We start from the raw sequence: 72,089 nt of genomic DNA on the forward strand, positions 1-72,089 counted from the left end.
TAATTGATGGGTGTTTCCATCTATTGTTAGATTGACTATGGGTATTTGTTATTTGGGTCAATTTTATGGTTTAATCTATGAATTGGTGGTTGCAAATACTGGTTTTTGCTAAGTTGACTTGGCTCTTCTTGAGAAAGAGAGCCTAAGTCTCCAAAATTGACCCAACAAGGAATTGGGATGGACTCAAGAGAATTGATAGTCCCAGTTAATGGGTTAAACCTCGAGAGAGTAATCACCCTACTTGAACCCTAGTTTCTTGATCTAATTTGCCTACCCATTTGGTCCCGAGAGAGTCAATTGGGCAAAATCACTCTCTCTACCGAGAGGTGTGAGAGTGGGTAAAATTGTGCAACGGTTATAGCATAAGCCCCAATTATGTCAATCGAACTTTAATAACTTCTACCCGTCAATTAGCCACCTAGGTAATGTCACGACCCTAGTGTCCTTCTTCCCATTAGATACAACTTAACAATTATCTCGTACCATAATCTAGTTTCAATTAATATCTTGGTAATAGTAGTTTATAATCTAAAAACCCAAAAATGTATGGAAGTGACATTTGGAACAAATACACACTTCTAGTCGAGATAGATACTCAACTCCATTCCTAGCTCCCTGTGGAAATCGATCCCGACCCTTATATCGGGTAAAAGCTACTGCGCCTCTCTTCCTACTTTGTAGTAGTGTGGAGTTTGAAGCGATCAGTGGGTACTGAATTGGTGGCAGAGTTGGTATTGGCTGTGGATTGAGATTTTGGGGTGGATTTGTGTATTGATTTGGCGCGGGAGAATTCTGGTTTTGTATGTTCTGAGGAGGTGTTGGGTTCTTTGTGTTTTGTTGGTGGATGTCGGGGACATTTAAGGTGAGTGACAGGTTTGACAAGTTGCGAACCTTCTCAAGTTCCCCTTGCAGTTCCAGTATCTTTTATTCCAGTCTCAGGACTAGATCATTTGGGGCCGTAGTACTACTGCCATCTGAGGTTTCTGCATTCTCAATATTCTTCTTTCACATACCACTTAAGTCGTCCATTTTTTGCTTTTCCTCTACCCTTTGTGTTGCTTGAAGGAGGAGGAGGTGGAAGTCCTCTAGATCTGGTATGATACGCTGATGAGGCCAGTATGAGTGAACCAACCTAAGGGTATGGGAATATTAAAAAGAAAGAAGAAAAACAAAAAAGGTAACAAGTCAGTGAGGATTTTGAAATATTTGCAGTATTTAAACATATATTGCGGAAATGTAAATTCGTGTCCTACTTTAGGAACCTCGTTGTGCCCGAGGTAGACGTAGCGACAAATAAATTTGAAAAACTTTTAATTCCAATAAATGCTTCATTTCATAATATAAAAATAGACGAATCCTAAAACGACACTAAGACAATAAAAATAAATCACTACTTGCACTTGGCCTTATTACACTTTTAGGAAAAGCTAATAAATCTAGCCTATTTGGTCCCAGGATGACCTTCCCCATATTCAATCTTCCGGACTCCATCATATAGATCCCCCAGCTTGCGCAGACCCAACAGCAAGTAGGCTCTGGCCAGATGTCCTTCTTCGGCCCTTCAGCGTTCTTGCAATTTTCAATCCTCTTTATGACTTTACCTTCCAGCTCCACTATTCCTCGCTCTAGATATTCCAGTTTCCTGTTGGAAGTGACTGCCATTTCTTTCCATTCCTCGATCAACCTCACATTCCTCTCATGTATTTCCCTGTGTTCATTCTCAGAGTCGTGGACCCTCTTACGTAGCCTGTTGTATTTAACTTGAGCTTCAGCTTCTTCGTCTATGATTCTATTCCCTCGACTGGCCCCTGGTGTCACCATTCCTTTCAGATTGTCCTCTAACCATGCCGGGTAGAGAGGGTCGCACCCTACATGATACCTGTCTGGCTCAATGGTGTTCTTCTCCATAATGATTTTGCGGTGCCACATATGCTGAGCTTGGCACTTGTAAGGGACGTCGTCGTCTTGAAAGTCTGCTCTGAAATGTCTTATCTTGACAACCCTTGGTACAACTTGTTTCCTATCTACTTGCCTCATAACTCGGATAGGGACATAGGGGTATATCCCTCTTAACCCAATCAACACCAAGTGCGAAGCATCCCTAGATCTGATGATGAATTCGTTTGTTGGAAATCATTCAAACATCCATTGCACATGTTCCTAGGTTAGATTGTCGAAGAACCCTACCCATTCTTTAGCAGTTTTCGGCTGAGCAAACCTGTCTGGAATGTAAGTAATCCGCTTGGGGTGATGGAAGGCAATATGGTCGTTCCAAGCCCTTTGCGGAAATTCTTGGCGATAGTGACCTTTTGGAAATGCTCTAGCAACCACAACTGCATCAACAAGTTACAACCCTCAAAATGCTTGACCCCTTTTTGACAGTGCTCCAGAGCCCTGTAGATGTTGGCTATGATCATAGGGACTATGGTGTATGTCTGTCCATTAATCCCTTCCATCAAAGTCTTGGCGACTATGGCCAACCTTGTGTGGATTCTTCCCTTTTTTCATTGGAAACACTATCAAGCCTAAGAAGCACACAATGAATACGAACACTCTGCGGTGGATGTAACCTAGAGAAGTGAGAGAGATCTCATCATGGTAGGTACGGAAAGTTGCTATGACCATACCTCTCGTACAGGTATTCGAAAGATATGTAAGACTCCTTCAAGAACACTAGGTCGACATTCTTCTTCAGCCCCATCATTTTTAAAAATTCCTTGCCAGTCCGGTTTTCTAGTACCAATAGCCCGGGACTATCCTAAGTCAACCCTGCAAGCCCTCCAATTTCTTTGAGTAGTGGTGTCATTTCTATGTTGCCGAAACGAAACACAGCCCTTTCATTATCCTAGAATAAAGTGGCAGCTTCGATCAACTTGTTGTTTGGCTCAATATCTATCAAGGAAGGCAAGTTACCCAGGTACTTTCTCACATGTTTCTTGTCAATTGAGTAAAGGTCAATCTAGCAACAAGGGTGGGATGTTTCTAACCATACCGAATCTGGGGACCTCGTGCCTCATTTTCTGCCAAACAAAAGGGTTAGGCCTTACCCCTACCAGACTCGACTATTTATACATTTACAATCAGTATATCGTATTTAGTTCTCCAAATTAATGCATAGAACGTGATTGTGTCCGTTGGGATTATGGAAAACCCGATGGACTTTTGGATAAGGCTTATCTTAAAGGATCATTATATGGATGACATATTGATCCGACTAGGTTTGACCATGATGCATGCATAATTTTGACCAGAGTAAGGCTACTATGGGGTTTTAGACTGGTACCCTCAAGCGAACAACTTGAGGGGGAAGGCACAGAACCGTCGACCGCACTGCTGATCGACTGGTTTTACCATGAATAAGCCTTTCTGAATTTAAGGGTAATAAATAGGAAGAGCGCAACCACTCATTAAGTGTGGCTATAGGATTTGATACGCACGAGTGTAATATGATGTGGAGCATGATTTAAGCAGCAATTAATAACATGTAATCAAGTATTTGCATGTAGAAAAAATAAATATGCTATTTAAATAGTTGAAAGACAGTTATAGGAAAAAGAAACAAAAGACAAGTCAGTTTCAGGGATAAAGAATCGTAAATGCTTAAAAGAAAACGGACAGTTAAATTCAAATAAGGGAGAAGGGTACTGGATAAAGCATGTTTGGACTAATTCATAAGAATAAGTTTGTTATGGTAAGAGCCTAAAGGTATCCCCAGCAGAGTCGTCATGCTGTCGCGCCCCTTTTTTCCCTCCCCTCTTTGTGGGGGAAGAAAGGTTCGGGTTTCGACATTTATGGGGGTAATAACTCATTCCTTTTGAGAATTGAGTGTTTTGAAGAGTCACCACCTAAAGGATTATGGTGCGTTAGGGCACTTAGAGCGATTAACTCTTGGATTGGTTTGCATGACCAGAGATTTAGGGTAAGGGCTCAAAATAACCTTCAGGGGATGGTGTTAGGCACCCCCTCTCGGTCCACAACTGTGGGTCCCGGCCGAACTTATACTTATGAATTAGTCCTTTTAACAAATAAGTAGTTGAAACAAATAATTTCAAAGAAAGCATGTTGTACATTGTATAACTCAGATAATAAGACAAGGTGAGCAAGTTGTATATATAAAAAGAAAGTTTTAAGCAAAAGGAGTTTGGAAAGGAGGGGTCCTAGGTTGGTTAGCCTATAGGATCATCCCATGCAATTCCCGGTAAATACTCCTCAACGAGGGGCTACACGTGGCATTAACGCGTAGTCATCATATCCATATCTACCCATTCCCACCCCCTTAGTGGTTGTTAAAGCGAGTGTTATTTAACGATCCCTATACGTGCTATTACCCGTCCCTTCTTAATGTTCCTGGAGGAAATTAGGACCTCTACCTATAGGCAGTTCTAGACAGACCCCTAAGGTTTAAAGGAGAAAATACTAAGGTGACAAGCAAGAACACATAGGACTCTTAGCGAATAAAAGCAGAAAGGAGAAAATAAGAGGCACAGTTTTACCTCCACATATAAGGCATGTAACAGCACGACTCAAACATAAATAAGGGTAATATTATTAAACAAGATCCTAAGGCATGATGTCTAAGTGAATATCAAACATAGAAGATAGGCAGTTTATTTTATAAACTCAGAAATAATGGCCCTTTCAATTTGCCTACTGATTTTAAGCCTGTTAAATCTGAACAGGTTTAAGTAGCAAAAATAGTTTCAGAGTTGCAGAATTTAAAATCGCCCTATAGGCGGCAAAACGCAGAACAGTGATGTCCTAAGAGCATGATAACTACGTTGATATAATATAGTAGTGAACAGTTTTTAAAACGGACTCTTGAGTTCCTATAGGCATGTTGTCTAGTGATAGTGAAGGCAGTATTTGAAAGAATTCATTTAAGGAAAACAAACTATTGATAGGCCAGTTTCGAAGTAAACTAACATGAATTGAACTGGCTTATTGATTTTTATTCTGTAGGTAGAATTTCTGAATTTTAACTCCTATAGGCATGGTATCTAATTGTTAAGAACTGATGTTAGAAACTTATGGGTATGATATCTAATGAAAATAAATGTAAATACTTGTTGTAACAGAAACTGAACCTGATCACATTCTATAAGTATGGTATCTACTTATGAAGTAGATTTTTAAACCTATAGACTTGATTTCTATTATTGGAACCACTTAAACCCTATAGGCATGATTTCTAGCATGGTAAGGCAAACACAACAAGTATAAAATCCTATAGGCATGGTTTCTACCCATATTACCCCATAGATATGTAACTACCCACCCCTTTTCACTAATCACCCCAATATTCGTTTAAAATAATTATTACGAACCAGATGGATGAATTACATAAATAGATAAAATAAAAGAAGAAGTTACACAATAGGGAGCCTGACACAGGCCCAAATGATTTTCCCAAGCCTCCAATAGCTTCAAATGCTAAATTCCATAGACAATATCATTGTCTAGGTGCATCAAAGTTCCCTAAGGATCTCAAGGATCTCGGGCAGTACTCACACCTAGACTTTCTATAACAGAGATTGAGTAAGTGCAGTGTGGAAGGGCCAGCCTCAGTGTGCCAGAGTTCAAAGGGATCTCAGAAGGATCACAAGGCAGTACACACACTGGAGGGGGCAGAACCTAGGGACTTAGGAGTAAAGTAAGAGTGCTTGACATAGTTTTGTAAAGGTTTTCACAAGAAAACAGTATTGGATTGATTCAATAAGTGAAGAAGTTTCCTGAAAATAAGGACTGATCAGTAGTAAAACAGTTTGAAAACAATGTAAGCATTTTTTACAAAAAATCAGCAAGCAAACAGGCTGGCTACAAAACAAACAGGTCCAGCATCACTTAAAAACATAATTCGCATAGGGGTAGTGGGAATTGGGGACATACAGAACACATCAATGTCATAGTGAAGCACATAACAACAGGAGCACAGAAGTTTTTCTGGAGTTTTATAGGATTAAAGAATTAATCATACAACTTGGAAGTAGAGACATAGTGCATGAAACACAGAACAACCATGTGGAAACATACTACACAGGACAAATTAAACATAGAAACAGAGTTACCTAGAGATATTAGACAACTTAGCAAAATAGATTAAACCAAAGTCTAACTAAACAGATTGATCAAAACATGCTGACATATATAGGACAACTCAGGTTGAGGCATGCTAGATAAAGCAATAGGCAGATCCTTAGACATACTAATTACAAGTTAAACAGGACAAAATTCATACATGCTAGTGACTAAGTAGTGTAGTTTAGGAATGCTAGGTAAAACAATGATTTAAACATGCTAGTTACACGTTGAACTGCCAAATAGCAATCAGGAACAAGATTGGAAATCAATGAACTAAAGCAGTAACAGAAAACATAGGGTTTTGGAGTTGAAATTGAATTAGGACATACCAGTTAAGGAGAGAAAACACAGGGTATAGAGTAGGTGTAGTGCAATAACTAGCCTTGGCTTACAGCCAGCTAGTTCAGTAAAAGTAGCAAGTAACAAGAAAGAGCAGAGAGCTTTTAAGTGTAAGAGAGAGTTATTGAACTAATGTCTGTGTTGACTATTAATGAGAGAGCCTATATATAGTAGTTCGAAACTAGGTAAAATAAGGCAAGAATCACAATTGTATAGTAATTATGGAACTCAGAACCAATTAGAGCAAAATCAGTACAAGTACTCCCTTAATTTAAGGGAATCAGTTCAAACGGTAAGAACAAGTAACAAATAAGGAAAGAAATCAATGTGTAGACAAGGAAATAATTCAAACATCGTAGGCATAGAGTAAACAATTAGGGCTAGGTCCAGAAAAACTCTAATTAAGGAGATAGTCAGTAAGAATCAAGTACCAATGTAGCCAAGGTAAGGGAATCAATCATATTGAGTAGAAAGGTAGGAATCGAAGGTTTAAAGAAAAATGTTCAAATCAGACCAAGAAATCGAGAATTTAGAATCAATAAAAGAAAAAGTCATGAGTCAATGTTTAGCATATAAATAAAGTAAGATATGGATAGTCAAGAGTTGACATACAACTCTAGCAAACATGAAAGTTAAACAATACTGATTCGATGAGAAACAAGCAAGTCATTAACAGTCAAGATGAACACAAGCATACAGAATCAGTGTAAATTTAGGCTATGAAACTCAGTGGAAACATATCAAGTCAAGATAGTCACGAGAAATCACAGAACCTCAAAAACAAGAACCGGTCAGTCATGCTGATACATAGAACCAAACGAAGAACCCTAAAAATATGGCTTTCAACATAGACGAGTTAAAGATGTAGTAAACTCATAGAATCAGTCAAAATTTGTAAGAAATGGAAGTTTAAACACAAAGAATTAGTTAAACAAGGTTTTAAAAGGAAGTTCCGAAAACCCTAGTTTCAGAAGAAGATGAAAAACACTTGAAACCACATGATTCTTGTAAAGAACCTCAAGGACAGTGTAAAGCATTCAAGAAACAAACTCAAATCGTCCTAGATCTGACAGATCTAGGAGGTGTAGAAAAAAAAATTAGGATTTCGAAAGAACCCATATAGAGATGAAAAAACTTGTCCAGAAACTCAAAGATCGTAGCAAACATAGAATGAGTTTGCTTGAAATCACACTGGAATAGCCAAGAATAGGTAGGAGATGAACCCCAGATGCAAGTCGGCATGGCCCTGGGCCCTTGAAGACCTTAGAGAAGGCAAGCATGGCGTGAGAGAAGCCATTGGAGGCTTAAGAGACGATAAAAGGTCACCGAAGATGGCCGGAGATGGGAGGTCGGCAATTGAAGATTAGGGTTAGGTTGAGAGTGTTTTGAGATCAGAGAGGATTTTAGGGTGGCGGATGTAGAGAAGTGATTAGGGTTAGGGGGTCGTTTGGAATTAAAAAGGAAAGAACAAATACTAGTCGTTGATCTTTTAGATCAACGGCCATGATCTGATGGGTTCTGGGTCAAGTAGGTATATTTAGAGCCTGGGTTGGGTAATTTAATTAAGAATTGGGCTGGGGTATTGGGTTGAATTTAGGCTAAAATTGAAATACAATTTGGCTAAGTTTTAAATAGCTAATTTGACTCTATATAATTTATAATAAATAATAAATGATTTTAAAAAATAATTTCGTGTACCAAAATGATTTAAAATAGATTTTTAACATTTTAAGAATATAGAAGATCATTTTATGCATATAAATTTAATTATGCGTTAATAGGGTTAGTATTGCAAATATATGTAAATTAGTTTTAAAAATGCAAATGCAATCATATAAAAAATGCACTAAAAATACTTAAGCACTATTTTGGCATAAATATAGGATTTAGATGGCTAAATTACCACAACAATAATTTGAAGGATAATTATTGGAAATTTTATAAGTAAAAGGGGAAGAATTAAATTATTTTAAAGCCTTTAAAATTATAGAAAAATTATAAAAACCTTGTGCATGCTTATATATGCATATATGTGCCATTTTGAAAGTATATATGTATATTAAAAATATATAGGGAAAAATTGGGTATCAACACCCGAGCACCAGAAAGTCAAATGCCCTCTGCGAATTCCACTAGGAGCGGGGTCATAAAACCGAGGACTATATTGCCCATAGGAGGTCATGAACATGCTTCACCAAGGGCACTTGAAAGAACTGATGAGCAACCGAGGGAGAGCCAACTTCGCCTGAGGGCGTGAACAACACCAGGGACTGCCCAAACCACCTTCCCCAGCTCGAACCATTCAAACGATCATCAGAGGAGGCGACGACGCATCAATCAACATCGTGAAGTTCACCACCACCAATTAACTCAAACGGTCCATCACCCACGAACGGTATAACGAACTCAAAGAAAGTATCATCTTCGATAAGTTAGATACTCACGGTTTGGTTCTTCCTCACTATGACGCTCTTGTCATTACTTTACGCATTTTTGACACCGATGAAAAATGTATTATGGTCGATGACGGGAGCGACACGCGTATCGTCCACACTCGAGTTCTCACCCAAATGAAGCTCGAGGTCAAGATAGTGCCACGTTGTATCACACTAACAGGTTTTAACAATGTAGTTAAGCGGACATTTGGAGAAATCACGCTGCCTGTCCTGGCTAGTGGCGTCACTTTGGAGACCACGTTCCACATCATAGACCAGGATACAGAGTACAATGCCATCATAGGTTGCCCTTGGATAAACGCCATGAAAGTCGTCCCTCCAGCTTATATCAAGTCATCAAATTTCCCACACCCTAGGGAGTATTCAGCATTCGAGGAGAGCAATGCATCGCCCAAGACTGCACATACACCCAACAACTGAAAGGTAAGGCCGAAAAGGTATAGCAATTAACAAAGTCAGGGTTAGATGGCGATGAGAGGAAAGACGTCATTAGAGACCACAAAATCGTAGAAGGCACAAGGTCAACCATAGAGGACCTCAAACCCGTCCAACTAGACGATAACAACCACAGAAAGAAAGCTTTCATCAGCCATAAGCTCCAAGAGCCAGGTAAATTCCGCCAATTCTTAAAAAGTAACGTAGACCTGCTTGCTTTTTCTCATGCAGACATGCCAGGTATTCCGAAAGAGATAGCAACTCTCAAGTTGAACATCAACCCATTTTACCCCCAGTAAGGCAAATTAGATGAAATTTTAACTCCACAATAAATGACACGGTCTGCGAAGAGGTTGAAAAATTGTTAGAAAATGGTTTTATCAGAGAATCGAAGTACCCTCAGTGGGTCGCCAACGTGGTCATGGTGAAAAAGAAGAAAGGGAAGTGGCGGATGTGCGTAGACTTCACAGATCTGAACAAAGCCTGCCCAAAAGACTCATTCTCGCTGCCCATATTGACCAACTCATCCACAAAACAGCCGAGCACGAGCTGCTAAGCTTCTTGGATGCCTACTTGGGCTACAACCAGATCCTCTTGGAGGAGGAGGACCAGGAAAAAACCACTTTCATCACCCACCAGGGGACATACTACTACAGGGTTAAGCCGTTCGGGTTGAAAAACGTGGGGGCAACATATCAGAGGCTAGTGACCAAAATGTTCGAAGATCAACTCAGCAAGACCATAGAAGTATATATAGACGACATGTTGGTCAAGTCCAAAAGAAAGGAAGACCACATCAACCACTTGAGGGAAGCCTTCGACATACTCAAAAGGTACGGCATGAAACTGAACCCCGAGAAATGCACCTTCAGCGTAACGTCAAGAAAGTTCCTCGGCTTCTTGGTATTGCAACGAGGCATCATGGTCAAACCCGACCAAATCAAGACCATATAAGGAATCCCAGAAAACTTGACCAACAAGAAACAGGTGCAAAAGTTGACCAGCCGTATAGCTGCCCTGTCAAGATTCATCTCACGGTCCTCCGATAGGTGACAAATTTTTTTTAACGTACTCAAAAAAGATAATGGACTCTAATGGAATTCCGAGTGCGTCGACGCCTTAAAAAAATTAAAGGCCTACCTATCTTCGCCCCCGCTGCTCACTAAAGCAGAACCCGGGGAGCGTCTTCTTGTCTACCTGGTCGTGTCCGATGTCGCAGTAAGTGCAGTCCTGGTACGAGAAAATAAAGGTACGCAATCTCCAATCTACTAGATTAGCCAAACTTTGGTTGACACTGAAACGAGGTACCCCTACCTCGAGAAGCTAGCCCTGGCTTTGGTCGTAGCTTCACGAAAACTTAGACCCTATTTCCAGTACCACCCCATCTTGGTGGTCACGACTTTTCCTCTAAGGAGTATCATACGTAAACCCAAACTATCGGGCAGATTGGCCAAATGGGCCATAGAGCTGAGCGAGCACGAAATAACCTATCAATCGCAAATGGTGATAAAGTTGCAAGTACATACCGACTTCGTCGTTGACTTTAGTGTAAAGATAATGCCCGAAGTAGAAAGGGAAATCGCCAGTACTTCCACCAAAATGCACGACCAATGGGTTCTGTACACAGATGGTACTTCTAATGCGTCAGGATCTGGACTTGGACTCGTGCTCAAGGTCCCAACGGGCGAAATAGTTCACCAGTCCATACGGTGCCCTGATATGACTAACATTGAGGCCGAGTATGACGCCGTGATTGTAGGGTTAAAATTGGCACTCAAATATGGAGCACGACGAGTAGTCCTACGATGCGACTCGCAACTCGTCGTCAACCAAGTCATAGAGACTTTCCAAATCAAGGAAAAATGGCTAAAGAAATACCAGGACAAAATTTGCAAATTGTTACCTGAGTTTGACGAATGTCAGCTCGATCAAATACCTTGAGTGTAGAACATCAGAGCGAACACCCTTGCCCAACTGGCAACAGCTAGCAAAAGCATAACTGGAGAAGGGGACGTGGTCACTCTCCTCCATTCATCGATCGATCAAATCGAGGTACGAACTATAAACTTGACTTGGGACTGGCACAATTGTATTATCTCATATTTGCAGGACGGGGTGCTCCCACCTGATAAAAAGGAAGCCAAGAAACTTTGAATGCAGGCAGCCAGGTACAATGTCATCAACAACAACTTGTACAAAAGAACATATGGCGGTGTCACGGCCCAAAAATCCCTCCGAAGGAGTCGTGATGGCACCTAGTCTCTAAACTAGGTAAGCCTAACATTAACTGAAATAACATTGATATTTACTAACTTTAAATTAAATTACACTGAACAAAATACAATTCCCAAAACTGGTGGTACAAGTCACAAGTCATTCTAAGAGTAGTTATATAAAATAAATACATCATTGTTACGAAACAAAAGGAACAAATGGAAATAAGTACAAATGAAGGTGACTCTGAGGCCTACGAACACTATAGCAGGTTTACCTTGAGTCTTTACCGAAATGACCCGCACAGCTACTCCGATCAAATACCTGGATCTGTAAACAAAATATACAGAAGTGTAGTATGAGCACACCACAGCGGTGCCCAGTAAGTATCAAGACTAACCTCGGTGGGGTAGTGATGAGGGACAGTCCAGACACCTACTGGTCAAATAAATTGAACAGGATAATGAGAATAAACTATCAACCTAAAGATGACAAAGTAATATCGATAGCAGGGAAACAACAACTAAAATCAGTAGAAACAATAAGGGAAACACGGATAGAAACGAAAGATAACCAAGTAAATTAACACCAACATAGCTGGAACACAAACAAGTAAAAAAATGTACTCAAATAAGGAAGGCGATGTCAGCTCAATAAATCATATCATTTCTGATGTACAATATCAGCCACCTCAAACTCGATGTCTCATATCATAACCTCAATTACCCAACATTTAGCACAACCGACACCTTGTGCCCACATATTTCTATCTCATTTTACACAACAACATTCTCATGTTACTCAGTTCATAGGGTCAATAACCAATGCAATTAAGATGTTCAAGGAGTCTGTTTTACATAACATAAAGTACACTACAGCTTCTAAACCAATTAGGAACTCAGCAAGAAAAGACGAAGTTATTTTTAGAAATCATTTGGATAAAGAAAATACCATTTTTAATTAAAGTACAACATCGAATGAATTATTACCTTTAACAAGGAATTTAATAAATTAACTTAGTAGAAATTCTATTTTTAATTAAAATACAACCTTGGACGGTTTAAGGAAATTTAATTGAGTAACTAATTGAATTGAAGATGAAATAATTATTAAAATTTGAAGTATTGAACAATATGTATATAAATACGGCGAAGTATTGAAAACACTATGAGGTTCCATCACAAAGGACTGCATTTGTAAAGGAATCTGAACAGTTAAAATACTTGAATTGGTAACAACAAATAAGCATAGCAAACCCTTTGTGCTTTTACTCTCGTTCTCACCATAAGAATCAATATATTCGGCACGGCATCACCCTTCGTGCTTTTACCTCACATAATCATGGCATGGCATTATTCTTCGTGCATTATCACTCATATCATGGCACGAGATCACCTTTCGTGCTTTTACATTTGCAATATCGGCACGACATCCCCCTTCGTGCTTTTATACTCACAAATATCACACATGGCATCACCCTTTGTGCTTTTACACTCTCCCTTACCCAAGCAACAATCATAAAGCAATTCGGGCAAGGGAATCAATAAAATCACAATAGAATCCCGGAAAGGAAATAATAGTATAATAACAATATCCCGGCAAGGGAAACAATATCATAAACAATACATCCCGGCAAGGGAATCAACAATAACCAATCTCGTCCCAAAAATTAACGTCACAAAATGAATCCCAACTTGAGTCAATACTCAACAACGGTCAAATACCAAGGAATTTCCATAAGCTTGGTCCAACATGAATACTCATCAAGTCAAGCATGAATAGTACATAATAAGGATCACGAAAAAAAACCAAGAAGCACACTAACCTTAACAAAGCAACAAGAAATAATAAGCACGTAATAATTACACTGGTAACCACAACAAATGGACATATAAAATATTTGCACGAAGTCATAGGGGAACTCACAATCAAGAAGTATCAAAACAATAAGAAAGATAATCACTTTAGTTAAGGCAATTAGGGGCCAAGTAAGAATTAGAGGAAAACTAGCAACATCATATGGGGCATATAGAGGTAATTTAAGCAATTAGAAAACTCAAGCATGACGGAATACTTTGCACATAAAGAACATAAGGACCTAAGAACCCTAGAGGCAAATTTCCCACAAATAAGTCCAAGCACACACTCGTCACCTCGCGTGCACGGACTACAATTAGCATAGAAGACTCAAACCCTAAGTGGAAGTCCCACACAATGTTAGGAAAGATACTTAGCTCAATCTGGCCAATTCAACACTGAATTTAGCTTTTCCTTTACCAATTCATCAACGCTCGGCTCAATCTAGCCAAAAATGACTTGAATACATCTAACAATGCAAGAGAAAACAATTCTAATTAACAAAACTATTATTCTTACACAATTTGCAAAAAGTCGATAAAAGTCAACTCCCCGGACCCGTACCTCGGAACCCGACAAAATTTACAAAAACCGAATACCCATTCCGATATGAGTTCACCCATACAAAAATTATCCAATTTCGATACCATTTGGTCCTTCAAATAATCATTTTATATTTTTAAAAGATTTCAAATTCTATCCCAAATCACGATTCAAATGATGAATTCAATGATAGATTCATGTATTTTAGCCAAATCCGAGTTAGAATCACTTACCTTAATGAACTTCTTGAAAAACATTCGAAAAATTGCCAAGATCCAAGCTCTCTAGGTAAAAATAGGAAATAAAACCCTAAATCTCGTATTTATAGTACACCTCCCAGATTTCCATCACCGCTAAACGTGGAAAAATCACCGCTTACCTTGGTAAATCCACCACTATAGCGGAAAATGTTGACCGCAGTGACATGCTTTAGTATTTTGAAATTATCTTTCTCTACAGATGTCCAAATTGTGATTTCTTTAGCTTTCTAAAAACTAGACACAAAGGGCTACAATTTTCATTTTTGAATCATCTCAAAATTACTTGTAGATCAAAAGATATATGCTTCCGAAGTCAGACTAGTGAACCTGCGGATTCTTCCTCACCGCGGACCATTTTTCGCCTCAGCAGTAATCACACTGCCTCAGCGGAAAAACTTCCGCCTCAGTGGTAAGACTTCTGACCCCCCTTCTGCCCCCAACAAAGATTTAAGCATCAGAACCATTTTCTAAGTTCTAGAATGTCTGGACTCGCTCAAAACTCACCCGAAACTCATCCGATGCCCCCGGAACCTCAACCAAATGTACCAACACAACCCATAACATCATACGAACTTAGACCCACTCTCAAATCATGTAAAACAACGCTAAAATCATGAATCAGATGCCCAAACGCATGAAAATCACTATGAACTTCAAGAACCTCTAGAATTGCAACCAAGCTTCCGAACCACATCAAATCAACTCCAAACGACACAAAATTTTGCAAGCAAGTCCCAAATGACATAACGAGCTGTTCCAAATTTTGGAATCGCATTCCGACCTCGATAACACAAAAGTCAACTATGGGTTAAACCTCTTTGTTTTCCAAACTTCAACTTTTCCAACTTTCACTGAAATGCCTCAAATTACCCTACGGGCCTCCAGATCCAAATCCGAACACACGCTTAAGTCCAAAATCACCATTAGAAGCTACTTACATCATCCAAAACTCATTCCGGAGCTGTTTACTCAAAAGTCTAATTCCGGTGAAGTTCTCTTCGCTTAAGCTTCCAAAACTATATTCCTTCTTTCCAATTCGACTCCGATTCACCCGGAAACTGAATCCAACCCTGCACACAAGTCAATATATATAATGTGAAGCTGCTCTTGACCTCAAACTGCTGAACCGGGCGCAATTGCTCAAAACAACCAGTCGGGTCATTACATCTTCCTCCACTCTTATATTTGACTCTTCTATTTTATAAGGAGTTGGGGCAGGTTGAAGGGGAGGGGAAGTCAATTTAAACATAGTGCCACCATAACCCTAAGAAAACGAGATTGGGTTTGCTTCTGCTAAGATTCTGACTTATTTGGAAACTAGATTTTCTGCCCTTGCAGACTCTTCTTTTGAAGAATCTGATTCGCTAACATTGGTATACATACGTTCGTCCTCGAACGTGCCCGGAGTTGTTCCAAAGTCATCAAACCACTGCATGATCTCACCATACATACACCCGGGGGTGATTCGCCATCACCCAACCCATGCAGAATTGACAATGCCACTTAACTGAAGGTCTCATCTCCTCCTTAGTCTATAATCTTATAACAGAACCCAAACCTCTACATCTGAAATTCATCATAGGACCCGAATTCCTCATCATCACACTGAATACACCCGAATAAGCTGAATCGAGCCAAAAATTCCAACCCAGAATACAATCACATGCTGATCCACTCAGCTCAAATACTCGAAGCAATAACCTCTGACAACCATAGCTGCTCAAATAACACTCTGGATGCCAGCAATACACTTCACATTGAATACAACCTTGTTCCGGACTTCCACAACACTACCCATGATAAAGAAACATGCGGAAACTCATAGCCGCTCATGAAGTCAACAAGTCAAGAATTTCGCCCGCCAATGGCCACTAACCAACTCTTAGCAGAAAAACCCACATACCTCCAAACATTCCTCATTTCCAATTCCATAGTACAAAACTCATGTCTAAAAACCTTATCTCAGACAATACAAGCAACCCAACTAACAGCTCATCACGGAACCGCACAGATTCTCACACTACATAGTTTGTACACCAACCCAGCAATGACTCAATTATGCAGCAGCACAAATAAAGGAAAGCAAAGTATAAGAATTATCTAACAAGTACAACATGTGTTACAACAAAAGTAATTTTTTTCAAATCATCCCAGAGAGGGAAAACACAACACCAGATAAACACAAGGAAAGGGTATCCCACATAACATCTATTGCGGCGTGCAGCCCGCTCCCAAATACTCATCGAGCCAAAATGCTCTGGCTCACTGATCATATGAATACTAATATCAAGTATAACAGAATGCACAAATAAAACTGTGGGAAAAAGTGAATAGAAGTAATAAGACATAAAAGAAACAAGTACAGCTGAGGTGCAATGAGCAAATTAACATCAGGAGGGCTATCTCGCCCGCATCGCCATAAGACCTGAATGGAATTAAAACATGCATGGGGAATAATCATACAACCTCATAGATCATCACAACATAAGAGAGCAGTACATAACATAGGTCAGAGGAACAAATAATATCCATTCTGCCTGATAACATAACCAAAATGACAATCTCACAGGAGCACACAAACTTAACCTGGTACAAGATACATATTCTCATTGAGCTTTCACATAGCCCCCAACCCAAATCCTGAGTATTTTCCAAATGGGTAAATATCCTTTCCAAAATTCCACAGCGACCTATCAATAATGCATGCTATTAATTATCATATTCTCAACATTTCTTCAAAATCCCCAAATAGGAAATAGTCCATATATGAGGGCATCTAGCCCCAAACCTTAGGAATACTAAAATTTACATACCCGACTCAACTACGCAAATCAAATGGCTAATATCTCACTCACATCCTATAATTCTACTAAGGCACCCATATAGGATTTCTGGCCGCGTAACAAAGCATGAACCTCGAAAGCCTCAAAACCCAATAATCACCATGCTACTAGCCACGCACCCGCAAACCAAAACTCAAGGTCCTTTCAAAAAAATGCACAGTCTTCACATCTGATAGCCAACATGGTCAACTCTCTATTAATTTCTGATACCTATTCAGGGGAAAGCTACAATGTACCACATATTCCTTATGTCCACAGTAGACAGCCAACTTAAGTCGTTGCCAAACCATCGAGAACCCTCTGAGATCCGCCCGCACGCACTAGGCTATCAGGACCGCACCTTCTCAACTCAATCGAGTCACACAAACTGTCCAATCCAAGAGTGCTGGCATAAATGCCAGTAGAGAATTCCTATTTCAAGGACCAATTACTTATTGCTATGCTGACCCAATACCGCAGGACTGACCCACTTTCTTCGGATAGTCGATATGCAATAATCCCAATCAAAGTCCCAAATATAGATGATCCTAACACGAACCACGTAGCCAGAAGCTCATAAACCACCGGATTTCCTCTTAAGCACCTCGTTCTGCTGCAGCCACGATACCTACGCTGAATAGACCTTCTGTGAATCTGAAGTTGTTCCTTTGACTCCCCTTGATGCTGAAATGTAGATCCATTAATGACGTAGAAGTACTTAGGCCAAAACTGATGTAAGTCTGACTTTGCAATCTTAATGTCGATGATGGACTCCTCCACTTGGCGCGATGCCATAGTAAACAACGTCTGATGATATGCAAAACTAACCTTCACAGCTCGTACAACACACATCACAAGGTACTCCAGTACCACCAACTATCCCCCATCAATACCCACCTCGTGGCCTTGCCACAATCACGATGACTAGTCAATCAATTAAACCTTCCCAAGCTCGCACTCATCAACCAGATGTCGGAAACTGCTGTGCCTTTATTTCAACAATTGAATAGTCTCTCAATACCTATGTATCTCCAATCTGGACGACACATTGAGACAATGCCTGAGCATCCCTGACTCCTTCGTAGATCGTTTGTAGCATCACAGACCACTAGTGCATAGTGGATGTTGAGAGCGTAATATTATACACGAGTAGATGTAAAGGGACATAAGTCATATACTTCGAGCTTAATCAATATCGCACGATAAGGAATGAAAGAAGGGGAATTTCCTAACAGTTATGTACCCTCTCTAAGATAAGTACAGACGTCTCTGTACCGATCCGCAAGACTCTACTAAACCTACTTGTGACTCGTAGCATCTATGAACCTAGAGCTCTGATACCAACTTGTCACGACCTAAAAATCCCTCCAAAGGAGGCGTGATGGCACCTAGTCTCTAAACTAGGTAAGCCTAATATTAATTGAAATAACATTGATATTACTAACTTTAAATTAAATTAATCTGAAAAAATTACAATTCCCAACACCGGTGGTACAAGTCACAAGCCTTTCTAAGAGTAGTTATACAAAATAAATACATCATTGTTCTGAAACAAATGGAACAAATGGAAATAAGTACAAATGAAGGTGACTTCGAGGCCTCCAAACATTGTAGCAGGTTTACCTTGAGTCTCCACCGCAACGACCCGCACAGCTACTACCGATTAAATACCTGGATTTGCACACAAAATGTACAGAAGTGTAGTGTGAGCACACCACAGCGGTGCCCAGTAAGTATCAAGACTAACCTCGGTGGGGTAGTGACGACGGACAGTCCAGACACCTACTGGTCAAATAAATTGAAAAGGATATAATAATAAACTATCAACCTAAAAATGACAAAGTAATATCGACAGCAGGGAAAGAACAACTACAATCAATAGAAATAAAAAGGGAAACACGGATGGAAACGAAAGATAACCAAGTAAATTAATACCAACATAGCTGGAACACGGACAAGTAAAAAAAATATACTCAAATAAGGAAGGCGATGTCAGCTCCATAAATCATATCATTTCTAATGTACAATTTCAGCCACCTCAAACTCGATGTCTCATATCATAACCTCAATTACCCAACCTTTAGCACACTGGCACCTTGTGCCCACATATTTCTATCTCACTTTACACAACAACATTCTCATGTTACTCAGTTCATAGGGTCCATAACCAATGCAATAAAGATGTTCAAGGAGTCTAATTTACATAACATAAAGTAGAGTACAGCTTCTAAACCAATTAGGTACTCAGCAAGAAAAGATGAAGTTATTTTTAGAAATCATTTGGATAAAGAAAGTTCCATTTTCAATTAAAGTACAACATCGAATGAATTATTACCTTTAATAAGGGATTTAATAAATTAACTTAGTAAAAATTCCATTTTTAAGTAAAATAAACCTCAAGGAAATTTAATTGAGTAACTAATTGAATTGAAGATGAAACAATTATTGAAATTGGAAATATTGAAAAATATGTATATAAATACGGCGAAGTATTGAAAACACTATGGGGTTCCATCACAAAGGATCACATCGGTAAAGGAATCTGAATAGTTAAAATACTTGAATTGGTAACAACAAATAAGCATAGCAAACAGAAAGTGTACGACATCACCCTTTTTGCTTTTACTCTCGTTCTCACCATAAGAATCAATATATTCGGCACGGCATCACCCTTCGTGCTTTTACCTCACATAATCATGGCACGGCATTATCCTTCGTGCATTATCACTCATATCATGGCACGACATCACCCTTCGTGCTTTTACATTTGCAATATCGGCACGACATCACCCTTCGTGCTTTTACACTCACTCACAAATATCACGCATGTCATCACCCTTTGTGCTTTTACATTCTCCCTTACCCAAGCAACAATCACAAAGCAATTCAGGCAAGGGAATCAATAAAATCACAATAGAATCCCAGAAAGGGAATAATTGTATAATAACAATATCCGGCAAGGGAAACAATGTCATAAACAGTACATCCCGGTAAGGGAATCAACAATAACTAATCTTTTCCCAACAATTAACGTCACAAAATGAATCCCAACTTGAGTCAATACTCAAAAACGGTCAAATACCAAGGAATTGCCATAAGCTTGGTCCAATATGAATACTCATCAAGTCAAGCATGAATAGTACATAATAAGGATCACAAAAAGAAAACCAAGAAGCACACTAACCTTAACAAAGCAACAAGACATAATAAGCACGTAATAATTACACCGGTAACCACAACAAATGGACATGTAACATATTTGCACGAAGTCATAGGGGAATTCACAATCAAGAAGTATCAAAACAATAAGGAAGGCAATCACTTCAATTAAGGCAATTAGGGGCCAAATAACACGTAAGAATTAGAGGAAAACTAGAAACATCATATGGAGCATATAGAGGTAATTTAAGCAATTAGAAAACTCAAGCATGACAGAATACTTTGCATATAATGAACAAAAGGAGTTAAAAACCCTAGAGGCAAATTTCCCACAAATAAGTCCGAGCACACACTCGTCACCTTGCGTGCACGAACTACAATTAGCAAAGAAGACTCAAACCCTAAGGGGAAGTCCCCCACACAAGGTTAGGCAAGATACTTACCTCAATCCGGCCAATTCAATACTCAATTTAGCTTTTCCTTTACCAATTCGTCAACGCTCGGCTCAATCTAGCCAAAAATTACTTGAATACATCTAACAATGCAAGAGAAAATTATTCTAATTAATAAAACTATGAGTCTTACAATTTGCAAAAGGTCAACAAAAGTTAACTCCCCGGACCCGCACTTCAGAATCCAACAAAATTTACAAAAACCGAATACCCATTCCGATACGAGTTCACCCATACAAAAAATATTCAATTCCGATTCTATTTGGTCCTTCAAATCATCATTTTATATTTTTAAAAGATTTCAAATTCTATCCCAAATCACGAATCAAATGATGAATTCAATGATAGATTCAGGTATTTTAGCCAAATCCGAGTTAGAATCACTAACCTCGATGAACTTCTTGAAAACCCTTCGAAAAATCGCCAAGATCCGAGCTCTCTAGGTTTTATGAAATAAAACCCTAAATCTCGTATTTATAGTGCACCTCCCAGATTTCCATCACCACTAACCGCGGAAAAACCACCGCTGACTGCAATCCATCACTGCTGACCGCGGTAAATCCACTGCTACAGCAGAAAATGTTGACTGTAGTGACATGCTTTAGTATTTTGTCCTTAACTTTCTCTACAGATGTTCAAATTATGATTTCTTTCGCTTTTGGAAAACTAGACACAAAGGGCTACAACTTTAGTTTTTGAATCATCTCAAAATTCCTTATAGATCAAAAGATATAGGCTTCCGAAGTCAGACCAGTAAACTTGCGGATTCTTCCTCACCGCGGACCATTTTCCGCCTCAGCGGTAATCCCACCGCCTCAGCGGAAACACTTCCACCTTAGTGGTAAAACTTCTGCCCCCAGCAAAGATTTAAGCATCATAACTATTTTCTAAGTTCCGGAATGTCCAGACTCGTTCAAAACTCACCCGAAACTCATCCGAGGCCCCCGGAACCTCAACCAAATGTACCAACACATCCTATAAAATCATACGAACTTAGCCCCACTCTCAAATCACGTCAAACAATGCTAAAACCATGAATCAGATGCCCAAACGCATGAAAATCACTATGAACTTCAAGAACCTCTAGAATTGCAACCAAGCGTCTGAACCACATCAAATCAACTCCAAATGACACCAAATGTTGCAGGCCAGTTTCAAATGACATAACGGAGCTGTTCCAACTTTCGGAATCGCATTCCGGCCTCGATAACACAAAAGTTAACTATGGGTCAAACCTCTCCATTTTCCAAACTCCAACTTTTCTAACTTTCACCGAAAGGCCTCAAATTACCCTACGGGCCTCCAGATCCAAATCCGAACACATGCCCAAGTCCAAAATCACCATACGAATCTACTGACATCATGCAAAACTCATTCCGGAGTCGTTTACTCAAAAGTCAAATTCCGATCAAGTACTCTTCGCTTAAGCTTCTAGAACTATATTCCTTCTTTCCAATTCGACTCTGATTCATCTGGAAACTGAATCCAACCTTGCACACAAGTAGATATACATAATGTGAAGCTGCTCTTAACCTTAAACAATCGAACCGGGCGCAATTGCTCAAAATGACCAGTCGGGTCGTTACAGGCTGCCCCCTAGCAAAGTGCTAGGACCAAATCAAACGTGGTGCATCCTCGAAGAAGTACACGAAGGTCACTACGAAGCTCATACTGGAAATTAAGCTCTCGTTAGATGCCTCATACGAGCGGGTTACTACTGGCCCATGATGAAAAAGAGGTCGCCGACTTCGTAAGAAAGTGCGAGCAATGCCAAAAATATGCCCCCGTGATTCACCAAGCGGGCGAGCACCTCCACTCAGTAACCTCGCCCTGGCTTTTCATCAAATGGGGAATGGACATCGTTGGACCTCCCAGCGGGACAAGGTAATGTACGATTTCTTTTAGTATTAATTGACTATTTTTCCAAGTGGGTAGAAGCAGGTGCATTCACCCAAATACGTGAGCAAGAAGTGATCACATTTATATGGAGGAACATCATATGCCGCTTCTGCATACCCAAAGAAATCAGTTGTGACAACGGGCCCTAGTTCATTAGGAAAAAGATCGCCGAGTTCTTTGAAAAATTACACATCAAAAGAATACTCTGCACGCTAACACCCATGGGCAAGGTCAGGTGGAGTCCTCCAACAAATCAATATTGAACATAATAAAAAAGAAGCTCGAGAATGCCAATGGACTGTGGCCGGAATTGCTGCCGGAAGTGCTATGGGCATACCGCACAACGCCAATAACAAGCATAGGAGAAACACCATATTCGCTAGTCTATGGGATTGATGTCGTAACACCAGTCGAGCTTAGAGAACCATGTCTAAGATATTCATACGAGAGCGGGCGGATTAATGACGAAAGCAGGAGGTAAGACCTCGACGAGGTCGAAGAACGAAGAGATATGGCTTACATAAGGATGGTCGCTCAAAAATAACAAGCAGAGCAATATTACAACAAAAAATCCAAGGTTAGACTATTCAAAGTAGGGGACTACGTACTCAAAGCCCAAACACAGGCGAGCAAGGACCCACGAGAAGGAAAACTAGGGACTAATTGGGACAGCCCATATAAGATTACGGCAACAACAAGCAAAGGGTCATTCCAACTAGAAACAGTGGAGGGGAAGTTATTGCCAAACAACTGGAACATCGCCCACCTCAAGTACTTCAACTACTAAGAAAAGATGTTCTTCGGGTCGTACTCTTTTTCCCTCACCAGAGTTTTGTCCCAATTGGGTTTTCTCAGGGAGGTTTTTAACGAAACGACAAGGAGGACATCTCAAAGTTTAAGGTTCGAGCAAGATAGATTGCAAGTTGGCAAGTTCATTGTCTGACCCCTCGAATACTTCTCCAAGCTGAACAATAAAGGGACTAGATAGACTGGGACTGGAATACCAGCTTGAAAAGCATGTAAATTTCGATATATATATATGAAAGCAAAGCATAAAAACACATGATGTTCGAATCAAGTTTTAACTCCGCATAGCATTCGACCTTGCTCGAATCGACTCACATTCGACCTTGCTCAAATTAACTAAAGTAACATTCGACATTGTTCGAATTAACTCACATTTAACCTCGTTCAAATCAACTAAAGTCAACATTCGATCTCATTCGAATTAACTCACATTCAACCTCGTTCGAATCAACTAAGAGTCAACATTGGACCTCGCTCAAATTGACTCACATTCGACCTTGCTCAAATTAATTAAAGTAACATTCGACCTCATTCGAATTAACTCACATTCGACCTCGATCGAATCAATTGAGAGTCAACAATTGACCTCACTCGAATCAACTCACATTCGACCTTGCTCGAATTAACTAAACATTCGACCTCGTTTGAATCAACTAAGAGTCAACATTTAACCTTGCTTAAATCGACTTACATCTGACCTTGCTCGAATTAATTAAAGTAACATTCAACCTCATTCGAATTAACTCATATTCGACCTCGATCTAATCAATTGAGAGTCAACATTCGACCTCGCTCGAATCGAATCACATTCGACCTTGCTCAAATTAATTAAACATTCGACCTCGTTTGAATGAGTGCCTTCGACCTCGTTCGAATTAGTAGAGAATCATATTTGATCACACTCGAATTCAACTCATGCTCTACCTGACTCAAGTTCGATTTACAACTTCATTTGAATTAAGTATGACATGGGACTCCACCTAAATTCAACCAAAGATATGCTCGACCATGTTCGAAATAGCATGTACCAACACAATTCTTTCGAAGAAAAACATTCAAAGAAAAATAAAAAGGCCCAAGAACATACAACAAAGGGTTGTCATCATTCCATTCCAATAAAAATATCTTACAAAGGGCCAGAAAGACGCCCCCACAAAAAAAAAACTAAGTACAAAGCGTTACTCCACATCATCCCTGCCTTCGCCACCACCACCTTCACCACCCGGTCCAGCAGCGTCATCTCCATCATCACCCTCGCCATCGGGATATTCATCGCCATACCAAGCATCTGATGCAAGCCCATCTAAATCATCTTCACCGTCACTGGTCCCAGACATAGCTGGGTCATAACCACAGGCAATCCTAGCGCCACGCGCCTTAACATGGGCATCTTCAAAATTGGCCTCGGGAACCTTCCCCGCTGTCATCAAATTCCTATATATGTCCAGCTAAGCCTCAGCGTGGATCCACATCTCATATAAGTGTCGTGAACGTCGGGAAAGTAGAAAGATGAGAGGAGGATGGTCGAGCCAACATCTCTGCCTTCTCAGCCTCAAGAGCGGCAACTTAATCACTAAGGCTCGAAACATCTCTCTCGAGCCCACCAATTCGCTCATCAAGTCGTGCCTCCCTTAGCGCGGTCATTTCTGTATCATTTGCACGTTCAGACCTCAGGACGTGGATGGAGTCCTCTAATGTCGCCACCTTTGCCAAAGCCGCTACCCTAGCCTCCTCGGTCCCCTCCAACTCTGACACTTTCTCGATCAACTCACCACTCAAGCCGGAAACTCTGATCGAGCTTTGCTCAAGCTCGGCCCGCAAGGATGCCACTTGGTGCTTAAAGGTCGACACACTCGGCCACGACCCCTTTGCTCACCTCGAGTTCATCTTCCTTGGCTCTAAGCGCCCCCTCAAGCTCACTGCATTTGCCGATGACCTGCACAAGCTCCTCGTCCTTCTGGTCCAACTCATATCTAAGGGACTAGAGGTTATTGCCTGTTATGAACTGTGCATACATCTCACGGTACTTGTCACGATACCTACGGTACTTCAAAACCATTTTCTAGAAAACAATCTTTCGCTTCTCCTCTTGGCGGGTGCTCTCTATCTCCAAAATTAGAGTCTAAAAAAAAGAAAAGAGAAGAGAAAGGAAGATCTAAAAAGAGTTAGTAAAGATAGAAAGGGGAGAATGGCGCAAAGTGCAAAAACAACGAGGAAGAAAACTCACCCTCAAAACCATCCCATATATGCGTAATGAAAAATCGGCATCCTTAAGAGCTTGTAGAGTCTTGTTCTCGGTGGCAAAGCAAATAAGGACCAAAGAAGGGACCACATTCACTGTGTCAGCGAACAAGTCGCAGTCCAAAGGGATGATAATCGAACGAGAAGATCCACTCGTTCTCAGCTCAAACCGGGTAAACCTTTCATCGAATATCCTCTCTTTCTCGGGGTCGACATTGGAGTCGGATTCGTAATCATCTACGATCACTCCTTTTGCCCTCTCCTCGGCTGATGAGAGAACGTCAGCCCGCTCTAACATTGATGGATCACTCCTCGGAATGACTGCAGTTGCCTCTGGTCGATGCCCTCCTTCTATGGAAGCAATCTCCACATTTGAAGGGGCACGGTCTCTATGTCCAAAGCCATGTCACCTTCCGTGTTCGGCCGTGGTCAACTCAGGATCACCCCCCGCGAGACCCTCATTCTCGGTTGCTTCATCTTCAACCTCTATTCTCCGTCTTTTCAGTGGAGCCTCTTCCCCCTCGCCCTGCGATGACTCATCCACCAAATGAAATACTGAAGAAGCAGGAATCTCCGCTAGTGGGGCAACAACATGATGGATAGGTCTACGTGAGGCTGGGGTCCGAGAAGGAACAACAGTCTGAACGGACTCACCTACAGCCGCGACGATGGCCAATCGAAGCACCTGACTGATGAAAAGCGAGAGTGGGAGCCTCGCCCTCCTCGGAGAGCTCCGACCTACCAACAAAGAAAGATAAGTAAAAAAACATGAGAGAAAAGGTGGCATGAAGGTCAAAACGACTAAGATCGAAATGAAATAACTCACCGGTTGAAGGTTTGCGCCCAAACCTCTCATTGAACTGCGACCACTCATGGATCCCCACCGTGTGAGGTAGAATTTGGCTCACCAGTCGCGAATGTCGGCGACTAGCGAAGGAGGATCTTTCTCGGCTACATGAAAGAGAAGAGAAGGGGAGAATGATTAGGTCACCAAAGAGAAACAACAAACAACCAGTTGGGAGAAAAACTTATGAGCAATGTTCCACGCCTCAGGAAACCCATTAGGGTTCGACATCACGTGCTCCATCCTCACGTAAAAGAAATTAACCCAAAAATGACGATTTGTCTTATCGTCCATCTTTACCACCAATCCCTTGGTCTCACAATGGCGAAGGTGTATCATTGTACCCTTGTGAAAACTTGGGGAGAAGAGGTGAAGCAGATGACGAAGAGAAATCCCATGGTTGGCTAGCTCCGCATACTTGATAAGCATAAGAAAAATCTTATAGATATATGGGGAGATCTCGGTCGGACAAACGTCATAAAAGCGATAGAATTCCTCCGCCAAAGAAGGAAGAGAAAGCGTATAGCCGACGACGAACGGATACGCGTAGCATGCATAGTATCCTAGGCCATGTATTTGCACCACATCGTCGCCATCCAGGATAAGTTCGACATAGTCTGGAATTCTCCATTTAGCCCTAAATTCAACAAGCGTCGCCGCATCCATCTCAGAAACAACAAGCTTAGGATCATCTTCAGGTCGCTTCAAGAAGTCCGACCTGGTCCTCCCCGAACGAGGAACTATCTCATCCATAGTGGGGAAACTCTCGTCTTCTACAACAATGGCCACTCTTTCATCATGAGAAGGAATGTCCACAGTCAATGGGACAGGATCAGAAACTCCCTCGGGGGTTAGAAGATGGACCAGCCATTTTCTATCATGTATATGGGAAGAAATTGCAAGTATGATAGGGGTAATAATAGCAGGAAATGCTAGAGAAGGGAGAAATAATGATGCAAGAATTTTGAGAAGAAGAAGTGAAATCTTGAAGATTCAAATGCTTAAGAAATGCAACAGGCCAAATGGGGAGTTCCTATCCCTATTCATAAGAATGGCACCCTAATCGAGAAGGCCAAGCGCCGCCATATTGATTTCGAAATGGAAGGGGCGGGGAAAACGACGTAACATATCGGGAACATGTGCCATAATGATGCATGATGAAATGATGTCATTACAAACTGACATAACGGTCATATGTGGCTCTTGAAGCACCACGTCATCATTTTGCCCTAATAACTTTATTACTCGACCTACGCGCCCAGATTTCTCAAGTTGTAACTAGCAAAGTCTGCCCATCGATCTCGTCCAAAATCAACCTCGACAGGCGGAAGGACTAACTGTATGGGTCAAAATCTGACTAAGAAAATTCGGTACGAGGTTAGATTACTAAAAAGCGATTAGGCCGAGGTCTTGCACAACATTAAAGAAACCAACAGGCGAGCTGATTAATCGGGGTCGAGGTCAGGAACTGTGGCCAGCCATAACGGCTAGTTTTGTAGTAAAATGTTTTAGGGGAATATTCCACCGAATATTTTCTGTATTTGTACTTTAAGTTAAGTATGGGAAATGTCTCATATAACGGGAAAGGGAAAGAGAAGAAGGGAGCATGTAATATTCTATATGATAAGTTGACTCTCAAGTAAATTACAAAAAATTTCTTTCCGTAAAGATTCGATTTGTTGTTCATCCCACACATTCTCGCATCAGATCCGAGAAAGCTCTCTATATTCCTACATTTGTATGTCTTACATCATTATCAGAGAGAAGAATCATCCACCTCATTCAATATTTGGGTGAATCATTCTCTCTATTTACATTTATTGACATTTAATATATTTATTGCTTATCATTATTCCCCCATACACTCATAACAGTACCATTTAATACCCTTTTATATTAAATTGATTTAAATGCAATTATACGTTGTTTGCATCAACCGATTTCAGATCTAGGATTTATTATATTTAACTAGAATTTACCCACTATCTTCTTATTTATTTAGTTTAACAAAAAGGCTTAACACTTTTTGGTCAAATATTAATCACCTAGAGATTTGTCAAAATGGTGATGTAGATCAAGTTAAAAGTCCTGAGAAGAGTTACTACTTTACAAGTATACAGGTTTGTAAGGATATTGATCAATTATAAGATCATCAAGAACTTATTTTGACAACTCCTATTGCTTTTGCTTGGCACCATCTGTAGAGCATTTGCTTGATCAATATCTTGATCCAATATGGGGAATATTATCACAGTTGGACTTATTCTACTTACCGCGTGTTTGGATGGTTATTACATATTGTTTCTTAATGTATTGCAATATATATATATTTTAATAAATATAACATATGGATATATTGTATCATCTTTCGTCGATTCATTAATGTCAGACACCAACAATTTTAAGAGTAAACTTACAATGTTGCAAAGAAAAAGTAGATTGTGGGCAGGGGCATATCATGTGTTGGAGCATGGGGCAAGTGAACCCGTGCTCCTCTCTTTATACGATGTATATAATAGTATATTTCTTTAAAATTGCTTAAATATATACATGTGGCCACCCAAGTTTAAAGAGTCCTATGGTTCAATGATAATTGAATGCACGAGGTTCAATTCTCAGTTTGTAAGCATGTCTAGTGTTGCCTCTTGTGTTTTCATATTATTTTTTTTGTTTATTCGTGCAAAATCCCCAAATCTAATACATTGAATTCCTTGATCTCACTTTTATCATTGCAAAATTTTAAATAAGTAAAACTAATAGCAGTGGATAATGTAGCATGTTTCAATGATCTTAGCATTTTTTATATCGAGTACATGTATAATTGTTAAAAATCACTAAAATAAATTTTGATTTTAACCTATAATTAATTTATGGCAAGAACCTAAAGGTTGAATCCGTCAAATATATATTCAAAATTTGCCTCTTTGTAATAATGCACCCATCTTCTTGGCACCTTGGATTTACCTCTAATTATGGGATAAAGTAATTATTAAAAAAAATAGGATAAAGAGTAAAATGAAATTATAGTAAGGGCAAGATGAATGATGTTAGGCTAAAAATTTATGTTTTCGCATGTAATTTGCCTTGCATTATACCTCAATCTTGTTATCTTTGGTGTAAATATTTGTGATTTGAGCTTAATAATGGTGTTTATAAGTATAGGAGTCAATTTTGAAGTGATTTGGCAAGCTTGCATGCAAAGTGAAGTAAAGACAGAAGAATTTGGAGGGAGTATGAGTTTTGTGCCCAGGTTGGTGCCATACACCAATCAAAACGCCAACGACAGAATAGTGGAAAATTCTGATGTCCTGATTGGCGCCGGACGCCAATCGAGACAACTAAGGGAGGATTTCGTCCTAATTTGGCTAGGACTTGATAGTTTCAACCTTACACGCCCCCAACATATATAAAAGGGGTTCTAAACCTATTTCTTAGAGGTGAGAAATTATTGGAGAGACAAGAAGGCTATGAGAACACTTGGAAGCAACGAATCACAAGAGTTTTCTCTTCCGTTCTTCCTTAATCTGTATTTTAATGCTTTCAATTATTACCATGATTGTTAGTATGGTTATGAGTAGCTGAACTTTCTTATCTAGGATTTGATGGAACCTTTTGAAGGAAGATTTTTCTGTTGCTTTTTATATAATTGAGCCGTTGGATTTCTTTACTTGTTCAACTACGTGTTTATTGTTGTTGATTGAATGGCCATCAATTAATTGTGCCTATTTAGTATGTATTGCTTGGTAAAGGGTATATATTTAGGTAGTAGTTGAATAACATTACCCCTAACGTATGTCAGGAATCAATACGGAGGGTTTAAAGGTGGGATTAGGAATAACGAAAACTTGGTGCGATCTTAGTGAGCGGTGAATTAGTGATACCTAGTGTAATTTGAAAGATATGTCTAGTAAATTATAGTAGTTGCTCGAAAAAAAATTACGACATCCGAAGTACTCACGATCGGTAGAGAATACTTAGGCGAAATTATAGAAAATATAACGGAAAGGATTCTGACAATCAGAAAAATCATAACTCTAGACCTCCTTAGTCTTGTCTCACATTCATCCTTGTTAGTGATAATTTTACTGCTTTATAGTAGTTGTTAGTTAATTAGTTAGAAATAAATATTATAATCTTTATAATTAGAAAATTGTTTAGACTAGTGTTTCTTAGCAATATTGAACAACTGTAGTTAAGCCTTAGTTCTCTGTGGGATTCGACTTCGGACTTATAAACTGGATTATATTTGTAACGACCGCTTAATCCTATTTATAAGGCATAGTTGGGTGTGATCAATGAGGGAAAAAAAAGGTAATGATGCGATCTTATTAAATTCGTTCGTTACATAAAACAGAATCTTTTCATCATTACATAATAACAAATTTAACAATTTGATACAATAAAATTCAAATAACAATCAAAACAAATTGTATTTAAAGTAATAATAACCATCCGAACTGTTAGAAAGAAAGATATTCTCCTTAAACGCCAAACTCTGATGGCAAAAAAAGTCCCAGAGAATATAAATCATAGTCTATATAATGGTCTAATTCGTCGATGATTGTATCCACTATCCTAAACGCACGTGATATTAAAATGTGGCACTGGAGTATTAAGACTTATTTCCCGAAATATTCAGCATCTCTTACGTACTAATTTGTTGAGATATGATTTTCCTAGATGTTACACAAAAAATTGGACCATGATGTTCTTCTTTATTTCGTTCTAACATAACATCCGGTCCGGTAACTTTGGGCGATGCTGGAGTAAAACTTAACGAGCATCAATGCGGATTGTGTAACATCCTAAACAATTCGTATTTGCAAACATGCGCAGGAGAGGTATTGAGCACCTAAAGAAATAAGTTTTACATATTAATTAGCGAAGAATTTTAAAAAATTATGAGTCTAAACTAAGCTTATAATATCACTCATGAACTAGGTTGTTATAATAAACATATATTCACATTTTGTACATACGCGATTGTTTACAAATTATTGTCTTTATCCCAATTTATGCGATGCACTTTCCTTTTTAATTTATTGCAAATCGAATAATACGTTATATTTAAAAATAATACTCCCATTTCGATTTGTGTGACCCTATTTGACTGGACACGGAGAAGACTTTTGAAGTTGTGGTGTAAAATGAGACACATATATTTTGTGTGGTTATTAATCATTACATAAAAGTAAATTGTTTCCAAATACGGAGAATGGATCATTCTTTTTAGCATGAACAAAAAAGAAAATAGGTTCACATAAATTAAAACGGGAAGAGTATAACTTTATAGTTTCTATTTTAATCTTAATGAGATGATATAGGTCATACAAATATTTTGACTTGCTTCATACCATATGTTTCAAATATTTTTAAAAAATTTTGTGCTCAGTAAAAGTGTATCACACAAATTTGACCGATATAAGTACCTTATAACCAACTTAAATAAAACTGTGATAACTGCACCGTGACCTCAATCCATCACAGCGTAAGTCCCTCGCACTGACGCATGGCATGCTTCACAACTAATTTGGCAAGTCCTTACAAATATTTATCTTTGTTTCCATAAAAAAAAATTATTAGTTTGAGTTGACTTAGAAATTTGGCAAGTCCTTACAAATATTTATCTTTGTTTCCATAAAAAAAAAAATTATTAGTTTGAGTTGACTTAGAGCCCGTTTGGACATAAGAAATTTTTTTCTATATTCCAAAAAATATTTTACTTTCTTCTGAAATCAGCGTTTGTTCATAAAATTTTCAATTTTCAATTTTCACTTGAAGATGCGTTTTGAAAATTTACGAAAATTTAAAAAACTCCAAAAACCTATTTTTCAAAATTTTCACTCAAATCACTCAGAAAACATAAAAAACAATACAAAATTATATTAATGTCAAAAAACAACTCAAAATTTCAAATATCATTTTGAGCTGAAATTTTTTTTCACCTTTAAAATTCTTATGTCCACTTAAACAGAAGTGTTAAAAGCAGATTAGGTGAACCAATTATGGAGTGAGCAAAGCTTGCTGACTTCACACAATGATAGGTAAGCCACTTAGGAATTTGTCGCAATACTTCTTTCTACATAGGATAATATATAGTACTACTACTATATAGGAAACGGAGTGTGTGTTGTTTGGATGTATGAACCGACCAGCTGACTTCTCCTTCGGACCGGACTTGTCAAACTCACATAAGTTAACTATGATTGGATCTTCGAAACAGTACCTTCAGCAACCAATCCCCCACCCATCCGTCTCTCACCACTCACTACGACACACCTGTAAAAACGCACGTGTCATTGACTCACTTCAGAAGCTTCGGAAAAGACAACGTTCTAAAGCCCTAAATTTTTTCCCTCTTTTCTTTTCTGCCCTTTTCTTCGTCGAAGCTCGATCACCTACTGATCTTGCTCTTCCGATTCTCAAAATTCAACCCTTGTTTCCTAAAATTCGCTACTTCATTAGCTCAGGTCAGTTTTCTTTTTCTTTAATTTTACTTATTTCAATGTCATTGAGATATTGTTGGGTTCATGTTTTTTCTGATCGCGATTACGCTTATGGGTATTGAAGTTGTTAATTTCACTTGGGATGTAGTAAATTTTTTTGTCTTAGCATTGTTATTTATTTTTTCTTACTGTTTCTTGCATAATTGAATGTCAATTTTAGGATATCTCTCTGTTCTTTATTGTTACCTAATTTGCGATTTGTGGAATTATCAAGGTTATAGATTCTTAAGGTATTGAGCTTGGTTCTTATTTTTTGAATTTTCTCGCAGAATTTAATTGCCGGATATATTGAGCAAATACCTGGAGCTTGCCTGCTAAATTAGCTTTGTTACTGGGAAATTGGGTAGAGTTGCTTTTAATTTTATGGATTTCATATGATATTTCTCATTATTTGAGCGTATCTGTTCGATGGTTATAATGAATTCGGGAGTCAAAATGCCGGAAAATCGGCATTGCCCCCGAGTTGACACTTACGAGCTGAAACTTCGGATTGAAAGGAAAATTGGTCAGCAGAAGGCAGAGAAATATTATTCTCTGTTAAGCAAATACTTAAGTCTAAAGATGAGTAAATCAGAGTTTGATAAGTGTTGTTTTGTTTTATTCGGGAGAGAGAATATCTGCCTTCATAATGCGCTTATCCGAGGAATTATAAGAAACGCCTGTACTGCTAAGACGCCTCCACCAAAGGATGGCACAATGGAGGCTTCCTTTAATGCAAAAGTGCCAAATGGATATCAAAGGGGTAGTCTTCAGTCACTGTGCAGGGATGTATTTCCTCAGTCTCCTAGAAAGGGGAGAACTCCTATCCTTCGTGATCGCAAATCTAGGGATCGGCCAAGTCCTCTGGGTCCTCATGGGAAGACCCATTCTGCTGCTTGTGAAGATTTTCCACCAAAAGTACTGGAACAACAAAGTGCTACCGAGCTTTTGTCCTTTGGTAGTAAGCCTCCAGTTGAAGGCAACTCCGTGGAAGAGGGAGAAGAGGTTGAGCAGGCTGCTGGAAGCCCCGGTATTCATAGTAGAAGTCCTGTAACAGCTCCCCTTGGCATCTCTCTGAATGCTAAGGGAACAAGGAAAGTATTGTATCATGGGTCTGCTCCTTTACATGATACGGGAACCTGTTACAGCAGTGGTGAGTTGCCCGATACCAGCTTGCTAATGAAAAGATTGGAAGAAAAGTTGGAGACAGAAGGGTTGAAGATGTCGACTGACTGCGTAAATGTGTTGAACAATGGGCTCGAAGTATTCTTGAAGCGATTAATCAAGCCTTGTTTGGACTTAGCAGGCTCAAAGTCACAACAAAAGCACATCCATCACCAAGCTGTTTCAGTTTCAAATATGACAAGGACAATAAGATATAACCAAAAACCAAGTGATCTCTTTTCTGTTTCAATGTTAGATTTTCGCACGGCAATGGAGTTGAATCCTAGGATGCTAGGGGAGGATTGGCCAACACAGCTTGAGAAGGTTTCAGTGCGTTCGTTTGAAAGTCTATGATTGATTAGGGCACTGATTTGGGTGTGACGTGACTTTGAGTCCATAAAGTGATGACTCATGTTGTGATTCTATTAGCAGGTCTAACAGTAATGCTGACACAAGTTATACAAGCAGTAGTAAAGCATCTGCATGGTTTAAAGCTACGGAAAATTTTGGATCATGGTTGCTAGGTTGTATATATACCTCAGAGCTGATTATTTCTGAATTGAGAGTTGTTACCTAGTGAAGTAGCAAGATATCAACACCTGTAAGATTGTAGTCATTACAAATAGAGTTAAGTGGGCTTTGTCAATTATTATCTATAGCTGTTCATGTCATTGATGTTGTTAATAAAGATTATTTTTTGAGGATCTAGGGACTCACTTATCTTTATCCTTTCCCCTTCTCCATATAAGAATAATATAGAAAAAGGAAAGAAGAATAATTAATAAAAGAGAAGAAAAAATGCATCAGTCATATACTGTATTGTTTTTCATAGTAAATTTTATGGTACCTTTTATTCAACGAACAATACATACCTTTTATGTGAAGGAGAACAGTACACATACCTCTTCTCTTTTTGTTTCCAATATGGATATTTGTTGTTCAAATGGATCAACAACCATGACATCTATGATACTGAAGAATACGGGAAGTTTCTGAAAAGCAAACTGCAGGGGAAGAGTTAAAGAAAGTGTCGAGCAGACTCTACTGAGCTATTAATCTGCTATTCCCATCAACTAAGACAGCTTAGTTGATGACTACAATATGTAAGTTAAGGAAATGGTTCCTTGCTGTATTTAACCTTTTACTATTGAAATGCAGTTTGCTGAGTGAAAAGATGATCAAGTCTTTTAGCAGGTAGAAGTCCATAGGCATTTCCAATTGTCTGCTACAGTTCTTTTTATAGTGGTTGAATATAACCAACCTGATAACTCTTGCTCCTCCTATGTTACTCTTCTGGAAACTCCACTAGCTGCCCAACAACAACAACAAACTCAGTGTATTCCCACAAGTGGGGTCTGGGACGAGCTGCACGATTTACAATAATTGAAGGTACATGGAGCAAGCTTCAGGTTGATTGAGTTGAACAGTTGGGTTGAGCACAAGTAGCAATAGATGATGAAATAGGAAAAGGTAATAAATGATATTGCACTTGTACTACGATTGTATAGCATCTGGCTCTATCTCTCTCTTTGTATAGAGGAAATATTCTGACAGTGGGATACCGTTTAAAAGCTCATGTAAGCAATTAAATATATGGTTTTATGGCAGAACCATTATTTATATAAACTAAAACCAATAGTTAACTGATTTTTCAAATGTGACATGCTTGAATTGCTTAAATATTCTAAAACGGAATGATTGAATCATAAATTATTCCAAAGAAATAAAAGATTTAGTATCATTTTACAGTTATGAGATATAACTGCAACATATTCTCTGTGAACTGTCTAAAGCAGGAAGTGAAAAGTCTGTCATCACTCTTTCAAGTTCTGTGGTTGATGTCTCATCTTCTAGATTATCTCCATTTCTTCTATTTTTTCAAAGCTTTCCAAGAGCATCATTACACCAGCCTCAGTAAGACCCATTGTCCTTTTTGCACAGGTTAATGTGCGCGGACACCATCGATATCAAAACGACTACAAAATGGTTCATACTGGGGAAACTCTTTCTATTCAGTATATGTTTCTGCTAGTCTGTCCTCTTACATGTAGCGGCCTTAGTCAAATTTTTACCATCGTGTTCTTGCTGCAATCTGCTCGTGTTGAAATAGGAGTGCAGAGTTGAATAGAGAGAGAAGTGCAAGCTGGTGGATATAATGCTGGATATTAGGAGTAGAAAAAGGCAAGTGATTATCATGGATAGTGAGGCCAAGACCCAAGAGTCAAATTCTGAAGCTAAATATTGGTGGAGCTGTTGCTATATGGAAGCCAGGATGGGGCGGACACAAGGTATGTATAATCGACTGGTTCAAATTAAAAGCATGAATGTGTGTGTGTGAACTTTCGCTAAAATTTTGACAAATATTAAAATCTTAACCTATAGTTGAAAAAGTGCATTGGGTCCAGCAATAAGAACATAAAAGATAAATCCATCACATTTAAAATCCTGAATCCGCCTCTGTTTGCATCAAGCCATCCTTTTGAAGACGAAATCAGCACAATGACTTTGAAGGGGGAAAGGATAGGGGTGAACTTAAGAAGAAATGAACTGTTTAACTTATTTGAGGGTCAAATGCCTGTTCTGACTGAAAAAGCAGGCTCATTAATGCTCTTGGAATATCATTAAATGTTATGCCTTATCTGGAGTTTCACATTCCATGATGTTAATTCAGTGACATATCTCTATTCAAAACGAGGAAAGAAGGAAAAAGCTTTGAATAATTGAGAACATTCATTAAAAAGGTGTCCAGCAGGATACCTATGAAAAAAATGAAAATGCGAGCATTTACCGCTAGGTCAGATTTGAAATATACTAAGTCCAGTGTCCTGTTCTTCCAGTAGCTTTCTACAAAGAGGCATATTTCTCTAAGATTCAAGTCCTCTTCATTCATGATCACAGATTTTGCTAATTTAAAATACTGGTATACGCTGATACTTATTAGTAGGGGTGTTCAAAACCAAACCGAAAACCAAACCGAAACTGAAGCTTAATGGCTTATTGGTATCAGGTTAACGGTTTAACGGACGGGGAACGGATTGAAATTTTTTTATTAACGGCTTATCGGTTTGAGAGCGGATTATTCAATTTTCTTAACGGATAATCCATTAACCCGTTAAGAATATATATAATTTATTTTTATCCATATATATATTAAATAATCAAAAACCCTTCTTCCTCCCGTACTCTATCAAAGTGAATTAGAATAAAAGAAAGCCAAATAAAAGGAGTCATCTAACTGTGACAAAAGACAGAATTTGCTGTCTGAAACAAGATAACAACGCCAGTTACACCACTGCTTCATCAACTTTGCCTGGGTTTTAAGGCATCCTAGAATTCTAAGCATGACGAACATTTGTTTTAACAACGGCCAAATGGAAATCTTTCGCATGGACTAAGGCCAATGTGCATAAACATAAATAAGATTCTAGATAGATGATTTACCCATCACGTTGTCTCTTCTGCTTCGTCCCTCTTAGTACGTCGACCACTTATTTAAACATACAGAGACTAAATTTTATTTTATTTTGATTGAATTAGGCCGATAAACTGCCCGATAAGAGCTAAACCGATACCGATCCGCCTGATATCTTATCGGGTAGCTAGCGTATTAATACATTTAAAAGCCGACAAACGATAAGCCAAACCGTTAAGAGTAAATAATCGCTCAATCCGTTCGATAAGCAGCCCTACTTATTAGAATGACCTTCTAGTTTGAGAACCTCCATTTCCTTCGGCAGTGTTTGGCAAAAAAAAAAAAAAAAAAAAGGGGGGGGGGGGGGGAGGGGCCACCTCGAGAATGAAAATTGTTTCATCTAATGGAGATGGACTTGAAAGGAGTATTCAGGATTGTTTTATCATATACTCATATTGCAAGATAACATGATATTAGGAGAATATACAGAGTTGATGAACGTTTTCTATGCTATCATTGTCACTAAACTGTATTTGTAAATTAATTTTGGAAACAATAGAATAATATATAAACAGAAAATGTAAACGAAATAAAAGTTAATCTGAGCCCATTGAATTCACAGTGTTTCCTTAAGGAAATTAATCCCCTCCTAGTATCCAATGTTATGGATTATTTCCTCCCAGAATAGAACGAATTACACACCGGTGTAGTGGTACTTCAAATTCCAGTATTTCAGCGAATACAAAGTTCGGTAGCAAATTATACTTACTGTTGCTTTCTTGAAGTTAAAACAATGCAGAAGGAGGAGAACTTAGAAAATCGTATGGAAAATCTGAGAGAATGAACTTGTATTTATAGCCAATGTTGGGCTGAAAACTGAAGAGGTGCAACTCTTCAGAATGGATGTTTATGCAAAACGGTCATAACATAAATGGCTAATTTATGCAATAATAAATCGGGAATTGAAAAGGGAGGTTAATTTTCAGTTACACAACCGAAAAACTGAAAACGGATAACGAATAACAGAAAAACGTTTAATATTCCGTTGGATTTAATATTAATATTAATATTTTGTTATTAAAACGGATATTTAATAACATTTATGTTAATATTTACTATTAACGAATAAATTTCATCCAAAAAATTAATCAATCAATTGATCAAATCTGAAGTCGAAGCTGAGCACGTGACGACAACGGCACAAGGCTTGTCTTCTTCTCAACTCTTTAAGAGCTAGAAGAAGAACAATTGCTTATATACCCATCAAAAACCTCTTCCTCTTCCAATAGAGGACAATGTCCCTTTGTCAAGGGGAAACATAAAATTTCACATAAAAATTTCATTTCCCTCCATTTCTCATTCACCATCTTTTAAGCCATATTAATGCTTAAAAACCCAACAATCATATATGTGTCGTTTATATAAAACGGCAAATGGCTAAATATATCCCTCTACTTTCAAAAATGATCTAAGAATACTCTTCGTTATACTATTGGGTTATCTATACCCCTACTGTCATACTTTGGAACAAAAATACTCCTATTTTGGATGGAGTGCCACGTGGTAGCACCAGATTAAAACGGTCAATTTCTTTTTTTTTACCCAACCTGTTTAAAAAAAAAAAACACAACCCAACCCCTATTTTTATTTTTCTCAGTTTTTTTTAAAATTTCAGTTTTTTGAAAAAAGAAAATATTTTGTTAAAAACGAAAATATTTTTTTCAGTTTTTACAAATTAGTTTTTCCAGTTTTTACAAAAAAAAATGCTTTAAAAAAACTGAAAAAAAAAATATTTTTCAAAAACTAAAATATTTTTTTCAGTTTTTAAAAAACGAAAATATTTTGTTAAAAAAAAATATTTTTTTTTCTGTTTACAAAAAAAAGTTTCAGTTTTCACAATTTTTTTCAATTTTTACAAAAAAAAAAATGCTTCAAAAAACTGGAAAAAAATGAAAAAAAAAAGTTTTTTGTAAAAACTGAAAATAAAATAAAAGAACACTTTCCTAAATTAGTGGACTACAGGTGCATTAGTTTAAAAAAAAAATTATTTTGCAACTTTTTTTAAAAGTTTTACAAAAAGAAAATTCTTTACAAAACTGAAAAATGAAAATAGGGGCGGATTGTGGATTTTTTTTTATAATGGGTCGGGTAAAAAAAAGAAATGGATCGTTTTAATCTGGTGCTGTCACGTGGTACTCCATCCAAAATGGGGGTATTTTTGTTCCAAAGTATGACGGTAGGGGTATAGATAACCTAGTAGTATAACGAGGGGTATTCTTAGACCATTTTCGAAAGTACAAGGGTATATTTGGCCCTTTGCCGTATATAAAATATGAGAGTCTGAAACTTAAATAGTGCCCTTTTGGGCAAAAAATACTTTTCTACTATTAAAAAAAAGTTACATAAGTACATAAAATGCAGTATAATACTGCATTTTATTTTAACGGAAAGTTAGTCATTAAAGTTAAACGCAGTACTATACTGCGATTTATTAAAAAAAAATTTTTTTAAGGAAAACGCAGTACAATATTGCGTTTCCCTTAAACACACTATTGTACTGCGTTTCCCTATTAAAATTGGGTCCACCTTATAACTCTGCCATAAATGCCTATATTTAATTAAAGGAAAATGCAGTACAATACTGCGTTTAAGGGAAATGCAGTATTGTACTGCGTTTTCCTTTAATAAAATATAGGGCCCTTCTTCTTCCCCAAGATAACGACTCCATTAAAAAAACTCCCCCTCCTCACTGCTGGTTCCCCCCCCCCCCCGGTCAAATTTTTAAAAAAAATTGGGCCCCACCCGTCACCCAAAAAGCAAAGAGTGTAGGTCCCGCAAACAACACAAACAACACAAGCTTTGGATTCCTTCTTTCAGGTTCAAAAATTCGATTTGAATCTATTTCAAAAATTTTAAATCGAGGTATTTCGATTTTGTTTATGTCGAAACTCGTATAGTACATACATATTTGTATTGTTGAATGTGTTTCCATGTTAATTTGTGTTATGTTTGTGTTTAAATTTGTATCTTATTTATACCCGAATTGATTTATTAGCTTTGGGACAAAAAATAGTTAAAACTTGATAAATAATTTTTATTGTTAATGTTCTGTTTTTATTTGCTTAAATAATAAATAAATATTATTTTTTTAGTTTTGTTGTTCATATGTATGTTATGTTTGTTGTTTTTATATGTAATAGTGGCCTTTTAGCATAGTAAAATATAGATTCTTTTAGCGTAGTAAAATGTAGTGCCTTTTCGCGTAGTAAAATGTAGAGTCTTTTAACGTAGAGTCTCTGTAGTTTAAGTATGTAGTAACTGGAACTCATAGATAATTACCCATTCCAATTCAATAATTAATTATTTAATTTATTAAATTAACAAAATTGTAAAAATGCTGAAATTGACACGCATAATAATTAAGGATAACTTGGTGCTACCGGGCCTCAAATATCGAGTCTGGAACCCATACATAATTATTCAGTCCAATTCAATAATTTTTAATTTAATTCCTTAAACTAACAAAATTCTAAAAATGTTGAAATTAACACGCATAATAATTAAGGATAACTTGGTGCTACCGGGCCTCAAATATCGAGCCTGGAACCCATAGATAATTACTCAGTCCAATTTTAAAAATAATTATTTAATTTATTAAATTAACAAAATTCTAAAAATGTTGAAATTGACACACATAATAATTAAGGATAACTTGGTGCTACCGGACCTCAAATATCGAGCCTGGAACGCATAGATAATTACTCATTCCAATTTTAAAAATAATTATTTAATTTATTAAACTAACAAATTCTAAAAATGTTGAAATTGACACACATAATAATTAAGGATAACTTGGTGCTACCGAGCCTCAAATATCGACCCTGGAACCCATAGATAATTACAAAGTCCAATTTTAAAAATAATTATTTAATTTATTAAACTAACAAAATTCTAATGTTGAAATTGACACACATAATAATTAAGGATAACTTTGTGCTACCGGGCCTCAAATATCGAGCCTAGAACCCATAGATAATTACTCAATCCAATTTTAAAAATAATTATTTAATTTATTAAACTAACACACACAATTGATTTTCTTTAGATTATAGTAGACGACATGGACTTTCCGCCTGCGCATCCTGGACCAGCCGAGGATCAGCTATTAGTGTTGCAGGGCGACCATAGGTCCTCCTTTGTATGGGAGGGACATCTATCGGATCAGCCTCTCCGCGCCAGGAGACCTGACGATTTGTGGGACTTCATGGTGCAACATTATTTCCATGCCCGCGTAGTCGGGCGCCTACAGGCTACGGGCTTCTATACGATTTTTCGGATTGGGCAGATGCAGCTTGATTGGTCTCTCATCACGGCCTTGGTAGAGCGGTGGCGACCGGAGACGCACACTTTTCACTTGCCCACTAGAGAGGCCACCATCACGTTGGAGGATGTTTAGGTTTTGTGCGGGCTGCGCGCAGATGGACGGGCCGTTGCACTGCCCCAGTACATTAGATCCATGATGCGTGGACATTATTTGGATATAATGGGGCAGTATACTGGTTACAGACCTCAGGGTGACGCTGTACAAAGAGGGGGCAGTCGCATTGCTTTGTCAGCCATCAGAGATCATATGACGTTTTTGCACCCAGACATTACCGGCGAGACGGAGGATCTCCATATTGAGCAGTACACGAGGTTGGCGCTGCTCCTGCTTTTCGGAGGTGTCTTGTTCCCGAACACTTCGGGAAGTTTAGTGAGTATGCGCTTTCTCCATCATCTGCAGTAGATAAATGATTTACCCCTGTACAGCTGGGGTGCTGCTGTTCTCGCATACCTGTATAGGAGCATGTGTCGGGCGAGCATGCTTTGCCAGGTGGACATATGTGGTTTTCCGCCCCTTTTACAGGTGACAACATTTTCGAATACTCTGTTCATTACTCCGAATTCTATATGGTCGAAATGACTCTTAAATTTTATGTCAACCTTTTATCTTAGGTTTGGGCCTGGCAGCGGATCATGCCGTTGCAGCCACCTCTACCACCACTAGAGCCCGGTGAGGCTCATCCGTTTCTCCCTCTAGCTTCTAGGTGGGTTCTCCGGCATGGGAACTACCGAGGGACCGATGTTCATCATAATCTCCCCCTTGTCAGGGATGTGTTAGATATGCTGGTGGCCGGACAGGTAAATATGTACTTACACTTACTTGTTATAAATTGAGTTGCGTTGCGCATACTCACTTTTATGTTATTTTTGGTAGTTCATCTGGATGCCATACAACGACGAGTTGCTAGCTCGGTTGCCCGATTATTGCTCAGTCGACCGACTGCTTTGGAGCACCTCCGTCCCGATAAAGAGATTGTTGAGACATTTCTTAAAGAGAAACTTTGGTTTTATGAAAATATTTGCTATAGGTTAAGCACAAAAAATAACTAGAATGCGCTCGTTATTTATAGGCAAGATTTCACATAAAACGTAGTATTATACCACGTTTTACATACACATAAAACGTAGTATTATAGCACGCTTTACATATTAAATTTTTCTGCAAGAAAACAGCTTTTTCACATGGTTTTCAGCTTTTTCAGAACGACAAGACAACTCAAAAAAATGTAGTATTATACCGCGCTTTACATATAATTTTTTTTTAATTTTTAGATTGGTCTTCCTTAGTAACGCCAATAAGTTGAATATTTGAACAATTCTATGAAGAAAATACTACATTATGTAAATAATGACAACAATTCTATTTTAACAACAATGTTTATTGTAACAGAATTTGAACAACAATTTTATTTTAACATGACAACACAAACACAAACATAGCAAACCTAAAGATACACATAACAAAAATCAAAAAGTACAACTAATGAAAACACTTGACAAGGGAAACATAAAGATACACTACTACGCTCAACACGTACAAGCCACTGTTTAGTCACGATTGGCTACTACTCTCTTCTCCAACCACTTGAGTTGGCCTTCCAGCTTTTTTTTTCTTCTTCCACCTCCTTGAGTTTCGCATTCAACTCCTCAATTTCTTGGTTGGTTCGACAATCTCTTTCCCATTGCCTCGTACACAAATTATGAAAATCATAAATTCTCTCTTTGTAGTATTTCTGCTCACATGGTTCATCCATCCATACCTCAAAATCACATGTAGGCTCGTCGGGTTGCCTATCAAACTTTTTCATACACGCTCAGTAGCGGCGTCCACCTTCTTCCCACCAATTGTACAAACTGCATTTTTCTCCGCAATAACACCTTGGGACATAAAAGGGGTTGTTGAGACATTTCTTAAAGAGAAACTTTGGTTTTATGGAAATATTTACTATTGGTTATTGTTAAGCACATAAAATAACTAGAATGCGCCCGTTATTTATAGGCAAAATTTCACATAAAACGTAGTATTATACCACGCTTTACATATTAAATTTCTCTGAAACGAAACTGCTTTTTTCCATGGTTTTCAGCTTTTTCAGAACGACAAGATAACTCAATAAAATGCAGTACAATACCACGTTTTATGTATTTGAATTATTGTTATGTCAGTTATCCGCAGAACACTTATTGGTGGGCCCAAAATTCAGAGTAAAACGCATTATAATAATACGTTTCTGTGTAAGACGCAGTATAATATTGCATTTTACACTAAAAATTAATTCTCTGCAGTCCTGCAGAAGTGGGCCCAAATATTATAGGGAAATGCAGTACAATATTGCGTTTAAGTTAAACACAGTATTGTACTGCATTTTCCTAAAAAAATTAAGTTTTTAATAAATCCGTTAAAGTAAAACGCTGTATTATATTGCATTTTATATATTTATGTAACTTTTTTTTCAACAGTAGAAACATATTTTGTGCCAATTTTGGCACTATTTAAGTTTCGGACTCTAAAATATGACGTAAAAAGACTGATGTGAACTTTTGGTATGAACCTATACTGTGCTATAAGATTATGATAATACATGATCGCGATGTATATGGAATCTGGAACTATTTTGTATACAATTCCAAAGCCAATTAGTTAATTTGAAGTCTTGTTAGAAGTCTTGGTAAGATAGTGTGCACTTGCGTGTGCTTAGATTATTATGTTGAAAAAGTCTAATAAGTATGTCCAGTTATAATTGTATATCAACGATATCACATCACTGCCGAGTCCGAAACCTAAATGGCAACTTTTTGAACTCAAAATACATTTTTACAGTTTTAAAAAAAAAGTTACTTTTCTACCTAAAGCGCGATATTATATTGCGTTTTACTTTAATGAAATTTTAGCCGTTAAAATAAAATATAGTATAATACCACATTTTACATATAATGCAGTATTATACTGCATTTTGTTTTGCCCAACATCCTAGGCCACAAAAACAGTATTCTTGGGTAAAGGTTTGGTGATAGTTTCGAGAATCATAAAGAAATTATATACTCACTCTCTTCCAATCTATGTGAACCTGTTTGACTGAGCACGACATTTAATAAAAAATAAGACTTTTGGAATTTGTGGTCCTAAACAACTCAAAAAGGGGTCCACAGTATTTATTTGGTTATAAAAGCTTCTCACTAAGGATAGAATTGGGAATTTAAGCTAAATTATTTCCAAATTTTGAAAGAGGTCATTCTTTTGGGAACGGACCAAAAAAAATTAAGTTCACACAGACCGGAACGGAGGGAGTAAAATAACAAAAACTAAACGGTAAAAATCTATTAAAAATTCAGAAAATTGATTTCTTGAAATTGATGCCCTTTTAGTCAGTAGAGTCAGGTCTTCTCTCATAAAATACTTGTACTACATATAATATACATTACTCTAAAGCTAGAAAAATAAAGTTTGAATTAGTGTTATTAAAATAATGTAAACTTTTTTTTAAAAAACTACAAGAAAAAATTATAAGGAGTCGTTTGGTAGGATATATAAGGAAAAATAATGTGTGTGCGTTATTTTATATCACAAATTAAAATGTATTTAATGGGCACAGAATTTAAGGAAAAAAATAATTTTAAATTTGTGGTATGAAATAACGCACACATATATTATTTTTCCTTATATATCCTACCAAACGACCCCTTATAATTTTTTCTTATAGTTTTTTTTTAAAAAAATTACATTATTTTAATAACACTAATTCAAACTGTATTTTTGCAGCTTTAGAGTAACTAGTCTTAGGGTACGCGTTTTGCGCGTGAGCCGTAACTCGATGGATACACAATTTTAAAAAATCACATAAATATTATTAAACAATATATTTGAGTTACAGAATACAAATTAAAGAAAAAATATAAGTTCTTGAGAATGATGAATATTGTTCCTATTTAGCTAGATCAATAGAAGAATAAATTTTACCATGTAGAAATCCTCTGATGCCTCTTTTGTATTTTGAAATACCAAATATTAGGAAAATAATTAGATGACTATTCATAAATATTAGAAAAATAATTAAATAACTATTTTATCTAGTGCGAACTCTATTTTTAAAGGGTAAAAAGCACGAACAATATTTCACTAAAGCCAACCTCATATCGATAATTAAATATATAATTTTTAAAATTATGTAAAATATTATTAAATAATTTTTTTGACTTATAAAGTAAAAACTAAAAAAAATTATAATAATTATGAAAATAACAAACGCTAATCTCATTTAGCTAATTTAATTTTAAAAAATTCTGGCCACAAAAATCCTCAGACCTTATTGTGACTTATATCGGAATATCTTATGAAAATTATTATTTTTTTGACTTAATACATAAAAAATAACATAAAATTTTTATCAAGATTTTTCAAACAACACAAATAAATAATTTGAATCTTTTAAACTTATGGAAATTAAAAAGTTGGCCTTATAGCTCTTAAAAATTTGATAAGCAACAGTACAAAGTCTAGAAATGACTATAAAATGACTAACCTTAATATTTTATAATAAATAATTAAATATATAAATGATATGTATGAAATTATCATTTGTTCGAATAACTGAAAAAAGGAATAATGGTAGTTCGTTTAGAATGGTGTTTGTCCAAAAGTTATGTTTTCGTTCTTTGGTTATTGAAGCAAATTTCAACCTATGCTAAACCTTAAGTTGTCTTTACCTTAAAAAAGGAAATATTTTGTTTTGATTCTTAGTGTTTATAGTATAGGCGAGTCGTAACTGTAGACAATAAATTTGCGTCGAGAAAATAAAATCAAGACCGAAAAATATCGCAACAATCGTAGTATTTTATTTCAAATATTTGAGTGTTACAATCTCTATGATTCCTCTGATTCTACTTTTCTAGTATAAATTCAAGGGCCTTTGAGCTTGATCTTGAATTGTGATTTGATTTATCCGTCACGAACACTTTGATTGTTGCCACAAATTTTATCACAAACAAGTAGCCTTGATCTTGAACGCCTTGTATTTGATTTGACTTCGTTCTTGATCTTGAATACTTGAATTGTTCTTCGTTCTTGAGCTTGAACTTGATTGCTTGAAGCTTGAAACTTGTAGAGAAATTTGCGGCGTTTGATCCACGAGCTCTCTCTTGCTTCTTGTTATAACTTCTGGTGTCTTTTTTGAGTTATGAAGACCCCTATTTATAGTTGTGAAAGGGAAGAGTTATGATAAGAACAAACTCTTTCCGACCAATCAAATTGAAGTGTGACATGACTGTATTTGATTGGTCAGAACATGTCACTTGCACACGTGGCGCGATTTCATTGGCCTTTTAGCGTGACTGGACATGCCTTGTCATTTTGACACGTGGCATGATCCTATTGGCTCTTCCGCTTGACTTGGCGCGCCACGTCATTTGACACGTGGCACCAAACTGGGACTCTAGGAGATGACATTTTGGGCTTAATGAAGTGGGTTCATCACTTTAGCCCAATTAAATGGGCTAGCCCAATGGATTAAGACTTATTTATTTAATCCATATATATTGGACTTATATAACTAATTCAATTATATTAGCCCAATAATATTTATTTGGACTAGCATATTAAAATATAGTCCATATTATTTTATCGATTTAAATTCGATAAAATTTTAATGCTTACAGTAACTACTAAATATTAGGACTAATTAATTACATAAAATTTTAAATAAAGAAAGATTTTGATATGCAATTTTTTTTATTGATTTCAAAGTCCTAAAATTTAGGAAAATAATAAAATAACTATTTTGTCTAATGTATAATTAATTTTTTAAAGAATAACAAAGGCGAACGATATTTTGTTGAGGACTTTCGTGCTATTAATATAGTATAGATGTATATTATATGTAGTACAAGTATTTTATGAGAGAAGACCTGACTCTACTGACTAAAAGGGCATCAATTTCAAGAAATCAATTTTCTGAATTTTTAATAGATTTTTACCGTTTAGTTTTTTTATTTTATATAATTTCTTTATGATTCTCGAGACTATCACCAAACCTTTACCCAAGAATACTGTTTTTGTGGCCTAGGATGTTAGGGCAACACAAAACGCAGTATAATACTGTTATATGTAAAACGTGTTATTATATTGCGTTTTATTTTAACGTCTAAAATTTCGTTAAAGTAAAATACAGGATAATACTACGTTTTAGATAGAAAATTAATTTTGTTTTTTAAACTGTACAAATATATTTTGAATCAGAAAAAATTGCCATTTAGGTTTCGGACTCCTCTCTAGCGTGGGAACAAAAAGATACACGTTAACTGAGGAACTGTGCGCTTTATCCTGCTCTTGAAAAGGTCACAAATTTAAATTTAATTAGACATTTCTTCTCTGACTGTAGAGCCCGTTATGAGTAAAGTTAATTGTGAATAGCGAAGGCTGTGCTTGGGGCCATCAACAGTGGCCTAATTATCATTAGTAACACAGTGGTGTTCAAACTTGCTAAAAGAATTGAATAATAATGATCTATGACATATATTTAGTATTTAATAATGGGAATCCATTAATTCTCTAACGAGAAGCAACTAAAATAGACTCATTCAACCTAGACCAAGACAAAGTTATAGTGATGTCTTACTGAACATGTTCAATCTACCTAGAGTGCTAGACCAAACCAACTTATTCAAATGGCGTAACAACGCCTACGTATTTTTTTATGTATAAAATAAATTTGATTTTCTCAGGGCCAAAGTATAACTGTATAAGCCTTTAATGGATAAATTAAAGTCCCGCATATATAATAGTTTTGAAATTTCGTACATTATGAACAATGGATTTCACACAATTTTATTCAACAGTTACACATCCCAAGAATACAAAATCACCCCCTTCCGCAAAGATAAAAGGAATCTTATAATCCCCATTTATTTGAACAACTTATCATTTCGAGGATTGAATAGTAATTCCGTGATAGAACTGTTATTTTACATCTTACCGTGTAAGGTTCAATCCTCATGATCCCCTTTATTCAAGTCTCTCTGCCTTGTGAAAGGAAAATAAAAAAGAAGAATTAACTTAATTAGCCGTTGACCAAACGACAAAAAGAATATATATTTTTTACTCTCAATTAAATCTGCCGCAGTCGAAACGAATATTTCCATTCCTCCCAGTTTTCACACCAACGCGGCCCAGCTTTGTCATTGCACTGACGAATGCGTTTTGGAATGCTTTTGAGTTACTAGCCCAAATGTCCACGGTTCCCTTGGATCGCCCGTCCGTATAAAGCACTTGATCAGATGTGAATAGGCCCATACCTTGCTGTAAATTTTTGAAGTAGGCATTGTCAAAGGTCCTTGGAGTTTTGGGATCCATGTTAATGGCTATCCTTGGGTCAACATTTCTTGGACACATCCCTTGTAATTGAGCTGCATATTGCTTGTTGAGTGTTGGGTCTACTGGACTCTTAGGGCTGAAGTTGTAAATCCGCTTGGCAAACTTGCTACAGTGTGAAAACCCAACAGAATGAGCCGCTGCAAGTGAAATGTATAAGTATGAGGTCAACAAGAGCAAACATCATATGAAGTTGCATATAAAATTATTATCCTATTATAATGGGAACTTTTCTTTCTTTTTATCTACTGAGCTGGCTGAAGAATAATGAACCTAATCAGTTCAGAAATGATTAAGTCTGACGTCAATGACACATGCTAAAAAGCAACAAGGACAGAATTGAAGTTTCAAAGAAGCTTACATTAATTAGTAAATCTAACAATTAATTATAAAGGTGTGCAGTTAATAGTAATATCAGGGAAGAAATATATAGCAGAATTACGTACCAGAAAGGGCGATCATGTCGCTCTGGTTTAGACCATGAGAAGCAAACATGGAATTGAGTTGGTTCAAATTAAATGTTGGTTTTGGCAGCTTTCCTTCCACGTTTGAAGCTTTTGATGTGAACCCATCTAGCCTTCCTAATTCTACTGGGTACCATGGCCCCCCCGACTACGAGCGTTTTACAAATATGATCTGTTTTAGTAATTTTTATATTCTGAGGTCATTTAAAAAATAACTATAGGTAATTGTGCATACACACCAGCTGAATGACGTCTCTAGTGGCTAAGGCGAGAATATCTGCACAAGAGACTTTATTTTTACAACGTGAGTTTGAATCAACGGCGGCTTTGGCTTTGATCACAGTATCAAATCCATCTCCTGCCAATGATAGATTATCTGGGTGATCCTTCTCAGCTGTGTTCCCTGGTGTTGACGATACTATCACTGAAGCATCACAACCCTGTTTCAGAAAGAAAAGAAAAAAAAAACACATAAGTTAGCCAACTAGGAATTGAAATTAAGGTCCTTTAATTTATTTATATTAAAGTTACAAAAATATTGAAATTAATTAATGGGAGAGAATATATTTACCTCAACAAAGCAATCATGAAAGAAGAGACGGAGAACAGCAGGGATTGTGACAAATGTTTGTTGGAATTTCTGGTTAACCACATTTCTAACAATGGATTCGACATTAGGACAGGTTTTGGCGTAATAATTGGTCTTCAGTTGTGCAAAAGCCAAGTTGGGCATGAACACTACACCAACTGAATATATTGATAACACTACTGCTATAAGAAGATTTAGACGACCCATTTCTTTGGCTTTAGAATTGAACCTCAATTATGTTGGAGAAACTAAAGGGGAAAATGGGTTTTTGCAAATGTATAATTGAAAGGAAAGCATTATATAGGGGGCATGAGGGCCAAAGAATCTTCCTTACTTAACAAAGGGCGTTGAACATGAATTTTTTTTTAAAAAAAATCGTATTTTTTGAAAGAGACAGGATATGCTGGCACGTTTTATTATCTACTATATATTGGCCGCCATGAGATAGGCTATATAATTTTTTGTAAATTTATATTTGTCAAACTACTTTCACAGCAAGTCTCCTCGTCGTCTAATCAAGTTATGACCTGACGATGAATAATCCGCAACGTAAACGAAATACTATACCTAGAGATGATTAATGCAGAAGATAGAATAATTAAAAGAGACTGTAGTGAATGGAAAAGTTAAAGGCTGCTAGTTACATATATAGAGACAGCTGGAAATTAGGACAAGAAATTAAAGTTGTGTGCAGTGTGCATTTCCAAACAAATCTCTGTGGGCTGCTAATCTTCAAATCAGCCCTACAAAAGAAGATAAGGGGCAATGATGTGTGCATGGCTTATTACTGATCCGATGGAAGTCATAATCTTTATAAATTTGAATTATCGGCAAAAAAATTAGCAGTTCTAAAGGAGTAGAACCGACAAGTGATTAATGTTGCTATCACAAGAAAGGATTCTGAAAACCTTATGGAAACTAAAAAATAAAATAAAATGTTACGAAGTTAATTGCAAATTTCCTAGAAAATATGTAGTATGAGCTGTTAGATCGAGCTGATCGATTTTCGCTTTGTGATTGTTATAATGGAAAAAAGAAAAAAAGGTAACCATACTGCAAAACAAGTAAAAGATTCCAATATTGATTCTTTATCATGTGGTTTGCAAGGTTTCGCATATGGCAGGCATGCACACCAACCACAATTTAAAAATAAAAATAAAAAGATGCCTTTAGGACTTTGTCTAGAAAGATCCCAGTGTACTGATTTAACATGCATATACTCGTAGAAAATTTGTTTTGTGGCTTACACCTATAATAAATTGCTCGCAAATATGGCCAGATGTTAAGTCAATAGTACCTAACCTCAGATTTGAAAACTATATTTTTACTAATTTACGATAGATGCTAGTTTTGTTCAATTATGAACTAAAGTAGTCGTCCTTCAGGAATCATGACAGACATGCATGATTGCAACATCACGTGGACACCTATACGTTATCCGTGGTCAAATATTCAAATCTGCATATCTTTGTTAAGCAGTATATTTGTAGTTAAACACCAAATAAATGATACACATAATCTTTATTAGTGTATCACTTCATCATATAGGATTAGAACTGAACCAAATTGCCCCATATAGAAGTCTAACAGAATATAAAACCTTTACTAACTTCGTTTCAAAGTAGGACTATTTAAAGCCTATCATATTTAAAGGATGGAAAATCAATTTATGCATTTCAAAAAAAATATTTTGATAAGGACATCATCTCATACACCATTTGACAAGGGAAAAGCGTAACAAAGGATTACAAGTGGTATATCATATTAGAAGCTTTCTCGGCATAAAAGTGGCCTTGTTTCTTTTTTCTTTTTTCTTGTTTCTTCTTGTAGAGAGGGATGTTGTCAAATTATTTTGATTTTATTAAGTAAGGTATAGACAAGAAGGATGTAAAATAACTGTGTTCTGTTTTTAGACTAGTTTGGTGGAAAGTTCTTGTCATAGGCATAAGTTAATTTCTCACTTGGTACAAAAAGAGTCGTTCTCATTTACTTGTCCTTTTCCCAAGCGTTAGATATACCATTATTGTAGAATAAGGTATTTATTGAAACTTCTCTTCTAATTTCTTTAAATTTCTATCTGTCTTACAAATTCTTCCTATCTTTTATTTTGTTTTCTTTCCTTTTCTGGTGACACGTTGCATTCATTAATTTATCCAAGTTTTGTATGCTAATCCACTTCATGTGCTTAAACAGTTTGTAGGTCGCGCGTTCTTGATTCTCTAAAATTAGGATTTGAGAATGGGCTTCCACAAAAGAAAAAAGTAAAAATAGTACGGTATAGCCAGTTTTCGGACTGGTTATTCAAAAATAGCCAGCGTTTACCAAGTTAATGAAAAATAGTCACTATTTTGCTGCAACAGAGATCAGTCCAGCATAATATACTGGAGTTCGGTGCACTGTGTATGAACTCCAGCATATTATGCTGGACCGGTATACTTTGCTGGCTCCCGTATAATATACTAGAGACTGGAGCATCGGTGCTTCAAACTCCAGTATATTATGTTGTACCGGTATACTTGCTGGAACTCCAGTATATTATGCTGGAGTTCTAGTGTACTTATGTTGGAACTCCATCATATTATGTTAGACACGTTGCATTCATTAATTTTTCAAGTTTTGTATGCTAATCCACTTCATGTGCTTAAACAGTTTGTAGGTCGTGCGTTCTTGATTCTCTAAAATTAGGATTTGAGAATGGGCTTCCACAAAAGAAAAAGTAAAAATAGTACGGTATAGCCAGTTTTCGGACTAGTCATTCAAAAATAGCCAGCGTTTACCAAATTAATGAAAAATAGCCACTATTTTGCTGCAACAGAGATCGGTCCAGCATAATATACTGGAGTTCGGTGCACATGTGTATGAACTCCAACATATTATGCTGGACCGGTATACTTTGCTGGCTCCAACATAATATACTGGAGACTGGAGCACCGGTGCTCCAAACTCCAGTATATTATGTTGGACCGGTATACTTGCTGGAACTCCAGTATATTATGCTAGAGTTCTAGTGTACTTATGTTGGAACTCCATCATATTATGTTGGAGTTCCAACATACTTATCCTGGAACTCCAGTATAATATGCTGGAGTTCAAGTATACTTCTGCTGGAACTCCAGCATAACATATTGGCGTATTTTCTGGGTTTTGAACAGTGTTTTCGCTCAGATTTATCTTTACATGAAAAGTAGCTAAATTTCGATTACTTTTGAAATTGGGCTATTTTTGAACGACCAGTTGTAAATCTGGCTATTCTTGAATTTCTCCCAAAGAAAAAGGATCTTTATACAAATAGCGTACAATATTTATTATTTATTTTTCTAGTTATATACATAGTTTATATATTGATTATACACAATTATACATATAATACATAAATTATATATATATATATATATATATATATATATATTATATCTTCACTGGCTATTTTTAGTTTACGCGGTTGGGTGGGCGACTATTTGAGTTAATTCTTCAAAGAGAGGCCACTTTGTATTTTTAGCCTATCGGAGCTCTAGCTAAAATATATAAAATGTATACACTATATATTTTATATATATTTATATATTACTAGTTTCTCAGTACGTGCGTTGCACGTGTATATCGAGTCATATTGTATACGATTTTATAAAATAATATCAGTATTATCAAAATAAGGATTTTAGTAAATAATTGTACACGAACGAATAAAGTGTAAGTTTCTGTAAATGATTAATGTTGATCGTTGTATGATGACTTATTTGTCGTAGTCAAGATAATTGGATATCATATAAATCTATGAAGATGAACGATTAAATTTTAATTAGGTATGTGTGTTTTCCTTACTTATTTTGGTTTTATAAGGTACAAACATGTAATGAGCGTATCTCAACTGCTATTTTCTTATAGATGATATTCCTGATGTAATTTGTTTTCATCTGTTTCGATTAATTTCTTTTATGATTAAGACTCTTGTTGGTCGATATTAATATCTCTCTTGAAAGTGCAACATAAAATTGGCCCATGTAAAGAAATATGTATATCCCCAAGTAAGTTATTTAGAGATTTTAAATTCTTAGATAAGTTACTTAAGAATTAAATTGGTTTGTAAATTACTTGCGAATTCTTTCACAAGAAAATTTTGATTAAGTAGTGTCAACAATAGAATCTTACTTAGAAAATTTTTATCGAAAAAAGTCCACGAGTAATTTCCTGTGAAAAACTTCATGTAAATCCCTAGGAAACTTTAGGCCAAAACTTGTGGTAATGTGATTTCCTATGATAAGTCCACATGAATATCCCGAAGAAAATCCACAAGTACATCCACAAGAATACTTGTAACGACCCAGCCGGTCGTTTTGTGAGTTGTAGCCTCTTTCCCCTATTTTCTACTCATTCTATGCTTTACAGTTGTTATGTGACTTGCCGGGGAAGTTTGTTCGGGTTCGGAGAGGTTTCGGAATGAGTTGAGACACTTAGTCTCAAGGTTGAAAGCTGAAGTTGAAAATATTGACCGGATGTTGACTTGTGTGTAGACGACTCCGGAATGGAGTTTTGATGGTTCCGTTAGCTCGGTTGGGTGATTTTGGACTTAGAAGTGTGTTCAGATTGTGATTTGGAGGTCCGTAGTTGAATTAGGCTTGAAATGGCGAAAGTTAGAAATTTGGACGTTTGACTGAGAGTGGACTTTGTGGTTATCGGGCTCGGACTGGATTTTCGGGAGTTGGAGTAGGTCCGTGGTGTCATTTGTGACTTGTGTGCAAAATTTAAGGTGAATCGGACGTGATTTGATAGGTTTCGACATCATTTGTAGAAGTTGGAATTCCTTAGTTTCAATAGGCTTGAATTGGGGTGCGATTCATGTTTTTGATGTGATTTGAGGGCTCGACTAAGTTCGTATCGTATTTTAGGACTTGTTGGTATAATTGGTTGAGGTCCTGGGGGCCTCGGGTGGAGTTCGGATGGTTAACGAATCGAATTTGGAGTTTGGATTGTTGCTGAAGCTAGGAGTCTGCTAGTGTAATCGCACCTGTGGACTTTGGCCGCAGGTGCGAGCAAGGGAGCGCAACTGCGGCCAGGGGAAGAACTATGTAGTGATCGCAAGAGTGGAAAAGGTTCCACAAATGCGGCTCCGCATCTGCACGAGGTTGATCGCAGAAGCGGGGAAAGTGAGAGGCCGAGAGGGGGGGGAAGGCATTTCCATAGAAGCGGACGTGTGAGCGCAAAAACACTTTTACAGGTGAGAATTTTGGTGTGCAGGTGCAGGGTCTAGGAGCTTAAGTGAGCTCCGTAGATGCAGGTGTTTGACCGCAAAAGTGGATTTTTGGACCGTAGAAGCGGGATAATTGGGCAGTGTTTAAATTCGGAGGGTTTCGTGATTTCTCTCATTTTGAACTTTGCAAACTCGGTCTAAGGCGATTTTTGAGAGGGTTTTCAAGGGGTTTCTTAAGGTAAGTCACTTGTAATCATTTTTATTTAATAATTTTGTTTCCCCATTAAATTTCCCACCTAGTTTGTGTGTTTTTAAGGTGGAATTTGAGAGTTTGAGGCTAGGGATTTGGAGTGTGTAAATTGGGGATTTGAGTATTGATTTGGTGTTGAATTTGGTAAATTTGGTATGGTTAGAATCGTGATGGAATGAACTTCCGGATTTTGTGACTTTTATTGGATTCCGAGACGTGGGCCTAGGGGTCGACTTTTGAGTTGACTTTTTGACATTTGATAAAGAGCTTTGTATTTTCTTATGGAATTGATTCCTTTAGCTCGTGTTGAATATATCGAATTGTTTATGGCTAGATTCGAGACATTCGGAGGTTGTTTCGCGAGGCAAAGGTATGCTGGAGTAGAAATTTGCACGATTTGAGGTAAGTAACAGTTCTAAATTTGGTTTTGAGGGTATGAAACCCCGTATTACGTGTCATGTGATTGGTGTTGAGGTGACACACATGCTATGTGATGGGCATGTGAGCGTGCATCGTCGGAATTATGGCTGGGTCAATTCCATAGAACTGTATAGTTGAATAATCGGTTGTTATCCATATATTCTCCATGTATTATAGAAATTGAACTGCAAGTCATGTTAGAAATAATGTTTAGGCTATATGTTGGTACTGTAAGGACCTACATAGATCGTGTTACATGTTGAATTATCTGCTAAATTGTTGTTTTATACTCAGTCACAATTTTACTTGTATTTTATATCTCAGTCTCTATTGTTCTTTATTGATACATTATATCATCCTTGTTTGGGCTGATTATCATGATTATTGAGAGCCCGAGAGACGTGAGAGATTGATGAGTGAGTGAGGCCGAGGGCCTGATTGTGAGGATAGCTATGGGATTGGGCTGCACGGTGCAATATGTTCTATTGATTTATGCCATGATTGGCTTATTATAGCACTTGGGCTGAAGGAGCTCCTCCGGAGTCTGTACACCCCTAGTGAGCAGATACCTACTTAGTGCGAGTGCGAGTGCTGAGCGACTGGAAAAATTGAGAGACTGTGAGGAATGAGTGGCTATGAAGTTGGAGTGAATGAGAGGACTGAGTAATTGTTACTTTGAGATTACGCACTTGATTTTATTACTGTTGTACTTCAGCTGGCATATATCACTATCATTTAGTCTCTAAGAGACGCTATATCCTGTTTCAATTGAACTTGACATGAATTAACTGTTTTATCTTTAAATGTTGAACTTGAACGCATACCTATTTATCCTATATTATATTTTCTGTAATAGAACTGTATCCGTGAAGCTCGTCACTATTTTCAGTCCAATAAGTAGTCTTGTTACTTACTGAGTTAGTTGTACTCACGCTACAGCCTGTACTTCGTGTGCAGATCCATGTATTTCCGAACATGGTGGGTGTTGATTTTTTGAGCAGCTTGATCATTCGAAGATTTCAAGGTAGCTGCCCGGCATTTGCGGACCTTGACTCTCCTTCCCTATCTTTCAGCTTTATATATTTAGGTTCAGCCTTTCATAGATAGTATTTTCAGACTTGTATTGTATAGACTCTCATGTACTCAGTGACACCCTGGTTTTGGAAATATTCGTATTGAGTTTTGACTTTCTATCTAGTTTTTGAGAGTTTTAATGATTTAAACCTGTGTTATTTCATTTTTTATTTGAAAGTGTTGGAAAGGTTTTGAGGTGTCAGCTTGCCTAGTACAACGTTAGGCGCCATCACGTCAGGCTAATATTTGGGTCGTGACAAGTTGGTATCAGAGCCTAGGTTAAGTAGGTCTCACGAGTCATGTGCAGGTTTAGTAGAGTCTTGCGGATCGGTATAGAGACGTCTGTACTTATCTTCGAGAGATTGTTGAACCCTTAGAAAACTTCACATTCTTGTATTCTTGTCGTGCGGATTTGCTTATTCTGGTAACTAAACTTCTGTTATTCTATTCTCTCATAGATGGTGAGGACACGTGCTACTGGAATGGACGGACAACCACCAGTACCACCGTCTAGGGCCATGAGAAGCTAAGGTCGCGGTAGGGGCAGAGGTGTAGCTCGTACAACATCTAAAGCAGTGCCTGCAGATCCACCAATTGCTCCAACTCAAGAGCAGGTGCCAGATATAGTTGATCCAGTGGGGCCAGCTCAGGCACCAGCTGTGCCCATTATGATTCCAGGCCTTTAGTCGGCTTTGGCTCAAAATTTGACTGTGTGCACCAGCCTTGTTCAGGCGGTCTCTGTTCCAGCTGCATCAGCAACTTCGTAGGCTGGGGGAGGTACTCAGACTCCCACCACCCATATGCTAGAGCAGGTGATTCAGGGACTTCAGACACTGGGGGTACTACCAACCCAACCAGTTGTAGTTGCTCAGACCCAGGTGGGTCCCGTTATGACTGATGATTAGTAAAGGAGACTAGAGAGATTTGGGAGGCTTCAGCCTCCATCATTTAGCAAGGCTAAGTTAGAGGATGCCCAGGGCTTCTTGGATAAGTGCTAGCGGATTCTTTGCACGGTGGGTATTCTGGAGACCAGTGGGGTCTCGTTCACCACTTTTCAGTTTACTGGGCTGCCTTCAGATAGTGGGCTTATGAGAGGCACAAGTCGGTTGGTGTAGCACCACTTACATGGCATGAGTTCTCCATTCTCTTCTTGTAGAAGTTTGTGCCATAGTCTTGTAGGGAGGAGCTGCATAGACAATTTGAGCAGCTACGTCACGATGGTATGTTTGTGACCCAATATGAGATGATATTTTTAGAGTTGGCTCGTCAAGCAGTTTGGTTGGTTCCCATTGATAGGGAGAGGATTAGGAGGTTCATTAATGGCCTCACATATCATTTGCAGTTGCTTATGACTCTGGAGAGGGTATTTGGTGCTACTTTCTATGAGGTGGTTGATATTGCTCGGCAGATAAAAAGATGATCCGTAGTCAGGAGTGTAAGGAGAGGGAGGCCAAAAGGTCTTAAGGTTCAGGTGGTTTCGATGGTGTTCCTTCTGGGGCAGTCCTACCACAACATGGGTCATCCTTATAGGCCCGCTAAGATGGTTCGTCTAGTTCACGGTGGTGCATCATCCAGTCATGGTTCATATAGTGTTTGTCAGGGTCAATCATCTCTCAATGTCCTTCTAGCTCAGAGTTCGTTCCGTGCTCCATCGGTTCAGGGTTCATCTATGCCAGGTCCTTCTAGAAGTTATCCCGATACTCGAGGACACCTTCAGTCCCCACCACTATTACTGGGGAGTTACTTCAAGTGCGGGGAGTTTGGGCATATGTGGAGGCAGTGTCCTTGTCACCCAGGATGTCCAGTGCAGCATAGGAGTCAGGCTGCAACTTTTGCACTAGTTACTTCACCACCCGCCAGCCAATCGGGGTGGGGCCTAGGCAGCTAGAGGTCGGCTAAAAGGGGGAGGCCGATCAGGCCCAATTCTATGATATTCCTGCCAGGCCAGATGTTATTGCTTCAGATGCAGTGATCACATGTATTGTCTCAGTATGCCATATGGATGCTTCTGTATTATTTGACCCTGGTTCCACTTATTCGTATGTATCATCGTATTTTACCTATTATCTTGATATGTCCTGTGAATCCTCAGTTTTATCTTTTCATGTATCTATGCCAGTGGGTGATACTATTGTTGTAGATCGTGTATATCTGTCATGTGTAGTGACTATTGGGGGATTGGAGACTAGAGTTAATCTCACTGCTTAGTATGATTGATTTCGACGTGATCTTGGGTATGGATTGGTTATCTCCATGTCATCCTATGCTGGATTGTCACGCTAAGATCGTGACGTTGGCGATGCCGGGGTTACCAAGGATTGAGTAGAGAGGTTCTCTAGATTATGTTCCCAAAAAAGTGATTTCATATTTGAAGGCCCAACAGATGGTTGGGAAGGGGTGTTTATCTTATTTATCCTTTGTGAGGGATGTGAGCACGTGATTTTTGTTTTGCGCGACAATCGCTCCAAAAGAATAAAAATTGGTCCTGCTGTACAATTTTTGGATTTCTGTGCGGCACTTTGTTGATTTATTGGTGACTTTTGCCCATTTCTATTTATTTATTTATTTAAAACAAAATACAAAAAATGTGTGGGTCATGCATAATTCGAACCGTAATCCGGTCGTTAAATAGAAAATCATAAATAGGCATCTTCGTCCGTGATTTTATGTTGTTTGATTTTACCTGTTTTGAAATATTCTAGTGTGTGTGCAAATAATTGTATTGAGTGTGTATTTAATTTTAATTTGATTTTTGCTTAGTTTTGTTTTTAAAATAAATAAGAAAAAGAAATAAAAATAATAAAAGATCCCTTCTTCTTCCGGATTGGGCCAATTTATTAAAATTGGCCCAAACAAACAATACCCAAACCAGGCCTGCCCGGTCCAGTCCAGCTGATACCCAGAGAGTCCAAACGACGTCGTATTAATACAAGTTGATCTAGGCCGTTGATCTCAAATTGATCAACGGTCAAGATCGATTCCCCCATAACCCACTAAGGAACCCGACCCGTTTCTACCCGGATCGACCCAAACCCTCTAAAAGATGAAACGACACCGTTTCCTTCAAGCTGAAGGATCCTGGCCCTTCATCGCATCTCATCCAACGGCCAGGATCCACCCACCCATTCCATATATAAGTCCTTTAACCTTACCCTGCCCCCCATCTGATACCCCAGCTCCCGTCTTCACCATCTTCCCCATCAAACCCTAGAGCCGCCCCTGCATCCTTCACCATGAAAACCGGCGGCACGGACGCCGGTGACCTCGCCCTTAACACCATAGAACCCCTTGCCGTCCTGAACCCAAATCTACCAACCACACACCTCGAATCCTATCCCACCTTCTCGAATCTTCATTTGAAGATTCGAGTCGGAACCTAATCTGCACCGATCTGCCCTAAATTCATACCAGACACTCCCCAGACCCCCTCGTGACCAAACCATACTTGGTTTGGTCCGAATCTGACCAGGGAAGCATGAATCCCAGATCTGATTTTGGAACTCTGTGTTTCTCCGTCACTGGTCCACCTTGTCCAAATCGAAGAGATTAAGGTCTAATGGACCTTAATCGAAGTGTTTCTCATCTGAGAAACACTTCGATTAAAGTCCGTTCAGCCTTAAGAAAGGCCTGACCGAGTCCGAGTTTAAGGTTTTGATTTTTCAAGGTTTAAGGTGAGTTCTTTCGTTTCTTATTTATTTTGGTTTATCTGATTGTTGTAAGGGTCTGTTCATGTTCTGTTTATGTCCTTGACTTTTATCAACTGTGCCTTGACCACTTTGCCTGAACCTCTGTTGTTTGATTAAGCCTTTCCATTTGTTCTGATAATGTGTATGAAAGTGTTGTGCAATTAGCTGATTTTCAAGTTTGGACTGACTAGTTGACTCCTCGAGTGCAATTCTGCTTAGTCAATATAATGCGAACCTTGTGTGATACTGTTAAATGTCGGATTTTTTGGCTACGATTGTATGTGTTATAACTAATATAGTCGAGTCGACATGTGTCGTCAATTAGTTTTCAACTGTCTGAACAAAATAAATCGATTTGCTTCTGTTGAACATTGCCTGAATCAATTAAGAATCAAGTTCAGTTACTTATAGTTGTCAATATGATTCCAGAAAACCTAAGGCTTGGTCTGTAATTGAAATCTGAGTTGATGGCATGTGCACTTGTGCACAGCATGTGCATTGTGCACAACCTGTTTCCTGCATAAAAGGGCTTTGGATTTAAAAATGGTTTGACAGCATATGCTGTCAGATATATTCTACTGCCCATACTTGCTTTTAGTTAATAAAATGGGAAAGTTTAAGCCTGCCAGGGGAATGATGGGGTTTAATACTTAATTAGCTAAAGTGGAACTGAAAAGGGCACATGGGAGGGATTTCTTTTAACCTACCAGGCTGTTAAAAGGGGTAAGGTTAAGGCTTATAAAGGAGGAAGGACATCTGATAAAAAGGGGGAGCCCCGGAGGATTAGAAAAAAAAAACACAGACACATACAGAGAGGGAAACACACTGTGAGGAATTTTTGAAAGAGAGAGCTGAAATACATACAAATAGATACACATAAATGCAGAAATAGAAAGAGAGTAAGAAAGAGATAAAACAGATTAGGAAATCAGAAACTTGGTTTTGTTTGGCTGAAGTTCATCTGTTGTCAATGTGTTAGGCAGTGTTGCTTCTTCTAAGTTTCAATCAGGATTATTGTTAGTGTTTGTTGCATCTGGTATATTTCGGAATTGGATTGTCTGGAGTTTTGTTTCCAACACACTGTGTGCTGCTCCATTTGGCTGCTTTCTCTTCAACTATAGCTCCACTTCTTGCGATAAAATCTGTTCTGCTGGGTTGTTTTGTTTGCTGCTATTCTGTCCTGCCGCTATTGCTAGATCTGTTTCTTGCTACTGCTGATTTCCACATCTTCTTCTTCTTCTCCTTTGCATTTTCAGTATTTCCAGGTACACATTTCAAGTCCCATATTGATGTAACTGAAACAGTTTGAAAGCATGAATTGAAAAAGGTTGAAGAAGTTCAAAGTTATTTGTTGTAATATTCATGGTATATTAATGGGCCTGTGTAGTTGTTAGTTCCCAATTCAATAGTACGAAAATGTATGTTAACTAATACTCGTCTGAGCTTGGTCCTTCATGTTTTAGTTTGTAGCTATTTGTTAATACGGGGTATGGATACTCCAAACTTATACTATGCTGACTTGTTTTATTTTAGTCTTTTTGCTGGGTCTCGTTAGGCAGTACATAAGATCATATTCAAATCCCATTAGTAACAACGCCTAGTAGTTAATTCCCTTAATTCAGCCCCAATAAGTCTAGTTAAATTCAATTCAAGAAACGTTTGGACACAAGTATAATATTGGGTCAATCTCGAATGTAATTTCTTTGTCCAATTAAAGTATGTTTCACAAGTTATGACATCCCTCCACTTCGTAAATAATTAATCAGAAATTGATAAGAATCCGGATTAGGCAAAAGCATATAGTTAAATTAGCATGTTCCTTTTCTTTTAGTTTTAGGGACAAACGTAACAGAAATGTAGTCACTGTAGGATACCCTTCTAAAATAGTGAGACGAGCCTCGCCAAATAAAAATACAAATTGCGGGGCCCTCAATAAATAACCATAATAAATATTTTAGAATTCAGGCTAGGCCGTTTAGTGAATCTCACGGCCTTCCACCAAATAATAACGCGCTAGACTCTTCAGGCACGGTTTAAGTAAATTATATTCTTAAATTCGGGTGCACATTGATGTGACCCAAATCCAAATCTCAACGGAGTCAAAATGTGTTAACAACTACGGGTGCATTGATTGTGACGTGGTTTGAGATGTATTTTCACAACGTTGCAATTCTATAAAAAATAAATGGTAATAATAAAAGCGGTTTAAACTTAATAAAAGCACGTAAGTCATAACATATATTTAAATCAGATATTTAGCCATTATAACAATTTAAGCGACCGTGCTAGAACCACGGGATTCGAGGGTGCCTAACACCTTCCCTCGGGTCAACAGAATTCCTTACTTAGAATTTCTGGTTCGCAGACTTCATTTGGAAAAGTCGAATATTTTCCTCGATTTGGGATTCAAGATAAACCGGTGACTTGGGACACCAAAAGCCAAACCTTTCCCAAGTGGCGACTCTGAATTAAATAAATAATCCCATTTCGAATATTGTCACTTAAATTGGAAAAACTCCCTCGCGCATTTAACCCTTCGGGGCGGGCGCGCAAAAAGGAGGTGTGACAGCTCTGGCGACTCTGCTGGGGATTGCTAACCCAGAACCACTGGTTCAGGGTTCAAGAATTCGAGCTTAGAATAATTGTTATATTTGGCTTTATTATCTGATCTTTATTACACGTTTTTTGCATAACGTGCTAAATGTTGTCTTTTACCGCTTTGATATTATCTGAACTGTATATAAACTGTACCGAAACCTTTCTTTCCTTACCTCCGGGGAGAAGCTCGCTGGTCGAGACTCCCTATTCTATTAGTGTCTATACCTGAAATAAGAAAGAGGTCGGACAAGTTACAAAGCCGGACGATCTCGCGGGTCCCCGGTACATAGCCCCCTCCTCGACTCGAGTTGTCCGCTCGGGTACACAGTCTAGAACAAATGCCCAGGTTATAAACCTAGTATAACGAAACTTCATGCCGGATCCCTAGTAAGAACGTTTATCTGCATCATGTTGCATCTGACTTAGGGGGCTCAACACAGGGGTTGGGCCCGTCTAGGACAAGCAACCTGAAATGAAAAAAGACCACCATGCTGCATCCTATTTGTTTTGTGCATTTATTTGTTTCGGTTCCGCATGCTGACCGGTTTCTAAAAAAGGGAAAATAGCAGCGTAGGGAGATAATTACTTATTTTGGAAAAATAAAACCAATGTTCAAGTATTGTCAAAACCTCGCCGGAATTTTTCAAAAAAAAAAAGAATAAAAACAAAATTTGTCTTCTTAGTTTGAATTATTAAAAAAAAAATATATACAAAAAAAAAAAAATTCATGTCCAAAATCAAAAAAAAAAGGGAAGGTATTTATTTAAAAGTAAAAAAAAAAAAAATCATAATTCAAAAAATGTGTTGTTTCTTTTGTAGTACCCCTTTTATAAATTCAGACTAATAGTCCAAATATTGCCTAAAAAAAATAATAAAAAAATAATATTTTCTTTAGTCTTTATCTTTTTTAAAAAAATAAATAATAAAAAATACTTATTCTTGATTTCTAGGTTTATTTGATTTTCTCTATTCATGATATGCCCGAACTACGCCGGTTTGATTCTCACCGGATGTGAGATACGTAGGCAACCCTCGTCGGGTTCAACCCCATTTTTGCTAAAATAGCCAAAATCAATAAATAAATAAAAAATGTGTCAAATTTTAAAAGAGTCGTAAATAAATCGGGTGACGTTGTTTTGTCATAAATAGCCGAATGTTCCCGAAAGGGACGCCGGAAGGCTGACTTTGTCTAAATAGCCACCTTTGGGTCTTATTTAGCATTTTTACCCAGTAGACCCACACAGCCTTAAAATCTTCGTCCCCGAAGTGTTTAAAGGCCGTGTTCAAAACTTGATCCCCTCTGTAAAAATATTTTTGAGTCAGTCATTTTTGTTAAAATCACCTTAATAAATGTGCAGGATGAGCACGATGCAAAATGAACATTTTTCAATAATGACCAAATTCCCTGTCAAGTTACGGCTATGGTGGAATGATCTAGGTGTTGAAGGACAAAATGAGGTTAAGAAATATCTGAAAGGTCTTGTGGGTTTGTTGGAAATCCAGCCTCGGGGAGATATCATAAGAGCTTTGGTTACCTATTGGGACCCGGCGCACAATGTTTTCCATTTCTCTGATTTTGAACTCACCCCGACTTTGGAAGAAATGGCCGGATACATCGGGAATACTGAACTTCCCTTGAGGGAAAAATACTTGGTCGCCCCAAGAGTCGTCACGGTACATCGGTTCCTAGATTCATTGAAGATACCTAGAACAGTCCACAACCCGGATCTGGCAGCCGGATTTTGTACTCCATGCTTCATATATGATAGGTACGGTCATGAGGGGGGATTCAATAATCCAATCAACAAACTGTGCAGCAAAGGAGTTCGTCAGAAGTGGGACGAGCACAGACGGGTAGCGTTCATGATAATGTTCCTGGGCCTTCTGGTATTTCCAAGGAAAGATGGAAACATTGATTTGAAGGTATCTGGGGTCGTCAGCACTTTACTCACGCAAAGTGACAGTACCCTCGCACCAATGGTGGTATCTGACATCTTTCGAGCTCTTACAGCTTGTAAAGCTGGGGGAAATTTCTTCGAAGGTTGTAACTTGCTCCTACAGATATGGATGACCGAGCACCTCTGCCATCATTCCGAGATTTTGAGCCATGGTTCCCCGGAAAAGACCTGCATAGAAGAATCTTACACGAGAACCAAAGAGATCAGTTTGCCCAAAGGAGTCCTGGCATGGACCTCGTTCTTTCAAGCTCTTACTGCCAGCCAAATACAATGGACGTTGGGATGGTTGCCTGTTGATGAGATCCTATATATGTCTGCAGCTAAAACTCATTTCTTACTGATGGGGCTTAAGAGCATTCAACCTTACGCACCCTGCCGAGTCTTGAGACAGTTCGGAAGATGCCAGACAGTACCTCATGAGGAAGATCTTAGCACTCAAGCAGTTGAGATGAGTCCTAACGGACAATTCCCAGAAGCAAAGATCCGCCAAATCTGGAATGAGTGTCAATATTTGAAATCAGATACTTGCGTGCGGGATCGAGCCAAAGGAGAGACGGCGCCAGGTTACCTTGCATGGTATAGAAGGGAACTCGAGCATGAAAGGCTAGCTAAGAGACCCCACATCCGGAATTTCACCGAATCATCGCAAAGGCAGTGAGATTGGTTAGCAAAGGAAAGAGGCTATTGTGCCGAAATCAGCAGGTTAAATCGACAAGTAGAAGGCTACGAGCACAACGTGCAAATTGCTACCGATCTGGGAGAACGGAACAGGTTAATTCAAGAAAATAAAATGCTCAGAGCCCAGATCAAATAGATAAGGTTGGATGCAGATAAACAGCCGAGGCGTCGACCAGACGAGCAGCTGATAAAAAGGTTGAAAAGTGAAATCAGGGAATGGCAAGATGGTTTGGAGAAATCTGAAAACGTCATAGCAAAGCTCAAAGCACAGTGGGATACAAGAGCAGATAAGCATCGTCGATACCTGAATCAATTGAAAGGCAACCACGAGAAAACTGTTGCTAAAATAAAGAGGGAGATGACTGCACTTGAGATCAAAGCAGTTAATCAGGCCAAGGATTTCCAAATTGAGAGCAGATACTGGTGCGACTCAATAGCCCAGATGAAGTTGGAAGTACGGCAACTAAAGCATCAACATGTACAGGATGCTCAAGTCTTCAAGATATGCAGCGATCAGATAAAACACCTACTCGTAGAGAAGAAGCAAACCAGAGATAGGATCAAGGCCATTGCCCATGCCATCACCAGACGATGTCTACGATGTGAGAACATGTCCAGCATTACCGTCCTCTCGGCAGTAATGGTTTATGTTAAGCAGACTATGCATGAGCTGGAACAACTTGAGAGGGATCTCACGCCTAGGACCGCGGCGAGGCCGAACGATGCCCCGCGGAAACCAATTTTTAAAACCATAATGCATTCATAGGTCAAATCTGTATCTAGCATTTTCTGCCTGTTTTCCCATCAGGGTGATTTTTAGTCTATGTGAAGTCTAGGTTTGTTTTCGAAGTTTGCTTTTCCTTTTGCAAAATGTAGTTTGTAATAGACCACTTCAACAATAAAAAGGTTGCTTCTTTTACGCCCATTTGTGTTTTTCGAACTACGTAATGATCTGATTCACGTAGGCAATCCTCATCGGATCCGGTCGCATTTCTTTTACTGCAAAATAAAAAAAAACATAAAAGAAAAATAAAAGAGAAAAAGAAAAAGAAAAGAAAGAAAAAAGAAAACTAATAAAAATGCCGGAATGACGCATGCTCTCGTAGCAAGCATATAGTAATCCACTTAACTGTATAGGTGCATCATGCCCAACGTGAGATTAACTATCTATTATTTGCTACAAATTAACCATGCGTTTGTCATTGAGTATTTCCAGGGTTTTTGAAAAGACGGTTGGTTTGGTGAAAGTCTGGCCTCGCACTCATACTTCACGAGGTCAAGGAGAAGTGTTCAACTACCTGTTGTTAGGACCAGAAGCAGTACTCACACTTACTTCACCAGGTCAAAAGGAAGTGTGGAAATGTCTTCAGAAATTCCATTGCAAACGATCCCTGTTTCTGAGGAGAGCTCAATCTCAGCCGTCCTCACACCTGAATCCGCAACTGCGGAGGAAAATAGAATCCTACGGCTCCGCATGTTGGAAATGCTGGACGACTGGAATAATGGGAAAGAGCCGCCAAGTGTCGTCCCCGGATTCCCTGAATTATTCTCCAGGTCAAGTGGGACTTCTAATGTCCCCATAAATTATCCTGCTACCCCATTCGGGTACCCAGCCACCTCAGCCTTCTCTGCTGGATCGCCTTCTGAGCCTCATCCCCGAATGTCGGCCACTGATGCAAGCATGAACATCTTTACTGCATCGCCTTGCCCGGTTACGGCACAGCCTACCACGTACAAGCCAAGCTTTGACTCATCTTCTTTTACATTCCAAGCACCATCGTTCTCAATGGAACCAACTAGGTTCGCTACCAGTACTAATCCTCTACCGCCTCAGTGCGAGCTTGCACCTGGGCAGGATCAGGACCCCATAATTGTAGAACAAAATGAGATTGCCAAGAGAATGAGAAGCCTTGAACAAAGTTTGAAGAATATGCAAGGGTTGAGCGGACAAAAGAGCGTCTCTTACGCCGACCTGTGCATGTTCCCTCACGTGCACCTGCCAACGGGTTTCAAGACCCCCAAATTCGAGAAATACGATGGGCACGGTGACCCCATTGCACATCTTAAGAAATACTGCAACCAATTGCGGGGAGCCGGTGGAAAAGAAGAACTGCTAATGGCATATTTTGGGGAAAGTCTAGTAGGGATAGCTTCGGAATGGTATATGGATCAGGAAATGTCCCGATGGCATATATGGGATGATCTCGCCAGAGATTTTGTAAAACAATTCCAGTATAACATCGACATTGCGCCAGACCGAAACTCTCTGTCGAATTTGAAGAAGAAGCCTTCGGAAAGCTTTAGAGAGTATGCTATTAAGTGGCGTGAACAGGCGTCGAGAGTGAAGCCTCCCATGGATGAAGTGGAAATGGTCACTACCTTTCTCCAGGCTCAAGAGTCTGACTATTTCCAAAACATGATGTCAGCCATGGGTAAGCCATTCGCGGAAGCGATCAAGATTGGAGAGATGGTGGAAAATGGTTTGAAAACAGGTAGGATTCTGAGTCAAGCAGCCATAAGGGCAACCTCCCAGGCCGTCCAAAGCGGGTCTGGAGGAACGACAAGGGGGAAGAAGAAGGAAGAAACGACTATGGCAGCCTCTGAAGCAAGGGAGTATCGTCATCCCAGGCCCCATTTTCCGGAAAGAGCCCCACAACACTACTACCCCCACTCAAATTTGGCATATGCTCATCAACCTTATATGGTCATGAATGCCCAACCTTATAACCATCCACCACAACAAGCCAACCGAGGCCCAGCTCCACCTCCCAGAAATCAGCCTCCTTACCGCAACCACTATAACCCACAACCCCCGCAGAATAACTTCCGCCCCCAGGAGCCACCTCGACGGCGGACTTTCACGCCCATCGGTGAACAATACTCTACTTTGTTCCCTAAGCTAGTCCAGTTGGGTTTCTTGCAACCAATCCCCCAAACGAGGCAAAACCCAACATCGCCTTCTTACAAAGCCGGAGTCAGATGCGCCTATCATTCAGGGGCCGAGGGACATGATACAAACGACTGCTGGTCATTGAAAAGAGTGGTCGAAAATTTGATAGAGCAGGGGAAAATAGTGCTAAGGGACGAAGAGATCCCAAATGTGACCAACAATCCATTACCCGCTCACAATAATGGGCCGCTGATCGGAATGATTTGTGAAGACAAAGAGTTCGACCCTGCTCTGAAAGCCATAATTGCCATTGTCGACACGGGAAAGAGGCCTGAAACGAACCAAAAACCAGAAAAGGGGGAAGAGGCCAAAACTATAAAGAAAGTGCTTGAGAAGAAGGTGGAGAAGAAAGTGGTACCAGCAAAAGGTGGAGTTATTTACATACCACGAGGTCAAGCTGAGAAGACGCAGAACTTCGGAATCAAAAAGACAAAACCTATGTACGTGCCGAAAGGGGCCTATGTGGTCCGGGGGACGATTCAACCACCTCGGCTGAATGAGCCAGTGGTTATCGGACGCGTGCCACAAAAGCCAATGACCAACCCGTCCACAGTGCCGTGGAATTATCAAAAGACTTTGGTGATGTACAAAGGTAAAGAGGTCATGGGAGAACTTCCAGAAAATACTTTCATTGGAAGGTATTCAAATACCCAAGAACTGAACAACGCCACACAAAGGCCCTTCTCTCCAAAGAAGCCCGTGAGTGTTGAAGAAGCGGAAGTGTTCTTCCAACAAATGAAAATGCCGGATTACGAAGTAATAGATCAGCTGCACAAGTACCCTGAGCAAGTATCCATGCTGTCATTATTGATGAGGTCAACCGAGCATCAAAAGATCCTGCTGAAAACCCTGAATGAAGCATATGTACCAGTTGAAACCTCGGTGGAGCAACTAGAGCGGATGACAGAAAGATTCTTCGCCGTCAACCAAATCTCTTTCAGCAAGAATGATTTACCCCCGGAAGGAGCAGCACACAACAAGGCCTTGCATTTAACAGTTAAATGCGAGGACTACTATGTCAAGCGGGTAATGTTGGATGGGGGATCAGGTGTTGACATTTGCCCGCTCTCCACGCTACAAAGAATGGAAATTGGGACAGGAAGAATCCGACCCAACAATGTCTGCGTAAGAGCTTTTGACGGCATCAAGAGAGATACCATGGGAGAAATAGACCTGTTGTTGGTCATAGGACCAGTCGAATTTCGAGTCACCTTCCAGGTGATCGACATGGACACATCCTACAATTTTCTCCTTGGCAGACCTTGGATCCATGCGGCAGGAGCCGTTCCTTCCACTCTTCACCAGATGGTGAAGTTCGAGTACGAAGACCGAGAGATCGTGGTCCATGGGGAAGATGAGCATGCCATTTATCGGGACCCATCCATCCCGTACCTTGAACCGAGAGAAGGAAGCGAACATACGGTCTATCAAGCTTTCGAGATTGTACTGGCAGAGCAGCACGAAGAGGGAATGCCCTGCCCCCAGCCTTTCCTATCTAACGCCTCGTTTATGGTGGCCAAAGAGATGATCCGGCATGGATTTAGGCCAGGAAAGGGGCTTGGGCGAACCCTTTAGGGAATAACAGAACCCATTACTTTGCCAATCATCAAGAAACCTTTTGGACTAGGTTTCAAACCTACTCCAGCAGACGAAGAGTGGGCAAAGAAAAGGAAAAATGAGGGTTGGAAGTTACCTCAACCACTGCCGGATTTATATGCAACTTTCATCAGGCCGAGGTACGTTGAAGAAGAAGATGATGAGGTCTTCACAGCTAAGGAAATCGAGGAGATATGTGGGGCAATGAGAGAGATGCTCTACGAGGTCCCCATGGTTCAACCAGGTGAAGGCACAAGCACTACTGAGATGCTGTACATGGGGCCGAGCGCCCAACTTCAAAACTGGGAGGCCACGCCATTCCCGACTAGACGGAAGTCCAGGTAGACCTGTCCTGCCACCTTTCCTGTGTCACAAGTTATCTCCAGGAAATAACTTGAACGTTTTCTTCTTTTCAATTGTTGCTTTGAATTCCTAGTTGTAAACATTGTTGTCTTCCAACTTTCCAAAGAAAATATAAAAAAAAATCATCATTGCTTTCCTATTCTTTCTTTTGTTCTAATTTTTATTATTTTTCCTTTTATCTTCCTTTTCAGTCCTAATAATGCGGCTTTAAATATGACATGCTTGCGGACTTCACGCCCAGATAACAATGAGTTATTTAACTGCGAATTAATGAACCCAGAACCAGAATATGATGCGGAAGAGGCTTTTAGGGAGATAAACCGAGAGTTGGAATATTTCAAGAATAAACCTAAGCCAAATCTGAATGACACTGAACCGGTAAATTTAGGAACCCCGGAAGAAATCCGGGAGACCAAGATAAGCATTCATACGGACAAGAAAACGCGAGAGGCGATAATTCAACTTCTTCTTGAATTCAAAGACGTGTTTGCTTGGTCATATGATGACATGCCGGGACTAGGTGTTGATCTAGTGGTTCATAAATTGCCGATTCATCCTGATTGTCCTCTAGTTCAACAAAAGCAACGAAAGTTCAAAACTGAGGTCAGTGACAAGATTAAAGAGGAGATCACCAAGCAACTGAAAACAGGAGTGATCCGGGTAGTCCAATATACAACATGGTTGGCGAATGTGGTTCCAGTACCAAAAAAGGACGGGAAAACTCGGGTATGTGTAGATTACCGAGATCTGAACAGAGCGAGTCCTAAAGATAACTTCCCGCTGCCCAACATCCACATCCTCGTTGACAATTGTGCCAAACACGAGATACAGTCTTTCGTAGATTGTTATGCTCGGTATCATCAGGTACTGATGGATGAAGAGGACGCCGAGAAAACTACCTTCACCACGCCTTGGGGCACCTACTGCTACCGGGTCATGCCGTTTGGTTTGAAGAATGCGGGGGCTACTTACATGAGGGCCATGACTGCCATTTTCCATGACATGATGCATCAGGAAATAGAGGTGTACGTGGACGATGTGATAGTCAAGTCCAAGACGCAG

At 38.6% G+C, this 72,089-nt stretch overlaps 2 protein-coding genes and 1 long non-coding RNA gene across 5 annotated transcripts; 2 read left to right on the forward strand and 1 right to left on the reverse strand.

The window, feature by feature from the left end:
* Positions 1 to 32,583: 32,583 nt before the first annotated feature.
* On the forward strand, positions 32,584 to 34,779 carry LOC104215796 (uncharacterized). The gene is made up of 2 exons (XM_009765695.2): positions 32,584 to 32,876; positions 33,182 to 34,779. The coding sequence occupies exon 2, from the start codon at positions 33,321 to 33,323 to the stop codon at positions 34,407 to 34,409; it is 1,089 nt and encodes a 362-aa protein (XP_009763997.1). The 5' UTR covers positions 32,584 to 32,876; positions 33,182 to 33,320; the 3' UTR covers positions 34,410 to 34,779.
* A 154-nt stretch (positions 34,780 to 34,933) lies between these two features.
* On the forward strand, positions 34,934 to 42,118 carry LOC138886529 (uncharacterized). Of its 3 annotated transcripts, none has more exons than XR_011405459.1 (4): positions 34,934 to 35,525; positions 35,997 to 36,070; positions 36,166 to 36,343; positions 41,573 to 42,118. It is a non-coding gene; the product is annotated as an uncharacterized lncRNA (long non-coding RNA). The 3 variants fall into 3 exon arrangements; XR_011405458.1 differs by having other exon boundaries at positions 34,934 to 35,249; positions 35,365 to 35,525; positions 35,997 to 36,343; XR_011405457.1 differs by having other exon boundaries at positions 35,997 to 36,343.
* A 6,499-nt stretch (positions 42,119 to 48,617) lies between these two features.
* On the reverse strand, positions 48,618 to 50,547 carry LOC104215797 (peroxidase 51-like). The gene is made up of 4 exons (XM_009765696.2): positions 50,249 to 50,547; positions 49,917 to 50,117; positions 49,660 to 49,825; positions 48,618 to 49,353 (listed from the first exon to the last, which is right to left on the reverse strand). Exons 1-4 carry the CDS (start codon positions 50,471 to 50,473, stop codon positions 48,947 to 48,949), a joined length of 999 nt encoding a protein of 332 aa, XP_009763998.1. The 5' UTR covers positions 50,474 to 50,547; the 3' UTR covers positions 48,618 to 48,946.
* Between the last annotated feature and the right edge of the window lie 21,542 nt (positions 50,548 to 72,089).

This window comes from Nicotiana sylvestris, chromosome 2, assembly GCF_000393655.2.
Source record: "Nicotiana sylvestris chromosome 2, ASM39365v2, whole genome shotgun sequence".
Classification (NCBI taxonomy): Eukaryota; Viridiplantae; Streptophyta; class Magnoliopsida; order Solanales; family Solanaceae; genus Nicotiana; species Nicotiana sylvestris.

What these genes read in the sequence shown, in the direction of transcription:
- LOC104215796 (XM_009765695.2), top strand. Translation starts at nt 33,321, where the DNA reads ATGGTTATAATGAATTCGGGAGTCAAAATGCCGGAAAATCGGCATTGC.
- LOC104215797 (XM_009765696.2), bottom strand. Translation starts at nt 50,473, where the DNA reads ATGGGTCGTCTAAATCTTCTTATAGCAGTAGTGTTATCAATATATTCA. An exon ending in TTCATGATTGCTTTGTTGAG is followed by an intron (nt 50,118 to 50,248) that starts GTAAATATATTC and finishes TTTCTGAAACAG; the next exon opens with GGTTGTGATGCTTCAGTGAT. An exon ending in CGACATGATCGCCCTTTCTG is followed by an intron (nt 49,354 to 49,659) that starts GTACGTAATTCT and finishes TTTCACTTGCAG; the next exon opens with CGGCTCATTCTGTTGGGTTT.